This window comes from Phasianus colchicus, chromosome 1 (genome assembly GCF_987193195.1).
Source record: "Phasianus colchicus chromosome 1, bPhaCol1.hap1.1, whole genome shotgun sequence".
In the NCBI taxonomy this organism is placed as follows: Eukaryota; Metazoa; Chordata; class Aves; order Galliformes; family Phasianidae; genus Phasianus; species Phasianus colchicus.
The window spans coordinates 90,425,146-90,497,234 of NC_143436.1; the positions used below are offsets into that span (position 1 = coordinate 90,425,146).

General features: G+C 41.4%; 2 protein-coding genes across 2 annotated transcripts in view; both read left to right on the top strand.

The window, feature by feature from the left end:
• The first annotated feature begins 17,128 nt into the window (after positions 1 to 17,128).
• On the top strand, positions 17,129 to 33,814 carry CD96 (CD96 molecule). The gene is given in 11 exon segments (XM_090140586.1): positions 17,129 to 17,201; positions 21,969 to 22,194; positions 22,196 to 22,527; positions 23,231 to 23,309; positions 24,512 to 24,647; positions 26,504 to 26,763; positions 30,480 to 30,504; positions 33,264 to 33,326; positions 33,328 to 33,355; positions 33,601 to 33,654; positions 33,657 to 33,814. Coding segments are annotated over 11 exon segments (1,434 nt in total).
• A 17,449-nt stretch (positions 33,815 to 51,263) lies between these two features.
• The window catches only part of PLCXD2 (phosphatidylinositol specific phospholipase C X domain containing 2), a 24,528-nt gene continuing 3,702 nt past the window's right edge, over positions 51,264 to 72,089 (top strand). The window contains exons 1-4 of the mRNA XM_031613047.2: positions 51,264 to 52,255; positions 65,834 to 66,294; positions 67,420 to 67,661; positions 69,926 to 72,089. The exon at positions 69,926 to 72,089 is cut by the window's right edge and continues 3,702 nt beyond it. Coding sequence (XP_031468907.1) covers positions 52,111 to 52,255; positions 65,834 to 66,294; positions 67,420 to 67,661; positions 69,926 to 70,088 — 1,011 coding nt within the window. The 5' untranslated portion in view covers positions 51,264 to 52,110 and the 3' untranslated portion in view covers positions 70,089 to 72,089. The remainder of the gene's footprint in view (positions 52,256 to 65,833; positions 66,295 to 67,419; positions 67,662 to 69,925) is intronic.

Below are 72,089 nucleotides of genomic sequence, written 5' to 3' on the forward strand. Positions count from 1 at the left end.
TCTTCCATCTTAATTTCTAAACAGTGGGCTACAAGGGCCAGATTATTGCTTCATATAGTGCTGCAACTTGTAAGCAAATCACCTGGACTGGTTGTGACTTGAAAGAGAGCCCACTCACTGGGTTTTAATTCTTACTAATTCTTTTGCATAATTTATTTTATTTTATTTTGGATTGGCTTTCCTAATAAGAGATTTTTAAAGGGTGTAAAAGCTTTCACCATTAAGCATTACCAATCTCTCTCTCTGCAGCATTACTCTTTTAAATTAAAAATGCTCATTTACTTTGACATACTATAGAATGCAGAATTTTTTAAATACATTTGATCCTTGAGGTCCCTTCCAACCCAGTGGAATCTATGATCCTATGATTCTAGTTTGTCTTGAGAACTGTATGCTAAATTACATCAATCTACAATGTACTTGACTGTCCAGATGAGTTTTCATCTTATTCTCACTAAGATTATATAAAGGAATCAAATTTATTTAAAATTCTTTGGCAGTTAAGAAAGATAATTCTCTATTTCTCCTAACGCTTTTTTAGATTTTGGTAAGCCTTTTGAGAATTGCTTTGTATTGTAAGTAACAAAATCTGCTAATTAAACAAGGGAAAGGAGGGTAAATCTACCGTCTATATATTTGAATTACAACACAAAAAAAAACAACAGTTTTTGCCAAGATTGGAAAAGAACACGTGGCAGAAAGAAGTCTTCAACCTCAGGAATTTTTTTAAGCTCTAAATGTTAAGATAAGTTCCTTCCAGCTTGTTTACTCCCCACTGCTCCACCTAAAATTTTCTGTGCTTGATATTACAGTGCACTAAATATGATGAGTCGTTATTTTCCTTAAGACAAAAATCACAGTACATTTATCAGTGATGTGGACAGGTGCAAGGTACAAGGATTCAAAAGAGAAAATTAAATTAAGTATAGGAAAGGGAAAGAGATTTCCACACCTGGGAAGCCAAAGAACTAAAAAATTTTTTTGTCATTAAAAGTTAGAAAGAGATCACAGAATCACAGAATCACAGAATCACAGAATGCCCAGGGTTGGAAGGGACCTCAAGGATCATGAATCTCCAACCCCCCTGCCACGTGCAGGGCCACCAACCATTCCACCTAATGCTAGACCAGGCTGCCCAGGGCCCCATCCAACCTGGCCTTGAACACCTCCAGGGACCGGGTATCCACAACCTCTCTGGGCAGCCTGTTCCAGTACCTCACCACTCTCTCTGTAAAGAATTTCCCCTTGATGTCCAACCTAAATCTCCCCTCCCTCAACTTAAAACCATTTGCCCCCATCCTGCAGTTATCTACCCTTTCAAAGAGTTGATTCCCCTCCCATCTGTAGGCTCCCTAAGATACAGAAGAAGTTTCAAATGAATGTTTGAATAGTCCAAGTAATTTAAAGATGATCAAAAAAAGTGAAAAAATCAGCTTTTATTTTAATCTGGAAAAGGAAAATATTGGCACTAGTATTACTGAAATGTAATAATACATTATGAAAAGGAAAATCACCATTCACTTCTTTAAGCTCCAGCTCCTCCTAATTTTAAGACCATTCTAGATGTGGTGTTTTCTTAATAAGAACCAACATTATTGTTTCCCTCCCTGTTTGTTAGTGAAGTGGTTGAACAGGGGAATTTTTATTTTCCAGCCCTTGCTAGCTAGGAAGAAATGGACTTTCCTCAGAGACCAAATCCATCTGGAGTATGAAACCAGACACAGCCAAACAAACCGGTACCTCTTGCTTAGGCTGGTTATGCCTTGCTGCTATGAGGAAAACCACCAGGACACAGCTATGCTCCTGAAATACTTCTCCCCAACATATTTTGTGTTTTCTCTTCTCACTACCAGTGCTGCTCACTGAGTCACAAATGCACACCTTGATCAAGGCATTTGAGTGGTGGCTCCTTGCCAGTGCTGGAGCAGCACTTCTGTCAGAGCAAATAATTCTTGAGATTTCCTTGGCTTTGGACCTTATCTTCTTTGCATCCATCTCTCAGATGCCTGGGGGCTTTCACTGTCCTAAGGGCATCACTGCAGCCAAGGACCAGGGTGGAGAGGAGACCCTGGGCCAGCTTCCATAAGTCAAACGATGAAAAAATCAACAGAAACCATCTCATCAGGGACTTGGTACCTGAAAATAGTAGTGCTGTCAATCAGTCCCCCGTATACTGCCTAAATCTTCCGCTCAATAGAAAGAAATCAAAGATAAATAAGCAAGGAACGTAGTCTGTGTACACTTGTGAGCTTAGCAGTTGAAACCACTTCGTAGGGGACCATAAATCCAATAGCTAGATATGTTTAAAAGAGTAAAAATAGTAAGGTTCATTTGAAATAGCACTGTGTGGCAATACCAGTGACTCTGTATCTGTCAAGAATAGCTTCTGAACACCATAAATCAATCCTTGCTAGAAGGAGAGGAGGTTTGGTCAAAGGATATGAAGTTGCAATAACTCATAAAGTCGCCTGCCTTGCATGTATGGGTAGAACATTTCCAGAGATATATCAAGATAGTGGAGTCATTATCTAAGTTTTTCTGGTGAAGAAGGGATCTCAAAAAAACTCTTTTTGGTCTCCAGGAAGCAGTAAAAGAGAGATCTTGCAGCTAGTGCTGCTATAGGCGTACGTTGGTTTTGAGTGCTACAGACAATGCTTTCAAGTTAGTTTAATTGCAATAGAGTGGGAAGTTAGCTCTCCCCTCACTGCCATCTCTGCTCCACCCTGGAAATGTGAATAAACAGCAAAGAACGTGACTTTCACCACCCTACTCATGCAGTGTGTGCCAGTACTGTTTCTTGGCACCAAAGGTATTAACCCCCATGTAATTTACCTGTGTCATTTGATGAGAAGCAGAATGCATTGGAAGCTGTGGTTGCAAATCCCAAGGTGAGGTCACCGTGCAGGAGACTGTCAGGTCTAGAAGCTGGATTGAAACATTTCCAAAAAGAGCACCATTTGAAGCCACGCAACAAAATGCAACAAATCAGTCGGCTTTTCCACCATGTAGTAAAAGCTGAAATCTTCACCATGTAAATCCAGGTTTTAGTGCAGAAGAATGGTACATTTCTAAAAACAGCTCTTATTCTCATTCTGATTCAGAGATGAATTAAAGTGATCACCTTTAGGTGACTTACGTTTGGCCAGTATGAAATAAGGGTTTTTTTGGAGATAGATGTATCTCTTATTGAAAGAGGCAAGTTATTGAATTCTCATTGTAAAGGAAATACTATTGATCCTTGTGAGCACTCTGATAGAAATGTCATGAACTAAGAGGGCCCTTGAGATGATATTTACTCTGACCAATCTGCAGGAGTCATTCATTGAGGGAGAGGGTAAAACCATATTATTGCTTTTCTGTTGTTTATACTGTGCTTTCTTGTGGGGTAAATGAAAAATTCTTGACTTCAAAGCTGTCAGTCTAATGACCCTCACTAGAATGAATGCAGTTCTGATGGAAAATAAGATTTTGTTAAATTGTGCCACCAAAAAAAAGAGGAAAATAAAAGGAAAAATGGGACTTTAAAATGATGCCTTCACAGGCATAAATATAGCATGTAGCATTTATGAAGTAGAGGGGAAATGCAAAAAAAGTATGTGTTTTTTCCTGACAGTAGGATTAAGACACCTGATTAAATTTGTGCAAGAGAGACCTCAGTGTTTTGTTTAAACAAACATTAGAAACAATCCTTACAGGAAATGACTCAGAAAGTGACATTTTGATTGTTGTTTTTTTTTTCATGATTAGGAGAAAATTGATCTTCAGAAAAACGATTGGAGCTGCAGCTTTCCTGCTGTGGGAGAACCCAGGCTATCTGTGACATGTTCAGCTCAGCTACTGAATTTACTCATTACTGAGATTTTTTACATATAGATGAGTACTATTTCAAGTCTTAAAATTGTGACTTTTTGCCGCAGCCTGCTTTATTAACTTTATAAGGAGCTATGATTCTATTTAAGGCTTTGATGCAGAAGCTGATAGTAACAAGCAAGGTTTACACAGCTCTACAATTTAACTTTCATATATATAAAGCATATGCAGAATAAGGAAATGAAGGCAACACCTTTCCTTTTCCAGTACTATTGCATATAAAATGACTGTTTATCAATAAATACACAAAGTACTTTAAAATTGTATTATGAACAGTGGGAGCTGAATGAATTTCAATTATGCAGACCAGTAATATCATGCCATCTATTATATAAATCAAACCTAGGCACAGGCCTGTAAGTTTTTGCTGCCTCACTGATTTTTATTGCCATACAAAATGATAACTCAAAACCATATAGAACAAGGCAAATTAAGAATCTATTGGGGGGAAAATGCAATTGGAAATGAACATTCTCCTGGAAGCTGCATTCGCAAGTCAAATGTCTTGTGCAATTTTATCTTCCATGCACAATGTGATGGTATTCTTGTGCATATATGGTTAAATTAATTTTCCCTTATCAGCATAAAAATGTAGCTGGCCAAAATAGATTAGAACTGCATAATATGTTGGATCACATTTTATTTAGGTGGAGAAGAGGAATATATTTAATTTCAGACTGTGGTAGTATTGAGTAGAATAAATGATTGAGTTCAAACAAAGAGATCGTGCTTCTCGGGTTTTTTTTCTTTTGTTGCATGAATGAAACGATCTCTAAATTCATGACAAGATGATGATTTTCTCAGCTGCAGAATGCTGAAAAGAATAGAAAGACTTTTCTTTGTGGTCAAACAGAAACTTCTGATCCTGCTGGAGCCCAGTCTTTGAAGAATTATTATCTCTTTGCAGAGACATTCAGTTTCTTGGGATGCAGCCATTTTCTGTGCAGTTTGAGGATAAGGTGGGATGAAGTAGTCCACGTTCTGCAGGATTGTTCTGTAAAATAACACATCTTCTAAATGGCTCCAAAATATCCATGACTGCTAATAAAACCCAGCTTAGTCCACATAAGATAAGCAATCATAGAATCATAGAATGATTTGTGTTGGAAAGGAGCTTTAAGATCACCTAGTTCCAACCCCATGCTACAGACAGGGACATCTCCCACTAGACCAAGTTGCTCAAAGCCACATCCAGCCTGGCCTTGAATGCTTCCAGGGAGACGACACCCACAACTTCTCTGGGCATCCTGTTCCAGTGTCTCACCACCATCACCTTCCTGATATCTAGTCTAAGTCTATCCTATTCTAGTTTAAAACCATTTTCCCCCATCCCGTCACTACATGCCTTTATAAGAAGTCCCTTCCCAGCTTTCCTATATGCCTCCTTCAGGTACTGAAAGGTCACTATAAGGTTGCCTCAGAGCCTTCTCTTCTGAGGCTGAAGATCCTGATCTCTCTCAACCTGTCCTCATAGGGGAGGTGCTCCAGCCCTCTGATCATCTTTGCGGCCCTCCTCTGGACCCACTCCAAGAACTCCATGTTATTCTTGTGTTGGGAGCCCCAGAACTGGACACAATACTCCAGGTGGGATCTCACAAGAGCAGAGGGGCAGGATCACCTCCTTCCACATGCTGGTCACAATTCTCTTGATGCAACACAGGATACAGTTGTCCTTCTAGGCTGCAAGCACACATTGCTGGATCATGTTGAATCTTTCTTCAAGCGACACTCTCAGATCCTTCTCCTCAGGGCTGCTCTCAAGCCATTCTCTGTCCAACCTCTATCTGTGCTTGGGATTGCTCCAACCCGGGTGAATTTCAAACATCAAGTCAGTTTCAAAGGTGAAGTTTTACCATTGTCTTACTATTTGCTGGTAAGAACATATTTTGTTTTTTTAGCACTATCTTCAGTTCACTCAGTGACTGCTCTGAGCCACCAGGCATGTAAGCAGCCTCTTGGAACACATGAAATGTGAGGCCATTTCCTTGTGAGTAAGAAAGAGGCGGCATCTTTGTTCCCTTGTGGTTTGCTGCTTGTTTGAGATTTTCAAGGGTTTTGTTTGTTTGTTTGGTGTTTTCCTAATTCTTTCTACTTCTCCATGTCACATGGGTATTTTTTGAGGTTGGTTAGGGACTTTTTTGCTATTTTGTTTTGTTTTGTTTTCACAGCAACGTATGTGAATGGAGAATGGATACATTTTCACTAAATGTTCCAAAGCCATCTCTGTGCAAAATCCATGATGTCTGTGCTGTCTTGAAAAGGCTGACCTTGTTGATATTCAAGAAGATGAGTGTTAAATGGCTTCAGTATGAGGTTCTATTGAAATGATAGAGAGAGTAGATACCACTTCTCCAGAAATTGTTAGACTGCATCAATTAAACAACAGAAGAATTAGACAAAAAGAATTAGACAAAACAGAAGAATTAGACAAAATATGCTCATAGCTTCTTACACTCTGAACCAGAAGTCTTCGGTACCTAATTGCGTGACTGGCTCTTGCCATCTTGTGAAAGACATTTCCTTTTTGTGGAGATCTATAGACCCTCTTCTTCCTAAAGAACAGTTGCGCATCCTATTTGGGCAACCACATGAAATGAGAGATGTTGAAATAAAACGTAATTAGTAATGACTCTCCTGATTCTCCTGTATCGCCTGATTACACCAGTAATAAAATTGTATTTGGGTAAAATTAGTAAATTAATTCAGATTGAAATAATTGTCAGTATATATTATTTGGTTTGAGCTTTGCTAAACAAACTGTGTGTTTAAACATAGAAACACTTACAGTTTAGTGCAAAAAGGACTTTAAAAGTCATTTTCAGTGCACAGTCCCTATATATTACGGAGGATAAATAAGGGAAAAGACTCTTCAAGGCACCAAATATTTTGTATATAAAAGTAGATTTCATCTCATAAAATAATTCTTGAAGAGAAAAATACTCCTCCTTCTTCCTCTGACCTCAGATGGAAAGGAGAAGAGGCACCTATTGTGGTAAAACATTGCTTGGGAAAAAATTGTGGCTGTCTGTGTTGAAGGAAATGAAAAACCATTAAAAGGATAATAGAATAAAAGTGCAATGAGATGTTCGGAGGATCCATCAATAAAAGGATGGCAAGCAATTGCTAAAGACAGCCCTTTCTAAATGTAGTTTTATTGCCAGAGGATGGAAAATTGAGAGAGAATTTGCAAACAATTGAATTTATGGTAATGGCATATAAGCATATTGTACCACCAAAGCAAAGCATGGAGAAAATATAAAACACAAAATACAGCCATGTCCCATGGAAACGCTTGTGTTCTGTCTATTATCTCTTGGTATTGCAAAATGTAATATCCAGGTATTAAAATCAAATATACTGTGAAATGCATTAGCAGTCGTTGACACAGATGACATTCTGCTCTGTGCCTGCTTTAAGGTGAATTGCTTGACCAAAATTAGTGCCAGAGGTGAGTGCCAAGGAGCTTGCTCCTGTGTGCCCAGGGCAATGTTGTTTCTTGGCTTCGGTGACATCTGGGCATCCCTGTGCTGGCTTATGGGCAAATCACCTGGGGATAATTTGAGTCAATTTGGATTTTAAGCCTTTTTAAAATGCACTGTTGCTCGATCTCTACAGCTGGCAGAGGTGGCTGCTAAAAGGCAGGAAGAAAATAATTAACTGATGGGCTGGGAGATGGAGACTGCCAGTAACCAGATAAACCTGAAAGGAGAACAACAACTTCTGCCGCGGGACAGGCACAAATTTCTGCTCTGTACGAAGCCCCAGACAAAGGCTGATAGTGTGACAAACATGTGGCTGGAAAACCACAGGCGTCAGAGAACTAACTGTATGCTTACAGTCAGCCTGCACTCGGTCAGAAGGGCAGCCTTCAGGGAGGGATGGGGAAGGCTTTCCTGTAAGATGTTTCGATTTTTTTGCATCTGTAGAGAAACTGCTGGCCCGTTTTCAAAGAGGATATCTGTGGGTGGTTTGGGTTTAGTTTTTATACCATGTCCCTGCTTCACGGTACCAGCCTGCTGTAGCAGTTTGCCTCCCCTAGGGACTGTGGGTGGGGTGATCTTTCTGCTGTCCCATACCCACTGCTGCCCTCTCCCATTGCCCTCCCTGCAGGGGATTGCTTTCCAGTGCTGTTTAGTTTTTTAAAGTGCAGTCCCTCCTACAGCCAAGCAGAGCCTGCAAGCAGGTGTTGATGGGAGTGGAGAGTGTTGGGTTCGAGTGTTGGGTTCGAATGTAGGCAGATACAAAGTTAGAGAGTGTTGGCAGAGCTCAGAATGTATCACCAACACACAGAAATGGCAGAGCCAGCTTATGACCCTGCTAAGACAAGTGGACAAACTACTGACAGTTAAAATACCTCTAAGCCAATCCTCTGTTTTAAAGAGAAAGATTTCAGTGTTAACTTCTTTGTCAGCAACACAGCATTGTCTCTTTCCCTAAAAATCTAATTAGCATGTATCGCAGTGTTATTATTAATGACTCTACCCATCCTGAAGTATAACATTTCTGATTTATGTTTTGTTTGTTTTGCATTGTTTCACCTGAAATACAGTGACTGCTAAATCTCTGGTAAGCCCTTAAATGAAGGAGGAACAGCAAAATGAGTTCTGCCAAAGGATTTTAACCTATCATTCCAAGAGCAGAGTTATCTTGGCAGCAAACAAGGATTTGAGTACCTTTGAGACATTTGACTTTAATTGAGGAGGAATGGCATCACCAGCTGCAAAAAGTTAAACCCTCAGAAGCACTTTACTTGTTCATTAGCATCTATTTAGATGATAATTAGCAGGAGGAGGACTGGAGGGATGTCAATGGGTGTGCAGAATCACCTTGGCCTTGGGAGGATCATAGGGCCTTTCAGAGAGTTCATTTCTTTGAGTTCCTGGAGTTCCATGCATGATAGCATGATGTTATGGGCAGTCTGTAGCTTAGCTGAGAGGAGAAAAGTTAAAACCTGGCTTTGAAGATAAAACTGGGGAGAAATTTGTGAGCATATTAAGAGCTAGAATGGAAGTTGGTCATGTCCTTTAACAGGGCATCATTCTTGGGGTTATGTTGTTTCCCCCACTGTCATGGTAGGTATCCTGGGAGTTTGATGTACATGGTGCTGCTGTCTCAAGATCAGCCCTGTAAGTGTAATGTAGAGTATTTTGATATTAGTTCAAGATCTACACTCTCTTTTCCTGCACCACCAGAGCTCTTGCGATAAAAGATGTATACTGCAGAAACAACAATTCTTTTCTAGATAATTTCTTAGAACATGAAAAAAATGTGAATAGTATTGACTATATGTTCTGGAAAGAGTGATGGTAGAAACTGCCATGGATAAAATGCTCCCATCTGTGGCACCTAGCTACTTGTGAATGTTTCAGACCTTGTTTGTTAGGAAGCTGGACTTTCCAAGCACGATATGCATTCATGGCTGCTGCTTTATCCCCAGGAGCTGCCTCTCCCACTGGTCACTATAGCATGGTGGTGGTTTGATGAGTCCTGCCAAGGCTGGCCACTGTCAATCACCAGCTTTGTGATAATAAGTGCTCAGCAGGCTGTCCTTGCTCTTCCCACCTCCTCCCATTCTCCAGTCAGAAATCCCAATTTACTAAACTGTCTTTAAGCACAAATTTGATTCAGTATTGTATTTGTGGATCCCAACTCCCTTCATTCAAGCAGAATGGCTGAAAAGCAACAAATACAACTCTGTACCTGGAAGGGTCCAGCACTGTGGAAATCAGTATCTGAAGACTAGAGTCAGGCTCTCCTTTTATATAATTTAAATAAGTTCTTTACAGAGGGAACTATGCATTTCCTTGTCAATCACTGCCTTCTGCCAAGTACTCAGCTTTCATTCTCTTCACCATTAGCCCTGTCTTCAATTTATTCTGTATAAATTGAGATGCTGTAATTGGGCTTCTCTGGGTCTGCACAGCCGGTCTTCAAGTACCCCAAGTGTCTTTTCCAGTCTTCAATTACTCCTCTGACAGACTACAGGCATCCTGCCTTTTAGTTTATTAGGCAGCTTCTTATCTCAATTGTAGTCTTAAGAAACTCCATCATTTCAGTTGCACAGCTCTAGTTTCTGCTTTTCTGGTCTGGATAGTGCTACGTTAGCTTATATAAAGAAAGTGGAAGAAAGAGGTGTGTGGAAGAAATTGTTACCTCTGGTAGCACTCACCCGTGTAAGGTGGGCACTCCAGTCATATGCATCAGATTCTGAATCCTGTAAAACTGGGGTGATGAGCAAACAAAAAAAAGGTGCTAACAGAGGTGAAAAGATGAATGAGGTGAGATAGATTACCTTTTCACAAAACCTGTATTGTATATTTCCATTGCAAACCTGTAGCAATTATATTTTCATTGGGAAGATGAGCTTGATTTGGGTTTAGAGATGCATGTATGAATCTTAATCATATATCAATACATGCAGAATAAGCTGTCAAAGTACAAATATTCTGATTTTCACCTGCAATAATACCTGAAGTTACAATAAGATTCGGGACTTCTAAATGTTGTTCATCTCTTGGAAAAAAGAAGCCTGACTTGAATGCATTGAAGCACTACGAACTAGAGATGTTTTAATCAGGTATTCCCACTGGTGAGCATCCATAACTGCAACAAATATTTATCCAGATGAATGAACACAAGGATCACTTTTGGCCTTCAGTTGTCCCTACTCCTGACCAGCCACGTATCACACTGCTGGGTCCTGCTGACAAGCCATCTTCTGTGCCTAGAGAGAGCATTGGGGTATCTCCAGCCACTTCCATCATTTGTCAGGCTGCACTAAGCTCATCAACACCAGAGCTGGTCCATCTTCTTACCATTCACAGGCAAGCAATTTGGAGCTCTTTCCCTGGAGGCCAGCAAACATGTGATGCCTCACATTATGTGGTGGTCTATGGGCACTATGACAAAAGGTTAAGTAAGACCCTTGCCTGGCATCATTTTAATTACTCACAGGTACAGTGCAGGGTGGTGCCTGCCAAGGCCACTGCTCATTTGGCTGTGCTTCAATGTTGTTCAGGCAGGAGGAAGTTTTAATCAATTATCAAGCAGGGAACATGGCTATAATACTGTGTCATAGAATGGAGAGTTTTACAGCTATTTTCAGTCTTTTTGGGTCATACCTCAGCTTCCTTCCTTTGAACTCTTGTAAGGGAATTCAGTCTATGTACAGTGTTAAGGTTTTTTCCCCCCTTTGGCGGAGCCCTGAATACCTTCATTTTTCAAATAGAGAGGCTGATCCCTTAACTCAGATGAGCTAGCTGCCTTATGGGCATGACACATAATGGCAGGAGAAACTGGCCTTTATGTGCTGGGTCTGCGACCCAAAAAGCGTGACTCGCATACTTAGTTTCCATCCTCTTGACAAATAGCCAGTTTCTGCAGTAAGATGAAATACATTTTCTCTATGCATAGCTGCTACCATTTTAAAGTTAAATCTTGAAAAATTGTGAAAGGCAGCAGGGAAGGTTCAGCTGTTAAAAATGCGATGGGTTTTATGGAAAGGCTTTCTGAGGATGATGAGCATATTGGCAGGAAAAACTACCAGAGCAATTTCAGTGCAAGTTTTTTTGTGCATTCCAGCTGTAAAAAATACATGTGCACCTAAAAGCTTTTTTCAGGACCAGGAAGCTGTGAGTTACGTGGTTGTGACTGAAAGCATTCGGGCACAAAATGTTTCCTTTGACCAGTTCTTCGTGCAAAGGGCAGGGGCTGTGAGTGCTTGTGGAACTTTCTTGTTTCAGAGAGAGTTTGTGAAATACAGTACGAGAGACGTCATACTCTGCATTTTTTCCTACTCCAAAGCAGGAACATTATTGGAGATGTGCAAACTAGGACCTGTATCTAACATGTTCACATGGTTGCAGCTTGTCCCTGACACCCAGCAAGCAGGGCTGCGGCCACACTATTTTACCTATCTCTGGGTTGTACATGAAGTTAATGAGATCTGTCATTTAAAAACAGATTAAAAAAAGAAGTAGCACATTGACCATCTCTGTTAATAATTGACTTAATGAGGCCCTAACCACCTTATCCCATCCTGGAGAAGTTAATTGAGGGGATTGTGTTTTTAATCTGCTTTGAGAGCCCTGATCTTATGTTCTAGCACTGCCAAGCCACAGATTGATTGATTGATTTCGGTCTCTTGGAGCAAAATAACAACCTCCTGAGACAGACATTGGCATTTTCCCAAAGATTAACTACATGGCATGAGGAACCAGGAAAACAATAGTCTATTTAGTGGTGTTCAAATGTGGGTTTCTACACCCTGTTTCTGGAAAATGCAAAACAATAGATGTCAGGCTGATAGATGTGCTGGAGACCTCCTTGCCGGAAGGCCCACCCAGCTACATGAGACACTGCTCGAAGAGCTGGTCAGGGTGACATAACAAAATTCGGGTGCGAGGGGGAAAATCCACCCCTACACAGAGAAATTTCCTGGGGAGTTGCAGGGAAAAAATCTGGAGACGTTGTCAAGAGATCTAATCTCCCAGTTTGTGCCAAAGCAAGATCAAGTACACTTAAGCTATTTGTTGGTTAATGTTCTTTTAGATAATGATTTGAAGTGTGAGACAGCTAATGTACTTGTTCTGTTCAGCACTACCCACAGTTCATTTTGGAACAACCAATTACTCCGCTAAAAAGCACTACTCATTTCCTGGGGTATATGATATAGGCACTTTTCTAATCAGGAAAAAATTGGCAATGAAACACATTAGTTGCACCCAGTGTTTTTAAAAGCATGTAGCATCCACGCTGGTATCACTAAACATTTATTGTGGTTAAACTGATCATATCCGTAGAGTCTTTCTTTCCCTTTTGGTTTCACATAAAGATTGTTAAGTCTCTCTGCTGTTCAAACCACTAAACTATATATGAATTTTCTTTGAACTTACATTTATTTTATCATGCACCTTAGCCTCTTCTGCTTCCTGGGAATTACAGCCAGTGCAAAGCAGGAAGGCTGCCAGGGAAGTCCAATATATGAGGGTGATATGAGATTACAGCCCAAATCTAATAAGGATAGATTAGTTTTATTTCCCATTTAGCCACGAGCATCACTAGTAGAACAAGATATTAAATCAGACTTCTAAAATTGTACCTGTGCTCTGAGCAGCTGGCCAGCTGCACTACTCCACAGCCCCATACTTTCTCTTGCATCCTTAAAGACCACAGCCAAGGATTTCCAGAATCACTGCAAGCCAAACACCTCTCTAGAGTATTCAGTGAAATCATTCAAATGAGCCCAAAATGATTTTGAGCCAATCTCGTGCACAAATCTATGGCATGTCTAAAATCTGTGTGGGAGCTTTTTTTGTCGGTTTTCTTTTTTGGTATAACTCTGTGGTGGGCTTTTTTCCCTCCTTGACAAGCTCTTTGCCATAGCACATCTGTTAGAGAAACACACCACATGAGTCAGTGCAATTTTGAAGGGAGAAAGGATGACTGGTAATAGCTGTGGCTGGCTTCGTTTGCATGATGCTTGCTGCTCTGGCTGCTGTGCAGCTGAGTGGGGGGCAGGGATGGGTCCTCTGGAGAGTCTGATTCACAAGCCAACTTGCTCAGTTCTGTAATGAGAGAGTTTTCCCTTATTTGCCATTAAAATGTCAAATACTGTTAGAGGTATTTGGTTTGTCACAGCGCAACTCTCTAGCTTGCTGACTTGAAGGAGAGTCAAGCAAGATGCTGATTTTTATAATCCAATTACAGCAGAAAACTGAAATTAATTTATTGAACTATTTATTTTCCAAGGAGCAGGAGGTGTCTTCAGCCATTTGGAAGACAAGATTTGGAGAACGCGAGCAGCTTCCCTTGCCTTCATGGTGGCTCTGTTTTTTGGATGCATACTCTAGAAGAGTCCAGACGCTACCTGTTATTTATCTTGGGCAGTGTCCTTCAGCCATCTGAGCCACCACATACTCATTTAAAAAATGGAGACCATCATGCAGAATAGAGTTCAGCTGCTCTAGGAGAGGTCTCAGATGATTTTGTGCCCATTGGCATTATTGTTCAGCCCAATCATCAGTGCAACAGCTAGGCCTACCCTGCTGTCAGAGGGTGGAGGAGTGGTGCTCAGGCCCAGCAGTGGGTCAGGAGCTCAGTAAAGGGAGAAGGCACCTTGTAAATTGAGGTGGAAGTGTCACTTAGGTTGGGGGTCTAAGTGACAGGCAGCGTAAAGCAGAAGATTATCAACCTGTGGTTCATAACCACAGCTTCAGACCAAGTGAACACTTGGGAATGATTTTCATGATGTGGTTCTCTCATCATTCCTCCAACTTTAGACAATGGAAGAGCTTTATTATTTGGGATATAGTGTTTTAATGGAACAAAGGGAAGCAATACAGGCCCCTCTTAGTATTGTATCTGGAGGTGACAAATTCATCTAGAAACTGATCATTTATTTTACATTGGCCCATACCCTTTGTAGTGGAAATGCTAAGTCACGGACTGAAGCAGTGTTTGAGCACTTGGTGGGAAGGCAGGGCCAACCCAGTGGAGCCAGGATCCACCCTTTCCCAGACCTCATTTAAGGATTGGCAGTGGAGGTGAGGGTGTCTTGCTGGAGATTCCTGCCTACCTGAGGTCTCTTAAAGGTAAGCAATTCTTTTTCTTCATTCCTGCATCCATGGCTGCTGCATTTGGGCTCATTCTCAATTGCTGTAGCCAAAGTCTTAGCCACTCTGCTATTTCCCTTTATAGCATTGTACTCTTGCAAACTAACCAAATAGAAACTAGAAGTCTGTTAATTCACTGTTGGTTAAAAACTTCAGGAACTTATATTGAGACAAACGCTATCTGTTGAAAACTATAATATTTTCTCATCCTTTCATTGACTATTTGGCCAAGGAGTGTTCTCAGAGGAGGTTGGCACATAGTGCACTCTACTGCATTGATGAGTCCTTGTAGGCTCCCTAGAGCAAGTTCATATTACACCTTTGAGCGTGGAGTGAACAAAAAGGATCCATGTCTGAACGTTGCTTTGATTACCATCTGAAAAACATCATTATGCAAAAACATCCAAGAAGTTTCCTATTCTCCTTTTCAGCATCTAGCTATTTGCGTGCTGGATTTATCCTATCTAACAACTGTTAATTCTGTTGAGATGCTCAGAGTGAGGAGAGCATTTGCAGTCTCTTTTCTGCAGACACAGAATCAATGTGAAAAATAATCTCTGCTTTGCTTTTCTCATTTGTACCATTTCTGAAGGGACAAGGAATTAGGATGTTGTTGGCAACTTAATTGATGATGGATGTAATGTGTGAGAGATATCAATTCCCTGTGATTGCTTCTGACACGCTGATAGTTTGAGAGTTGTTTATAGGGCTACAATAGTATTGCGTGCAAACAAACACATTAAGTCTCAGGCTTTCATAGCATTCTACCAAAAAAGATCCAGGTTATGGTTCTCAATGTCACCGTATCTTGGCCTTTTATTGCTGAAATGATTTGATTTTTTTTTATACATATATCACAAAAAGGCTGCTTCTGCTCTCAAATTGTCACTGCTACTGTATCTGAAATTCACTTTCACACCCTTAATCTTTTCTATTTCATGTATTTCTTCAGCGGTGAATTTTATCCAGGCTGCTGTGTTTAGCTCTGGCCAGACGGCTGTGTGTCTGGGAGATGGTATTTGCATACAATAGCGCAGTGGAATTTAAATTAATCTGGGAACAAAACCCAGCAGAAGCAGTCTGCACAGGATAATGAGATGTGCAACTCATCTAGGCTCACAGCAATTCTCCTTTCTGAGTGAGTGGTCTGTTGTTTGTCTCAACAACTGCCTCTTTCACGTGGATCTCAAGGTAAGGCTCTACAGCAGTGTTTGTGAAAAGCCCTTTCTCAAGCAGAGTCCTGTCCTCTCTTGCTGGCATGATTCACAAAAGCTTCTCCAAACATCATCTCTGAGGATTCTGCCAAAGTGACCAGGAGATGACAATCCCTCTAGTCTAATATGAGCAGATATTTCCCAGCGCTGACAATGCCTACTATTTTTTAACCAACAGCTTTCTAAAGCCATGAGTGCTGTTGCATTTTGTTATACAACCATTTACCTAGTTAGCTTAATTTTATTACAAAATTTGGAACATGAGATGTACAAATGAAATGCCTTAGGTAATGCCTAGGTACAAAACTGGGGGAAAGTATGATTTGTGCTTAGCTGAAAAAGAGAAAGCAACTGGGAAATAAAGAAAAAAACCAGGGCTGGTATCTGCCTTCCATATTATTCTGACAGTAATGACTTCATGCAGTCTTTAAGTTTTTGGACATATCTAGCTGGCACTCACATATTAATTTTCACTGGTGTGTAGTTTTTCAGACAGTGTGATTTGTGTTTGTTTTGTTGGATGGTTGTGGGTTTTCTTATATGTTTTTGTCAGCAGCTTGTGCTTTGCACAATGCAATTTTTAACAGTTTACAGCAGCTGACCATCATTGATCAGCAATGACATTAAAGGTCGAGGACCACAGGGAGCTGTGTCTGGAATGGCAGAGAAGGTGATGGAGCTTGTTTTCTTCGATTTATTCCCAAATTTACGTTCTCTTTCTCTGAAACATGAACTGTAAGCTAGGCCTCCTAGTTAAAAACATTAGTGCCAATTTTTGCAGTCTCTATCTTATATCCAGGCAATTGTCACAGAAATAGAGAGCCAGAGATGAGCACCCACAGGAACTCAGCCCAAGACTTCTCTGTGATCCGCTTATTTTCACAAAGGGCACCCTACTGTCTTACCTGAAAGGCCCAGTTAAACACCGAACAAGTTTAACAAGTTATGAAGATACTTTCCCACAGAAAGCAAGAAGCGAGGGTTTGCAGGCTCTATTCCCTGCCTACCGGTTCGTTTTAACTCACAGCCTTGGGCAAGGCCATTCAAAAGCAAGTTCCCAGCTGATACAGAGAAGAAAGCAATAGTTAGCAGCAGAATGAGCAAAAGGCATAATTAAAGAGCTATTGCCTGGTTGGATTTGCCGAAAATGTCTGTAGGATGTCACAGCAAATGAAATGTTCATTTCATGCCAGCAGTTCTGCTGGAAGGAGCATCCCTGGAGCCAGAACAGATCATGCTGGAACAGGCAGGTGGCCAGGGCTGGGATCTCCTTGTTTGCCTTCCTTCCTCTGAGCTGTCAGGCATGGAGAAGGGATGAACAGTCTGATCAAGTCTTCAAACATCTTTTGGCCGGAAAAATCACTACTGAGAAGAGGTGTGTGTGTCTTTGCAGTGCTGTTTAAACAACCCAACTGAAACCATGGGTGTGCTATGTCGAAAGCAATGTGCAGACGTGTGCACATAGGCAGGAGAGAGGAGGAGGAGAGGAAGAAGAGGAAACAAAGTGAGAAACCCCCTCCACTGGCTCCTCTTGGTGCCGCACGGAGAATGCCTGCTAGACGCAAAAACAAAGCAATGACAAAGAGGGAGATTTTGCTCTAAGTGTCAGATAGACCTGTAAGGTTAGCTTGCTCTTTAATGAAATTCTGCTTCAAAGTCTCCGCTTCTTTTTCACAGGGGAGCAGCACTTTCTTTAAGCGATGTTTAGAGGACACTAGTCTGCAAGGGTAATCATCCTCGCCTCTGGCAGGAAGAGCTCGTGCACTCGCATTTCCGAGAAGGCTCTCTTTGTGAATAATTGAATTTGTCTCTGGAGCACAAGATTTCTTTTTCTGTGGGACTAACTGCAGCTCTGCTTCTTCCTTACGTGCAGCTTACTTTAACTGAGGTAGGAGAAAGGTATTACAGCTGAGGTTTTTCTGAATGTGACGCATAATCGAGATGATTGCCATGAAAAGAGACATTTATAGTGTTCCAAATGCCTCCTCCAGCAGTGAGTGGATCTGCAGAAAATAATTAGAGGATCCCCCACTGCCACCCTCCTGCCACCCGAAGGAAAAAATTAGTGCCATATGAGGCAGCAGAAGCATTTGTGAGCAGCAGGCAGGGCAGCTCTGCGCTGCACCTAGGGGTGCTCAGAGCCCAACGATTCCCCCAGGCTGACAGTTCCTCAGCATTTGCCTGGGATGCTGGTTCCCACAAGGAGCAGCCAAGTCCAGCCTGAAAGAAAGGGCTTCTCTCACCATAATTTGTGTTGCTGCAAACAGAACACTGGGACCAATTGAGGAAAAAATCCATCAAGACTGGAGGTGCCTTTTTTTCCTTTCTTTAATCACTAAGGTCAGCAATGATGTTAGGTGGCTGGATTCAGCCAACTCGCTGTGGCACAGCAGCAGTGTATTTTTAGGATATCACTTTAGGCAGGAGGGAACATATACTAAGGGGAAGAGATAGCAATCTAGTAACATAAAGAAACTGCTCAGGGATTTCTTTGGTTGCTGAATACATCCCATGACACTTAGGCTATCTTGTCAAATTGTGATGCATATCTCAGATCAATAAAAAGGCTCATCTGAGATTTCTTTGTCCTGAATGTTACACTAAGTGGTACAAATCAGCATGATCTGATCAGCAGGAGAATCTAAGGTAACTCCACCCATGACTGAAAGTCCAAACTCTAGATTCAAGTCCAATTTTCTTGGACTCTAGTCTCTAAAAATAATATTTGGGTTGTGATCTCCTGTGTGAACCAGAAACCAGAGCATTTACCTTTACTATTTTTACTTATTTCTGTAGCTTCCAAATGCAGTGGCTTGGATATTCTATTCATCTTCAGCTTTGGGATTTCCCAGTTCTCATGAACAGGTTTCTAAGTTGTTTCTGTATGACAAGTGGAGATTTTATCACCTGATCGCATTCCCTTTGCAGCAGCCCAGGCATCCATGACTGCTTTTAGTGCATATCCTTAGGTAGCTGAGTAAAGCAAACAAAAAAAGGAAAAGGTAGCATGTGTCCTCCCAGACACCTGCCTGGAGGCCTCTCAGTACCTGGCCAGCAGTAGCAGCTGGTCCGGCTGCAGCGCATTAGCTTGATTAAACACACTACTGAAATTTTGCATATGCAAAAATTAGGGAAGTGGTATCAATGTAGTCTTTTTTTTTTTTTTTTTTTCCTGAGCTCTGTGTCCTGTGTGCTGGAACTACAGAGAGAGATCCATGGCCAGCACAAGTCAATATTTGGGAAGGAAGCAGAAAACTGTTGGGAAGAAAATTCCGTGTGATGGCTGGCAGCTTTCAGAGGCACTGCTTGAGTACCAGGAAGGGTCCTCATAAAGAAAAGGGGCTGTCAAAGGTCTTCAGCCCCTCAGAAATGCTTTCAGGAAGGAAATATCAGGACCTAGCTACTGAGTACCCCAAACAACCAGCCAAACTGAGTGAGGTATAGTCAACCAATTGGGATCTTTCATCTTGCAGAAATTAATTAGTGCTTTCTGCTCCACTGGAAAATATGATCATGGAAAACTCAGTTCACTTAGGTTTAATTTTTTTTCAAAGGCAGTGGGAATTGAGTCTGTAAATTGTATATCTGAGCTATTTTGAAATAACACAAAGGAAATGAGGCAAGGGAAAGAAAAAGCAATATTTTTATGCTATGTACCTTACATTCAACCCTAGACCCTTACCAGGTTTTCAAGGGAGAAATTAACCTAGTAAACTGTTTACACTGATTTCATCTGAAAAGACAGAGGAAAAAAATAGTCTTGAACACAGGTTTACAGTATATACAGTAGTGTTACAGCGTTAAGGTTTCACAACACACACTAAATGCAACAGAAAACTGAGGCTTTCACATTTAATGAAACATTTCTTTGAAGTCAAGCTAAAGTGATGAGCGTGACCGTGCTGTACATCTGCCTGTGCACACAGGACAGGCCATTCTGACTTCATCTTCTGAGAAACTACCAAGAACAGCCCAAGAGAACCTGAGGTACTTAACCAAGCTTCAGAAAGAGAAGATGGCTCTTCCTCATCTCTTGCTTGCTGTCCGCATCCCATATTGCAGGTTAGAGTGGTGGTGGGACACCCGCACTCGACCTGCAGAGCAGGGGCTGGGGAAGGGTGGTATTTTTGGACTGAGAGAGAAAACCTTGCTAATGTGTATTTCTAGAGCAACTATCCTAACTATCAATAGTGATCTTCTATTCTGTGACAACTTTCTAATAACCTTGGATATATCATGTAGCTGATAAGGAGCGAATGGTTTGTGATGAGCAGATTACATTAGTTTATTCAAAACATCTAGCCTTTTTTTCATCAGAATAATCACTGAGTTGATTTCGTGTTCAGGACAGCATGTACTCATCTCCCATTGGAAAAGTCAAACTGTGCTTTCAAAGAGCAAAGAAAAATCTCATTCTCACACACATACCTTTGTGTGCAGGAAGGAGGAAGGGCTGAAACACTTCATGCAAAGGATAAGTTGCACAGCTGTAACCCCTTTAGCAGACTCTTCCCCACCCAGCCCTATGAGCCACTTTAAAGGCTTGAGTTTGTCATTGCAAGTAAAATTTTCAGCAAATTAGAGTAAGGAGAACTGCATCTCTGTTAGAAGTTTAAACCAAAAAGCTATCTGAGGAAAAAGGGAAAAGCTCACAAGCCCTTCCACCCCAATGAGCTGACTGTCCTGCTTGCTGGAGCATTTATTGCTATCTAGGAAACAGAATGTTGTGGAATAAGACTTTTTCAATTAGGAAAGGAAAAAGTGAAGGTTCCTGCATTTGACTGGTATGATAAAATGAATCTTGGTATCTAACATAGGCTGTTTCTGTCTTCAAAGTCAGTGAGACAGATGGCATTTAAACTCAGGAGAAATATTTCATATGTATATTCATAGAAAATAAAAGGTTCTCAGATGCAAACTAAATAGAAATCTCATACAAATGGAAGAGAAAGCTCAGTACAATACCATTCAGAGGGAAGTAGGATTTTTTTTTTCCTGAGAATGAAACCCTTGCTGAAGTCATTCATACTATTTTCATAGTGAAAGTGACCACCATCATCCCCATAGCGGAGAATAGATGCAGAATGAAATTTAGTAATTTCACATGGAGCTCAAATATCAGCTAATGGACAGTACTTGAGTTGGCAAACTGAAGTTAATATAACTATATAGCATAGACTATTTGCCTTGACTTGCAAATATTAAGTTAGAAACCCTTTTGTGTGAGAGAGTTCTACTTTGAATAACCTGAAATATGAGGCTACTAATAAGCAATACAAAATAAAATACTGATTCTCATATGGAATTTATTCATTTTAATACAAAATATTAAAGTAATTCTTGGTGAGCCTTGTTTACGTGGTCCTTTGACCTTATACTGCATCTGTATGAATGTGACAGGTGACATGCTGAGTATCTCTTGCCTGCTAGTCTAATCCAAACATTGCTAATTGGAATTTGCTAATGCAAAATTTTCAGCACTATAACATTTGTTATAATAAGCTCTTTAGCCCAATTAAGCCAGTTTTATGTAGTCCTTCCCACAGCACTTATCCACTCAGACTTATTTGTCTTTACCTTCCTACCTCTTCTCATCTCTTGGAAATGAATTAAAAGATGAACAGTTCATGAACAGAGATAAACAGGAGATGGGATTTTGCCCTGTCCATCTATTAGCTTTGTTTTCCATGCACCTGTTCCCTTTGTGTTTATGCCACTTTTAGCAGCTCTGGCCCAAACCTCAGCCAGTTCTACACAGGCAAGTTCTTATTTGTTTCCCTGCCAAAAAGGAGCTGTGGGTGCCCCAAGTGGCTCCCAGCTAAGCTGGGGCAGCATGGGGACATATCAGAGCAGCAGCAAACAAGGAATGGAGGCTCATGTTGAAAGCCCCTTCATTTTACTGACCCATTACTCCTTTACATGGGACACTGAGGACTGCCAACATGCTCTGTGAAATTAATTCAGGAAGAAGCCATTCATACCAGGGCTGCTCACACTGATACTGAAGTGGTCACTGCTTCAGGCCATGCAGAAGCTATTTAACAACACAGAGGTGAAAAAGCAGCTTTCTGCTGAAGCAGCACAGAAGCAGGGATCTGCAGCATCTCTCAGCTCTAGATCTTCTCATTGAAAGAGAGTTGTTGTTATAGGCATGAGCACAGCACCTTCAGAGTTATCTGGGGCTAAGGCACCCAATCATGTCAAAGACAGTTTAGGAGAAAGCTTTGCTTAAACTTTTATTGTGCTGAAAACTCTTCCATTAGTTTTTAAGGCCAACTCGGAGACATCATTATACATACAGAAGTGGTCCATGCTTTTCCAGGCACCAATGTGACCCTGAAGTGCACCTTCTCCAAACAAGAATACATCCACAAAGTGTGGGCACAGTGGTCCAAGACCAATAGCAATGAGCTGTTCAGAATATCTGTCCATCACCCCAATTTTGGCATCCATTACTTTGAATTTTTCGAGACTTATTACTACTGTTCTGTGTCCTTGCAGGAAGTGCTACAACAGGGACATGACAGAGACCTGGTGTTCTCCTGGCCCAGATTCCTCATCTGAATGTAACCAGTGGGCTGTGCACTAGTAAAGTATTACTATCTTCCTTAGCAGGCAGTATGAGTGCAGTTTTTCTACTTACCCATGTGGGACAAAGGCTGCAAAAATTCAACTTGTCATCAAGGCAGAAGGTAAGTGGTTAATCTTAAAAGTCTTTCATAAAAGTGGAAAGAGGAAGGATAACCGGGATAGACAAAATTTTGTTGGTCAGTGTCAGTGGCCTTTTTTGAGGTTTGCAAGGGTGCCACTGAATGCTCTCTCAGGCTCTTGTTAGCTGTTAACCAGCTCATGATTAGGAAATCTTATTTTTTTGGAGAAATGTGAAGTAAGATTGAAATGCACAAAAGGTGGTCAGGTGGACAGTGTCTATATTTTCATTTTGGTGAAACATGATGGGGAGAAGCCTGGGCAAGTGATTTGAGGTATGGTGGGACCAAAGCCATCAGCTTTTCAAACAACATGGTGCCTCTGCCGTGCTGCACTGAGGACTAGGAAGAGAAAATGCCCTTGTCTGGTTGAGGCTGAGAACTGAACTTTGTGAAGCAGAACATCATTTAAGACGCCCACAGGGCCAGAGATTTGGCTTCTTTTGTCAGACAGAAGGAAGCTGGAAAACAACATTAAGTAATCCCTAGGGGAGAATGTGAACAGGGATGATATTTAAACATGCTTGTAAAGGAGCAAATGGTTTTAAGTAGGACATGAGTGGATTTAGCTACAAATTAAACAACAATTGTGTCTTCTGGCCAGCAGTGAGGGCAAAGAGTCTAAATTGATAAGAAGACAGAGCTGGGCAAAGATGTTGGCTGAACAGGGCAATCTTGTGTCAGTGCTCAAGATTCTGATGACCCCAGAAACTTCTTTCAGGCCCAGGTTTCTGTTAGCAAGCTGAGAATTAAACTGATGCAAAAAAACTTGGCAAGGTTTCAGTTCAGAGTTGCAAAGTTAGCATGCTCACCTGCTGCTGCCTAGGGCTGTACCCAGCATACTTTCAAGGGCTGAGAGCAGGGCAGGAGAAGTTAGAGGTAGCAGAGAGAAGCAGTGCCCATGGGTGCAGTTCTATCCCTTGTGCAATTTTTCTGCATCTAATATAACTAATATAGTAATAGTGATAATCAAGCACTGGTGGTCTTTCCTTGCCTGTGTTTGATACTGGTATGTTTGATGCTGTAAACGTGGTCCACATTCGTTAAATATGTGCGGCTGCTGTTCATATCTGCATCACTGTGGATTTTTCAGCCACTGCATTATGTATTACTGATAACATTCGCTGGAGACGAGCTAAAAAAGTCAGTCTGCAATGCAGCTCTTGAAGCTTGTCATTTTAAATTGGAGATTTTGCAATAAACGTTGTCCACTCAAAAGAAGGCAAAAGACCTTAATGCAGCCTGTGAGTGGAATGGAGATGGGCAGTCATTATCAGTAAAGTACAGCTCCCAGCTGCGTCAGAGCAAAGTGAATCCAGCACTTTATCTATTCCATCTCAGTCCACAAGCCAGAACTAGCAGGAGAGCAAAGTTCAGGAGCGTCCATACGGGCTGCAGCACAGGGGCTGGCCAGAGATCTTAACATCTGCCCAGGCACTCACACTATTGCATGACTGTACCACTGCTCTTCCTGCTTAAATGTAGGAGTGCAGACTGATCTGACTTCTGGATCACAGATGCGCTCTGTTCAATGCATTACTTCTGACCTCCCACAGGTGGATTTGAGCCCTGAAGGAATGGGGAGGGTAGGAGGTGCTGAGATACTGTTTAGAATAAACAACACAGGAAAGAGTGAGAGGCTCTGCTCCCAGGGGAAGGCAGGTTTGAGAATAAAAAAGGACCACTTACACTGAAAAATGGAGTTGATCTTAACCTGTCTGACACGCTGAACACCTTACCTGATGCAAAGAAAGTCTGCAGAGAAAAGGAAAAAAAGAGGGGCATGAGGTTGATGTGAAGATTTATTGCAGCAGAAAAAATCATATGAGAAAAATTGAAGATCAGCTTCAAACGGAAGTGCCTTGGTGCATCAGTTAAGCAAAGGTTTTTGTGAATTTTGGTAAGGTCATGAATTAGAGTAATGAAATTGCATCTGAATGAAATTGGATGCAGGGCTTTCATTAACAAATGTGTCTATGGATAGTGGTGAAAAACTACTCTTCTAATTAAAAAAAAATTCCTGTTCCTTCATCAGAAGACCAGTCAGCATTAGTTCCTGAATCATAATTAACACAGTGTTTCTGATTTTCCTTCTCGGGCTTTTCAGTTGTTGTTACTGCTGTTGCCATGATAAAAGAAGAGCAGTATTAAAGGAAATGCAGTTAAACCAGACTTCAGAAATTCCATGCTTTAAGAATGTGACCTCAAGAAACTAGTCTAATTATGCTTTGAAATGGACAGTGGTAAGTATATGTATTATTTCATCTCAGGTACAAATTAGAGAACAAAATATAGGGTATTTTTGCAGAGAGAAATAGAAATGGTAGATCTTACTGTGTCCTGCAGGATCTGTTAAACAAAAGCTTTCAATTGTGTTAGAGCATGATAATAAAGGAAAAGGTATAGATGTGGTTTTGCAACATAGATACTACAAACAATACCTGTTTAAAAAAAAAAAAAAAAAAAAAAAGAGGGAAAGCCCTTTCTTAATTGCTTTTAATTATTCATGAGCACATGTAGAGCAGGTCTGTGGGAAATGCGAAAGAATTTAACAAACATAACAACTAAAGTATTTTTTGCATCAGCTTTCTCAGGGATTTTTGCTGTAGTGAAGCTCTAATATCTCTGAAAAATACAGCTACTACATAGGTTAGAGAGAAATCAGGCTTTTTTAAATAAGAAAAAAGAAAAAGCTAAAAAGCTTTTGTGCTTTGTTGACCTCCATGCCACAGGCACACACTGAAGACATGCAAACCCAGTCATCTACCTAGGTTGCTCTGAAAATAATGCCTCCTATTTCTTTCCATGGAGACTACAACAGTTGCAAAGACCACAACAACACTGTAATTGATGGAACAAATTCTCAGCTACAAAACACTGTTTTTCAACATAGGCATCACCATTAGCTAAGCATTTTTTGCTAGCTATGAACAAGAACCTGTGTGTCTTGTAAAATTCTGCATGGCCATCCAGAACGTGGCTTGTCTTTCATGTCACTGTTACCACTGCTGAAACACACCACCCACTGCTTCACTGTGCTCACATGCACTGTTTGGTCTCCATAAATGTTAGGCAAGCATCTGTGAATGTCAGTGGGTGCCATTTTTTCTGCATGGAGAAATTCAGTGGCACACCTTTTCTTCATACGCACTTCATGTCAGATGCCATTGTTTCAGACTGCCCCTCTGCTGCCATCTGTCACATGGCAACAACATGTAACAGAATATTGATGGGAAGATACAGCCTCTACTGCCATACGACCAACATCCACCTCTGATGTTGTGGGCCAACATAATAATATAGGAGGCATTACTTTCAGAGCAGCCCTCGTATTTAACAACTTACATAAAAACTTTGAGCACTTTACTATGAGTCTTAACCTTCTAGTGTTAGCTTCAGTATAAATACCAGCAAGCAGAGTGCTTGAGCTTTGGCCTTAAGTTTCTGTGTTATCACTGATGAGTTGTAATTGCTGAGGTTTTTCTTTAAGGTGACTTTCAGACACAATAGGTTTCTCAGTCTTCTATCTTAGGCCATTACCTATTCAGATTTCTTTGCAGTGAATTCTGAATTTTAAAGCTCTTTAACATTTTTAAAGGGAACATGTTTGCCCTTAACATGATTTAGTGCAACCATGTCACTCTACAAAATCAAGCAGCAGAGTAAGGAAAAAAACAAACACCACAAAAGGTCAGCACAATAATACACATAGGTCACCAGGCATCATTCAGAGGACAGCTTGCAAATATGTACCAAGGCACAGCTGTCCATGATGTGCTACATGTCCCTATCTCAGGGCAACTGGCACACAGGCAGTTAGAGGATATGACTTCTGCCTATTATTTTTATCTCCCTATTATTATTATATGCAGCTATTTACTCCATAGTTTATTGGTAAGATGATGAACACAATAGGTTTTGAAATTCTAAGTGATTTCATCATAAAAAGACAATGTATTTGGGAAAAATAGGTGTTGGAAATGTTTAAGTACATCTTAGAGTTATTCCTCACTATTTTCATGGTGGGAATTGTGTTGGTCTGCAAAAATAGGAGGGAATGTTTTGTCTTCACGTCTCATGTGAGGTGTTCTATTCACAGGAGGAAAATGGAAAGAAAGAGGAACTTATAACCAAGCAGTCCTCCTATCCCAAGGTGTGTGGGAATGGCTGTGCACTGTCTGGGTGCAGAGTGTACTTGGGTCTGAATAACACTCTAAAGATTTTTGTCACTAAAATAATTGATGATGGCAAGAGGTTTTCTTGCCAAGGTTGTAGTTTCTGCTTATACACCAGTGGGTCTGAAAAACAAATTTCCAACCCTCCTAAAGTGAATGGGTGTCAACCAGTGTCAAACAGACTGTCAATGATACTTTGACTGTAGTTGCTTACTTGAGGAAGCCCATGGCTCAGAGATGGCATAGTAATGCAAGGTTTGAAGCTCAGGATGCAAAGGAAGATTCTACAGGGAAAAGCAGAAAAAAAGAAAAACTAAACCTCCGTCTTGGGGCTGTCAGTCACTGATGCAAGAGAAATAAAAATAGAAGTTAATGATCTGAGATTTCCTCTTGCGTTTGCGTGATTCAAATGTAAGTCCTACTTATAAAAAAAAATCAACATTTGTCAAGCAGCTACAGGTGTTACCTGGATAATCATTCAAGTACACTAAGATATTTGAACTCTCCCTGTCCTCTGCCCCTGCTGATGCTCTTTGCCTTGGTTTGAACATCACTCAACAAAAGTGGTTGCTTTATTTGGCATATTCTCTGAATTACTGTGTCACGTGTGACTGTCTGTGCACGCACCCCCACCAGCTTCTTAGTACAACAGTGGAAAGGATACAAACAAGAGAAAGAAACCACAGCCTTTGCTGTTGGGTTTCTCTGGGCATCCTCTGATGCTCCTGGAAACTGCTGGCTGGCCTTTGATGGTGGTGTTGGGTTATTAGCCTCTAGAAGTGCTCTGAACATAGGATTTGCTGGAGCAGCCCTCTGAGAGAAATGGGTGCTGAGAGTGATGAGTGCTGAGGTGGCCTTCTTAGACCTTGGACTGACAGAGACCAGATCCTGGAGGCAGTGTAGTTGTATGCTCCAAGCCCCTTCACTGAATCTCAGCCCATTCATTGGTAAGGCAGGAGCTGGGGAAGAACGAGTGCAGGGACCCCACAGGCTGGGCAGCATGAACACAGCAGAGGCAACACAAGTCTGAGGGACAGCTGTGACACTTCCTCACAGATGGCCTGGGTATGACTGAGCACAGTAGAAGGATAGGGAGTGCAAGTGAGAGTCTCCCAATGAAGCTGAGAATCTTGATAGGTTGAGTAGAAGATGGTGTTCAATCAAGAGAGCTTTTCTGAAGAGGGTACTTTCAGACTGAAATGCTTAAAAATATATCTTTCCTAGAATGGAGTTCTTTTAGGTACAAATTTCTGAGAAAATGTGTGGTCTTCTCACATCTAACTTTGCCAAATATTGATTTCTCCTTTTGGTAAAGGCTCAGCAACAGAAACAGCTATACTAAAAATTGAATTTCTGCTAGACCCAAACCATTGGTAAAGACAAATAAATGTCAAACAGTTAACAGAGGCTGAGCTGTTAAATTAAAAAGATCTACTTGGTAATTCAGAGCCGTGCATGAGAGCTGCCTTCCAGAATAGTTATCCAGAAAACATATCTTCTGAAAAAGCAGAGAAGCACCCAAAACAAAAGTGGAAATACATACCTATTCTCATCAAAACTCCAAAAGAAGAATCATCACTAGATTCAATATTATTTAGTCTACTAGCCAACCTTCAGCTCATGTTAGAAAATCTGCTTTTACCGTATGTTTTCTTACATCTGAAAATACATATCTTTCCTCTGACAGCCCCACTACAATTTGTACTTTGAACATCTTAAGACATTCATTTTCTGATAAGGAGAATCCTTCAAACAAAAAGCAGAAAGGAAAGGAAAAAAAAAAAGAAAACAAGGGAAACTCCACCCAAAATGTACCCTACGTTCAGAAAAACACAAGGCTGTGATTATTAAATATAGGTGTTCTGGTTTCGGCTGGGACAGAGTTGATATTCTTCACAGCATCTGGTGTGATGCTAAGTTTAGGCTTTAGGGGAAAAATAATGTTGATAACACAACAATGTTTTGGTTGTTCCTGAGCAGTGCTGTACAGAACCAAGAACATTCTAGTTTCTCAGGTCTTTATGCTGTCTTGCTAGTTAGGGGACTTGGGGGGCACAGGGAGCTTAGAGAGGACAGAACCAGGAAAGCTGACCTAAACTGAACAAAGGGATATTCCATACCATATGACATCATGTGGAAAAAACTATAAAACTGAGGGGAGTTGTCAGGGAGGGCAGCCACTGCTTGGAGACTGGCTAGTTGGTAGGTGGTGAGCTATTGCATTGTGCATCATTTGTTTTGTAAATATATATACATATATATATATATATAATTATCATTACTTTTATTTCTCTCTCTCTTTTCTGTCTTAGTAAATAGTTTCTATCTCAACCCACAAGTTACTACTTTTTTTTCCCTGATTCTCTCCCCCATTCTGCTGGGAGGAGAGGGAGTGATCAATAGGCTGTGTGGTGTTTAGCTGCCTGCTGGGTTAAACCACACCAATAAGTCAATCCAGGCATAACCAGTCAGTAACACTAGGTAGAAAAGTAGAAATTAGAAGAAAAGAGAGAGAAAGAGTCCTAGGTGGATTAGTTGTAAAAAATGTCAGTGAAACTTGAACTCATTACCTCAGGGAGGAAAGTAAAGAACTGAGGTGACCCTGTATGGGTTAACAGGGTTAGAAAAAAAAGAAGAAAAGTAAATTATATTAATGGTGGAGAATTATATGAGATTTATGTTGGAAAGAGAAAAAATTGCAGATCTCTTAAGTAATCCAGGGTCTTCACTTGTTTCCAGTCCAGTTTTAAGGCTCAAAAGGGGTCAGAAAGGGATCAAAAGGGGGTCATTTTTTATTCATATTATTTATTCATTTTTTATTTTGAGACATGTTGTTACCACAGTTTCAGCAGTTCTTACTTAACATTCAACATAGCTGCAAACCAATGGCTAAATCAGAAATGCTTGGAAAATAAAGGCTTATGGTGCCTGATAGCTTGTATCTATGCAGTCAGTTGTGCCTGGAACAGAAATACTGTGCAAACAAAATAAAGTAATAAAACATATCTTCCATTCCTTGTGGTCATCAAAAATGTGCTGCTTTGACACAAAAGTGAAGTTTGGGCTTCTTGACCAAGCAGGAAGTGTCTGTGGTGTGACACTATCATACAATTGCCCAGATAATAGAACATGAGAAGTTGGTTACTCACCATCAACAGACACTTTGGGGGACAGCAGGCAATGGCTAAAGCTTTTGCAGGTGGTTTTGACAGGCAAACACCTGGAAGAATCAACAGGTGAAACTGATGCCCTGCTGTCAGCTGTGATAGCAGGATGGTTTTAGCTAGCTTTAATAAAGCCACCCAGGCATACTTTGAAAGCCAGGGAAATGCATCATAGGTCTGATGGTAGTAGCTGCTGATATATGCTTCTAAACCACATCCTTGACCTCAAATTGGAATATGCAAGCTTTTATCTTGCCAGGTATGTGGGTGTATATAGGATTTAATTTGCACTCTTTTTACAAAACAAGGCCATTAAGTCTCATTAGAAGTTGTTGCTGTGACCTTCAGTACCCATTTCATTAAAACATTTTTGTTTGCTTTCCAGCCTACCCTGCAATTTTGACTGGCCTACAGGAGGGCTCGGCTGGTACCTTGCAAACAGTGAGCTCCTACAGCAGCTGCAAGTCACTTAGCCACTGTCTGTGACTCACATCCCTGCTTCTGAGCAATTCCTGTCCCTATTGCAGTATGCTGCTTCTGTGAGCACAAATGGGAGCTAGCTGAGGGATTCTCTGGGGGGTGGTAATGTCTGACCTTGCATTAGCCCCACGGAAGGCTCTAGGACAGGATGGAGAGGCTGTGAGTGGTCAGTGGTTGTGCAGAGAGCTGCAGGTCTCTCAAGAGACATGATGGAAATTTTAGAGCTTTAGCTTCATGTTCAGTTATTTATTTTTAGGTTAGGAAGTAGCTATTTACTCACGGTATATATGACTTTTTGAAACAAAAATGAAACAATGGAAATTGTGATATTTATCCAAGGGAATAATACTGCATAGGGAAGGAAAGGTAAGGAATCAGGGACACAGTAGCTAGTCAGCTTCTGAGGAATAAGCAAGACAGAGAACACAAATCATTTGTGGGTGGTCCTTTCCTTGGGCTTGAATTAAACATGGTTTACAGCCAGCTAGTCAGAAAATGCCGCTGTTTTTTTTTTCCTAAAAGGCAACCATTCCTCTTTTGCAATATCTGTCACATTAGGACGTGGAAACTACTATGTCACAAAATTTATGTTTTATTTTAAGTTTCAAGTAAAAACTTGCAATGTTTTAATGGCTATGTTCCAACTGTAGAAAGTTTCCAAGGAAATGTTCTCACTGCCATTTTGGATTGCAGACAGTGTGAAGAAACTGGCAGGCACAGAAAGGTTAATAGGTAACACCTTGGACCAAATTAACCATTCTTGTTGATTATGAAAAATGAGGAATCTAAACAAAATCTGCTGGGGAAAGAATTAAAACTGATCTTCTTTGCAGTTCTCAGATTTTTCTTCTTCAGTCTATGATTCTTCACCTCTGTGAAAGATTGCAGCAAAAGGTGAATGGAATAGCCTTTCTGATGCGTGCATATAGACTCCTGAAGCAAAAGACTTAGACTGTGCAAGAAAGATTTAGGTTAGAATTGGGAAACCCTTCTTCATAGTGAGAGCCTGAAAGCTCCAGGAGAGATTGAGCAGATCATTTGCCACCATGACTGGGGCTGCAAGGAATAACATGAAGATCACCAACTCTAGCTTTGGGCAAGCAGGTGTATTTTGGTTGTCACTACCAACTGCATTTTCATTTACCAACTGCCAGAAAAACTTGGCAGTGTTTCATCTCTCTCTCTGAGATGAGCTTCAGTACCATAGAAATGAGGACTGATTGAGAGATTCCCCTGGAAAATTCATTTTGGGTAACAGTTCCTGTGTTCTTGCCATGAAGTTCAGGTGGATGTGGTGCTACTCTGACTCAGGGCTGAAGTTTCGGGCTGTTCCCAAGTTACCTACAGTGTTAATGAGAAAGTGATGGTCTTGCCAGGTGTAATGTATCATGCTACAAGCACAACACAGCTGGAGTAACCAAATATCAATGGAGTGACTAGATCCAAGTTTGATGATCCTTACATAGAGCTGAACACTTATGTGTATGCTTTGGGGACTTTCTTTTATCATCTGCTTTGTAACAGCAAAACCTAAATGGAAAGTCTGTTGTACTGTGCTGGCCGTACTTAGCACAAAACGTATTTGTAGACCTTAAGACTGACTAGAAAGCTGCTCTTGTTATGATGCTTTGCTTTCAACTGCCTCCATCCAGGTTGAAGCTTTTGATCTACAGACATCCCAAATTAAGAAATTTCTCCTCAAAAAGAGTGTTTGAGGACAGGCAGAGCCTTGTATTGTCCATATCATGCCTTTTCAGACAAGGCATGCTCAGGCAGTTCTGCAAAACCACTGTAATTTTCCTGGTGACTTATTTTCAATTTTGGTGTTGGACACTGCAAGCACTTGTTTGCACTGCCCTGCTGAGCAGAGCAAGGGGTGTTGCTATCATGGGACCTGATGATAGGAAGTCTTTCAAGAGTATTTGTTCTTCACCTCCAAATAAATGTTCACACTTTTCCTTCTGTTTTCTACGCTTTATTGTCAGGTTTAAATCTATTTTGGATGGCAGATTTATATTTCTCATAGTAAACATCTACAAAAATATTATGAACAACAAGAGATTAATGAAAAAAAGGAGAAAGCAATTACACTATGAGTTCAATGACTATTTACCAAAAGTTTCAGTTGGATAGTTCCAGTCTTCATTCTGACTGATTGACTTGTGCTGCCTGGAATACATCAAACTTGCTTTCAGCTAAAAGTGTATACCACTTTCTTCGATTTGTGTGTGCAAAGGTCTTTGTGCTGCATGGGTAATAGTATGAATGTCTTTGTTTAGAGGGGAAAAAGCAATTCCTCTTAGTATCATAAGCTGCTAAGTAAATGTAATTAGGAATATCCAGGCAGTATGAAGATAAGATCTCCCACCCTGCTAGTATGCATCAATTTATCCAGCCTTGATTTTGGAATCTGTCCAGTCCTTCCCTTTTATTGCTTAAGGAGAAAGTAAAGAGAGTGCAAAAACAGTTTTTTTTTTTTTTTTTTTTGGAGCAATTGGCATACAACCAGAACTACTGCATCTACAGCGTGCAATTTCTTGTGACTTCCAGAAACCTCTTATATATGACGCACTCTAGAAAGATATCTGATTTTGTGTATTCAGTGCATCAGTGTGCAAGGCAGCCTTTTTCATGGAATTTGTCTCTTTGTACAACTAACAAAAGTAGGAGTAGCATGGTAATCAGGAATAATCGGGAAGCGTCTCATTCTTGGCCCTGCACTATGCCCACTACTAGTAGTAGTGTTTCTCCATATGGGTGTTTGTCCCTGAGGTACTGAACTGAAGGATGTGGAAGCCCGCTATTCAGCCTGGCCCCAAGTAGTGATGAGTGTGTCCCTTGATTTTCGTTCAATTATGTCTCCAATTAGAAACACGGCAGGAGAAGAAACACAATAAATAAAGAGGAAGGAAGTGCTTCCTTTCCAAGCAGGATGGTAAATTTGTAGGAGAGGTTCTGTCTATTGTGGATATTGGAAGTCAGCAGTGGAGGATGAGTGAGAAATGCTGGAGGCTAACAATTGGCTTTTACTGCCCTACAGCCTAACAAGAGATGCATAGTGAGAAAGGTGTTTCCCAAGCCAAGCACTGTGTGGTACATGGACCAAAAAAAACCTGACAGAGCAGCCTGGAGGTAAAAAGCTCATGAATAGATCAATGACATAACCATCGAAATGATTAACAGTAAAAGCATTGGTTGCTAAACCACTCCTGCCATCTGGGTTACCACTTTGGATAGCATCTCAGCCAAGAAACTTTCAGCCATATGAGCTTGCTTTTCAGTAACAGCATCTAGCGCCATTCTGATTTATAGTTTAAAGTGCAATGAAAGGGATTTGCAGCTTTGCTTTGTGTGTTTGTTTGTTTTTCCTTCTCCAGAAATGTCTGTTGAATAAAAAGACTCACAAGACAGTGAAGGTTTCTATCATCAGATCTGTGCTTGATGTTACAAGGGAACCACCAGGCACATATGATGTTGTCATATGTATGTCTGTTTTCCTTCCTTGGGAATGAAATATGGAGTATTTCATCAGAAGAAATATTTGTTTCCTTTGGCGACTTTTTCATAGATAAGACACATCTGAAATGTTAAGAACACTAAACGCATATATACTTTGTTATTTGAAATACAGAATAAATGGTAACTGTATGGAAGTACTGCACACGTCACACAGCTTGAACTTTTTTCTGACAGATTTCTTTGCTCATGTCTCTAAATGAGCTAAGAAACCTGCCAAAAACACCTGAGTAAACTCAACTAGTTAAGAAGAAACTTCTACACAAACAGAAGACGCTTGCTATTGTTAGGAAGTATTTTGCTGCAATTCCAATATCCAAAAGTACCCTCACTTATCTACACAGCACTGGTGAGCTGTTCTGACTATGCATTTCTCAATGAGTAATCCTGCAGTGTGGCTGGCAAAAAGCGCAGACTGACTTCCTTTAGCACCCTCTTGTGCATGCCTCATATTCAGGTGTAAATGCACAGTTAAACCTTTTTTTTTCCTTCTAATGTGTGTGCTTTTTGCACATTAACAATATAATTGAACTGCTGAACTCTGAGCAGCCTTTATTGATGCACCAGGTAAACTGGTAACTGCTTGCACCTGTATTCACTGTCAGCTGTGGATACACGTATCAGTATGTTTTCTAGCAAAGACTGTATTGAAAACCAAAGCTCAGTCCCCTCAAAATATGGTTTCAGAGGGATGGAAGATAAATGATCATTTTTCTCCAAAATGACTCATTTCACACAATTTGCAGTTTAGTAGAAATGTACTCAAATGAGAGAGCCATCAATTAAAGAAGTCTACATTCTTGCCTGTGGGCTATACTAAGATAGCGCCACTCTGTATAAAAATGTTAATGTATTTAGATGTGACAGAAAGGAGGGAAATTACATTAATTCTTGGCTGTGTTCTGTGGAGGTGCCATATTAATGCACAGTGTGACACAAATCCCAAACTCACCTTTCAGCTTTTTTTTTTTTTAAAAAAAACAAACAAACAAACCTCACTTCTTTTAAGAACTACTTTCCTTCCCCCCCACCCACAAAGAAAATATATCTAATGAAGCCTTATCCCAAGCTTTTACCACGATGGCTTCAGAAGGTAGAACAAATTAGAAAACAAAATAACTCGGGTTATCTTCGGGGTGCTTCTATAATTTTTAAAGCTGTTAGAGAAATGATTTTGCAATAGTAAGGTATCCTTCTGTTTGCATAGTAAGGTATCCTTTTCTGCGGCTATGACTTCAGAGCAAATACAATGAAGAGATAGTCTGGTGATGCAATCCATCATAGCTAAACCCAGACATAACTAAACCTTAGCCTTTGTTATTCCTGACACCTTAGCTGGCATTTGAATACAGCTCTTTCAGCACTGAGCTGGTAATTAAAAACAACATCTCTACTAATGGTTCAACATACTGCTTAAGGAAACAACCAACATCCTCAACAGTTCTATCTAATTGAGGAACTGATGGAATCTTAATTTGTGTAAATTTGACAAATCCATTCTCTGCCTCCACAAGTTAATCTTATTTTCAGCTTATTGCAGGTAAGTGAACTGTTTTCCCTACCAAGTCCTTTTGAGATGGTTTTCCTTGCGTAGTTGACTTTGCTCTGTCCAGGATACAGCTGTGTTTCAGTGGTGGGTCATGTGAGCATGTCAGAGAAGTGCTGTGGATAAATGGCAAGGAAAGAAGTGTGTTTTTCTACATAAGCTTCCTCTTACTTGGGATGTAAACGCTGCTTGGGAAGGACAATGTCTCTGCTGTCTTTGACTGGTGAACAGCCCTTGGATTGTAAGAAACCAAACTATTTGTCTCCACTTCTTTGAGAACTCAGTGAGCCCTTTTCAATGCAGTGTCTTTACATTTCCTGCCAGAGTTGCAGCTGCCGGGATGGCTTGTGGATGGAGCCATGCAGGTGCCACCACCAGGTTATACATGCTATTTCAACCTGCATGCTGGTAAGACGCATCTGTTTGTATGGGATAAAACCAGGTAGCTCACTGCTTCTCTTTAGGTGAGGTACGTACTGGAGGTTCCAGGAGCTTCAGACCCTTTAGTCCCAAAAGCTTCCATAGGGATTGCGAAGCCCTGTTACTTCAGCTACTGCTTGTTTCTTGCCAGACCACCTGGTTGGGTTGTGCATCAGAAGATTACTTGGAAATTAAGCGTGATGCACTCTCTGTCACCTTTAAGCCCTTGAATGATCTTCTTTTTTTTTTAAAAAAAAAAAAGATGACTAAATACACTTTTTGCCCTTAGTAAAGGTATTTGCTTTGATTTGTTATAGACCTTGGAAATTCAGTACTTCAGTCAGCTGTCATGACTTGCTCAGGTGAGGAAAAATTTTAAAAGCCTTCCTTATTACTCATTCAATAGAGGTATGCTCTTTGCTTGACCTGTACTTAAATGCCATGTACACAGAGCCAGAGGCATACCAGTGAGAGGTCAGCATGCCCTGCACTGGTGGTACATGAAGTGCTTTTGGATGGGAATTTGTGAGCTGTGAAATCATTTAGCAAGAGTGCTAACACAAATCTTGCTAAAGCTCTGTCATACTAGGACAGCATGTAAAATGGCTTGCTGAATATCAGATGTTATTCTTATACTTTTTATAAAATGGAATAGAAACCCTATAAATCTATAAATAAATTTATCCTATTATGATGGAGAGGTGCCTGTGACAGAAAAGAATTTTAAAATCCCCCCTCTTTTTTTTTTTTTTTTTTTTTTTACTTTGACCTGACAGTAACAAATCGTCCCCATTCATTAATTATAGGGTAAGTGCTGCTGCTTTACTAGAGGAAACATATGGATAGCCACATTAAACTATTTTCTGCAGTTGAGAGGAAGAGCCACAAGAGTCTGAGAGCACCCAGACCTACATGGCCATGGTGCCTTCCCAAGCCTGCTTTTGGAAAGGCCCTGATTAGTCTGAAGAGCACCACCAGCGTTTACGTAATCCACCTCACAGCTGTTAAACTGAGCTCTACTCTTAAAAACAGAAATCAGTAATGCACAGCCAACCCATGTGAAAGGGTCTGCTTTAATAACCTTAACTGTCACTGATCACCCGCTGAATTTATGGGATGTGTTCTGAGCATTTAACCTGCAACCCTGACAGTAGGCTCCTGCCACAAAGTCCTTGTTTACCCAGTGCCTGCTGCAAGCTCTTTGATTTATAGTCATCTGAGGTTTTTTATTATTTATTCATAATATTTTTGAAACACTCTACCAACTAAAAGGGATACTTCTTAATCTGTGTTTCTTTAGAGGACCAGCCTACATCTTCAGGCTCTCTAAATTTCACAAGTTGAGCAAGCTTGTCTCCCTTTTTCATGACACGAGGTAATGGATTCGGCCAAAATGCTTTCCTTGTTGCTTCATTGTGAACAAAAGGATCAGAATCTCTCATTCTGGAGACAAATGGCACATGCAAAATGGCAGCATGAGCAGCACAAGGAAGTGCCGAACATTGCCCTCCCCTCCATAGCAGCACAGTGGCCACGCTAAGAGTAAATACAGTATGCAGTGTCTACCACAGCCTTATTTTCCAAACAAAATGGATTGCAACAGGCTGACTTTCATGAGCCTGTGAGGTATTGAGTGTCCTCCTTCACCCATGTGATTCAACCCTGTAAGATTCGCTTAAAGAAATCTCTATTATGCTACCAGACATGGTACTTACCCAGACATGGGTGAGCAATGCAATTGGCAGCGTGTGTCACAGTACTGGCAGAAGAAACTGAGCAAAAGACTTGGTTCTGACCCAGCAGAATGCTGTTTGGGAGCTGAATCCCTTCTTATAAAGCCTTGGGGAATGAAGAGGCTATATTTGTGTGCATATGTATATACATAAATATATATGTATATACGTGTGTGTGTGTATATATACATACCTCAATATGAACAGAGATTGCAGCGACACTGAAATTAAATCTGGGTTCTTCTCAGTCTGCTTTCCTCAATTCCTAAAGCAGAGACCTGGCTGCCAGTGGGTCACTAAGGGGGAATAATTTTGCCTATAAATTGCCTAAGATATAAATATACAATGCAAATGGATGGTATATCATCACTGGCTGAGGAGATACAATGTCAAAGTCATAGTGCAAGGCAGCTGAGCCATTTCTCTGCTATAAATAGCCCCTGGGACAGCTGTCTTTTAACCAGCACCCTAGACGCTTGGCAGAAGCACTTTGCTGACCACTGGTTAATGCTGCACATCTCTGGCTCACTCTTGGTTCCCACACCAGTGCCACTATGGCCCTCTCTGGGCTGCAGCTGAGCTTGCTAAGTACAAGCCTGTAAGGAAGGGTGTTGTTTCAGCTCTTGTTATTTTGCAAGATTTTAAATGAAAACGAAGAGACAGCTGGGAATTAATACAAGGGAACAACACATAGAAATAGGTGGGAGGAGGAGGGGAGACAAAACCAAGGCTCTTAAATTCACAGCTTGGTCTCTGAGTCCAGAGATGCTCAGGCTAAGATAAAGCTGTATTTCACTTTCTCAGGTTTGTTCAGATAGTGAAATGGTACTTTTCCAAAAATGAGACAGGTGTTAGGAAAGATGGTCTCTTTTTAGTAAATGTGAAATAATCCTCATGGGCAAATAGAAGTCAACTTGCTAACCACCATCTGTCTGTGTTTGATTATCAGATAAATATTCAGCTCTAGAATACTTACTGCTTCAAAGGAAGATTAAAGAAAAATGTTAAATAAGTTGATAGCACCAGACATCATAGGTGTGAATCCTCTGTGTTAACTTCCTCAAAACTTCTCTTTGTTAGTTGGGAAAACAGTTTCATCCCATTAGAGCAGGTAAAACCCTGTCTAAATGCAGATTTATGTATGTTTGTTTATTGCAGTCAGTTGATATCACGTTGAAAAGAGCCAACATGCTCATAGTTTTGAGTTTCAGCTAAAACTCGGGTGAAACCAGAAATCCAGGCTTAACGCCCTGAAGTTAATTCATCTATTTCACCACGCTCATTTGGCATTTCAAGCTTGTGATAGACCTTTAGAACCAGACACAGCTTTCTGTGGTGGTGCCTGAGGGAAGCCAAAATTTCAGGTAGTAGTTTAACATGGATTTGACATCTCTGGGGAAGAAAGAGGGAAAAATAAAGAGCAAGCGATAGGATCCTCAACAGTTATTGCAAGCATGTGTGTTTTTCAATAGGAGAGATTATGTTCTGAGCGGCATTAAAAGAAGAGTGGCCAGCAGGGAGAGGGAGTGATTGTCCCCCTCTACTCAGCTCTTGTGAGGCCCCATCTGCAGTACTGTGTCCAGGCCTGGGGCTCTCAGTACAGGAAGGATGTGGAGCTCTTGGAACGGGTTCAGAGGAGGGCCACTAAGATGATCGGAGGGCTGGAGGTTGAGGGAACTGGGCTTGTTTAGCTTGGAAAAAAGAAGAATCCAGGGAGACCTCTAATATGTGGCCTTCTAATATTTGAAAGAAGTATATAAACAGGAGGGGGAACAACAGTTTGCAAGGGTAGATAGTGATAGGACAAGGGAGAATGGTTTTAGACTGAGACAGGGGAGGTTTAGGTTAGATTTTCACTCAGAGCATGGTGGCACACTGGAACAGGTTGCCCAAGGAGGTTGTGGATGCCCCATCCCTGAAAGCATTGAAGGCCAGGCTGGTTGTGGCTCTAGGCAGCCTGGTCTGGTGGCTGGCAGCCCTGACCATAGCAGGGGGGTTGAAACTAGATGATCATCGTGGTTCTTTTCAACCCAGGCCATTCTATGATTCTATGATTTCTACCCTATACACAAAAAGCTGTATTAACACCAGTGTTCAGAGAGAAGGAGAGAGATGCAGCATGCGAGTAGATGATGCATCTTCTTTGCCTGATCAGTAGCAGGGGAGTTATGAAGATAATTACAGGTGCTCCAAAGTGCAAGTGTAGTACAAACTTAGTGTTGGTTTGCACATCTCTGTTAATCAGGAGTCTCTTGCAAAAAGTACAGTAGCAGGTACACAACTTCAGCTTGTAATGCTTTTGCTAAGCACATGACAACTGCTGTGCTTATGTTCAGTTGCTGCCTGATAGTCATCACATTGCCATCCAAAAATAATTACTGAATATGGTGAAGTTGTGTCCAAGCAGAGACCAAACACTGGGTGGTATCATATGTACTAGCACTTTAATGCTCCACAAAAGCATTCCCCTGCACTGAGTTAGAAAACAAAGACGAGTCTTCCAATCCATTGAGGATTTGCAGCAGTGAGAGAGAAACTAAAAACATTTGAGTATACTGTTTTTATTAAATGTGTTTAATTTAATAATATAAAAATAAGGAAAGTTGCTAGGCAAATGCAGTGAGTACTGATAGTAGTTCATGGATGAAATAAATTATTGGAGAAGCTAAATAAAATCATGGAGCAGCAATGAAATCATGAGCTAATGTGGGGCTATAAAGGCTGGCTAATATAGCACTGGAAAACAGCCTCATTAAAGACTAATGAATGAAAAAAAGGTGGGGGTGGACATTTTTTCACAGATCTTTCTCTTCAGAAAGCCTCTGTTTAGCAGCAAAATGCCAGAAATTAACTTATTTCTTAACATCCTGGTTTGTGCTTTCAGGACAGGCAGAACCTGTCTATGTGCTATTGTAGTTGTATGGCAGACCTCTTCTGACTGAAGCGCAAACCGAACAGCCACTTTCCTTTTTCTGAATATATTGTTGGCAGCACACTGCTCCTTCTTTACCAAAGTATAACCTACAGCCATGCATTTCGGCCAAAACCTTGTGACAGCACCTCATGCTTCATGATCCTGCTCTTTCACAGCTTGCTCATTGCAGTTTCATTAAAAGAAGGAGGTTCCATTTGCTGCTCCATTCGCCCTCTTTCCCACACCCCCATCTGTCTATCAGGCAGCAGAGCCACAGCCCTGGAAGGTCCTCAGCAAGGGAGCTATAACTGACAACAGTTTCAGGGCATACATAATGCACTGAGGCACAGCACTGAGCTCCAGTGTCCCACTGGAGCCACCAGGCTCCTACAGCAGGGATTACTGCTATTAGTTAAATCCTCTGAGGCTGCAACACAAACCATTATGTAAATAACGATACGTTGCATTCATTGGCGTGCTGTATAGAGCACTGTGTTATGAGATTTCCATGTCCTTTTTTTTTTTTCCTTTTCTTTTTTTCTTTCCTAAATGACAGGTCTGCCATGCTTATCCCTGTAGAATTTAATACCTGATAAGCAAGGCAAAAAGGAAATTTAAATTGAATTAACATAAAAAACTCGCAGTGAATTTTCAGAGTGCCCTAAAAGCAAATTGATTTTTTTCTGATTGTAATAGAGCATTCATACATGCTTGAGTGCATATATACATATATATAGTAGGTAGGGATTTATAATGCATGTGTATGAAAATATCCATAGATATAGTACATCTATACATGCACACATACACACGTATTAAAAAATAACCTACTATATATATGTGTCTGAGTGCTTAATCTCAAACAGAGCCAGCACCTCATGAGAGAACTAGAGATTTTCCTGGCTCTGTCTAGCCACTGTTTTACATCATTTAAATGGTGGGATCTTTTTTTCTTTGATCTATAAACCAGCAATTATACTAAAGACTTTCAGGTATCTCTGTTACCGCATTTGTTGTTTGCATCAGGAAAAAGTGAATGACATAAAATAGCCCCACTTAAGTCTAATGAAGCAGCTGCTTAGAGGCTGTTACAATAATTTAATGATGTTTCTCCTTTTATACAGATTTGAATGACTCTACCACTGAATTCCTGCAGAGCCTCAACAACACAGCATGCACCTCTGAGGGTACAACCTCTGAGTGCTGTAAGTGCTGTGGCAGTTCTGCAGATACCATGTAGTCACGTAGCCACATATCGAAGCTATTGTTTTGGAGGGCATGAACACAGCGGTAGCTTGAGAAAGCAGGAATATGTCCTTTGGCAGCACTGATCTTAAATGCAGGCAGCTTAGCTGTATTAGGAAAGGGAAAAATACCTGCCTATAAATAGATTAAAGATGATTTTTGTGGTACAGAGATAGTTCTTGATACAGAAGACTGAGGCCTCACTCAGTCATGGCAGAAGCAGACTGGGCTGCTGCTAAGCCACTTAGTATCGTCAGCTTTTTCATTAGCATCAAAGAGGCAAAAAGCTTATCGCTATCCCAGACTGGTTTGCTGGAACATCTTAATAGATATTTCCTAATATCCTCTCTTTCTTCTAATGTTCTTTAATTTGATAAAAGCATATTTCTTTGCCTACCAGTCAGTTGTAGGCCAAAAATGCAAGTGTTCCACCAAATGCACTTTGCGCTTTCTCTGGAATATGATTTCCAGTCCTCAGCAAAGTGAATGATGGTGGCTTCTAAACATAAAATCATAGAATGGCCTGGAAATATTATTTGTTTACAAAAGTGAAATAAAATAAAAAGAAGAAAAATTTATTTTAAAGTAAGCTACTAAAAATTTTTTGTGCCAGTAACTTTGCATGTAATGTGTCCTTCACACAGACCAGTCTGTTTCAGCTACCATATGGATACATTTCTTTACCACCAGCCCATTGGTCAGTAGTGCTGCTGAGACACAATCCTACAAATCCTAAGTGGTGGGAATGAGGGCTGGGATTGTGCTGAGCTACTGCCAAACTGTGGAGAAACTCATGGGGAAGAGAGAACATGGCTGGCTTTCTGACAAGCCATTTGTTAGGCTGTGACTAAATCACTTTCTGCTACTGTTGGGTGGCTGAATTCAGCCCATGAACCCCATCAGAACACAAGCCCATGAACTGGGGCAGTGATGTTCAGCATTTATTGTGGTGTGCCAAGAAACCTGGCCTTTTTGTGTGGGGCTGCTTTGTCCATGGGTCTGGAGAGGATCAGCAAGCCAAAAGAAGGACGCCCGAACAACTTCTGACCAGGTTTGGCTTATCACTGTTTCCTGTGTCCTTTGCAAGCAATGTGAGGAATACAAAAGGCAGCCACCTTCCCTGACCAGTGGTGATCCTCCTCCTCTTCTGTAGCTTTCTAATATTCACAGAGAATCACAGACTTACAGGCATAAGGAAATAGTGTCAGTACCAAAAAGAAATGTAAGTATCAACCTGAGGAACAAAAAGGGTAGAAAATGTAGTACAGCACAAACTCCAGTCCAGATGTTTGTACTTAAGTATTTTCACACATATCAGAAGGCTGTGCCATTCATCAAGACCTATCAGATTGGAGAGTTGGGCAGGGAGGAATCTGACGAGGTTTAACAAAAGGTAGTGTAGAGTCTTGCACATGGAGAGGAATAACTGCATGCATCAGTACAGTTTAAGGGATGACCAGCTGGAGAGGAGCTCTTTAGAGAAGGACCTGGGTGTTCTGGTGGATAACAAATTGGCCATGAGCAGCATGCCTTCTCTCCAAGAATGTCAATGGTAACCTGGGATGCCTTAAAAAGAACATGGCCAGTAGGCCAAGGGAGGTAATCTTCCCCCTCTACTCTGCTCTCGCGAGGCCACATTTAGAATGTGTCCAGGTCTGGGCTCCCTATTTCAAAAAAGACATAGATCTCCTGGCAGGAGTCTAGGGGAGAGCAACGAAGGTGATAAAGTGCCTGGAGGATCTCCTGTATGAGGTACGGCTGACTAACATGAGTCTGTTCAGCCTAAGGAAAAGAAGACTGAGAGCAAATCTGATAAATGTTTCTAAGTATATAAAGGGAGGTGAGAGGCAAGGGGATGAGGTCAGTCTCTTCTCAGTGGTTCATAGCCATAGAACAAGGAGTAATGGCCTAAAATTTAAACACAATTAGTTATGTACTAACATGAGGAAGAACTTTATAGTAAGGGTGACACATCACTGGAACAGGCTGCCAGAGAGGCTGTGGAGTCTCCTTCTCTGGAGATATTCAAGACCCATCTGGACAACTACCTGCGTGACCTACTGTACTGAACTGCTTTAGCAGGGGTGTTGGACTCACTGATCTTTAGAGGTCCCTTCCAACCCCTGCAATTCTGTGATTCTGTGACTCTGTAATCTGAGACTATCCATAGCACTCAAGGCCTTTAAATGCATTGATCACTACTGCCATTTTTCTCATGCAGAGGCATGAAGTGTAGAGCGGTCTCAGTCATTTCATCCATTCTGTGGATTGTCTCTAAAATAAACCTAAAAAAAAAAAAAAAAAAAAAAAAAAAAAAAAAAAAAAGCTGTGGTGCAGCTTCAATGCATGCTATAGGGTAGGAGGGAAGAATGCAAGTAATTTTTTCCCCAGAGCCTCCCACTTCTCTCTAATTTTGTGTGGTAATTAGAGAACATTCTTTAACGAAACTGTACTTCTAGGGTAACAGACTATTTGAGTTGTGGATAATATATGTGAAAGTAGTCTACCTGATTCTTAATCCCAGTCAGAGAAGCACTAAGTTTGTAATTACTACCAAAGTTTAATTCCCTAGTAAGGCATTGAAAGATCTACTGATAAAAGCAGTATCTAAGAGCCAATTATTTTTAATCTTAATACCTTTACTGAAGAGCTTGAAAAGTCATGCAGATCACAAATAATTTTCTGTCCCAGAAAATCCTTTAGAAACAGAACATCAAACCCTAGATATCAAAGGTAAAAATTGATTTTTTTTTTTCACTGATTTGGGACAGGTTCTTACTTTATCTTCTTTATCTTTACCTTGGCATATAAAGTGGCAAAAGAAAAAAAAAAAAAAAGTTATGAGTTTTTAAATATGCTTCCAAAGAGTAGTGGGAGCAGAAGACTGCTGTGAGGGCTTTGAGTTGTTCACCAGGACAATGATATTTTTTAAAGCACGGATGAAGTAAAGCTGTGAGGTGGGAGCTGGGAAAGCCAAATGGACATGAAGAGGTGCACTGGGGTTATAAAACAGACAGGGAAGTTACAATGTGTGAGAGCTAATGTCAGGTGCTGTTACACCAAGCTGTCTGCTTACTGCCTTCTCTATCCTCCTGTGCACATTTTACAACAATCTTTCATATGGCTTTTGTGTTATACAATGTTTTGTCTCTTACATTTCAATCTGAACAGACCTCTGTCTTTCAAATCACCACCACAGCCCATAAAGTACACCTCCATGGTGACTCTGATGGGACTCCCCCATCCTGCCACCAACTGGAAAACCTGTAACATGGCCTATGCTCCTTGTGCAGTGTGTAGGAGAGTGACAATTAAGGAGTGCTGTCTTTAAAGCAGTGATTACAAGAGCTGGGTGTTAATGACCCATATTAAAATTCAGAGTGCCTAAATGACATTAATGTTGGAAGCTGAGCACTCCTGAGCACATTGACTTCATCCCGCCTCTCTCTCTATGCATTATACTAACACCATTGTGAGTGTCACAGGGAGATTACATGTGCTTAATTTGAATTGGGTAATCAACTGGGAATTTGCTGTCTTGTTAATGGGAGTAGATTAACACATCATTCCATAAGCCTGCCTAAAGAGTGCTGAAGCTTTCTGTTTTACTAAGTGTATCGAGATGACAGCTTTGCCGTATGGACACCGTGATTACATGGGAAACCTTGGCTTAATACAAGCTTTTTGATACCTACATGAGCAAATCTTCCAATTAATTTTTTTACTCTGCAAATATTGACTAATATGAATGAACAGTTTCCTATCACTGTGAAACCAACCGAACCATAAAAAAATAAAAAAAGACACCAAGGCACAAATCAGTCGCTTACACAGAAAGGAAATACCTGTCACTGGGGGGCTGCAGCACAGGATGGCTGGGAGAAGCAGGTGAGCCCAAACAACACAATGGATGTGTTCAGAAAGAAGACTGAGATGTCTTTGGTGATGTCACAAAAGTCAGCTTTGGGCTCATTTACAAGTCATAGGTGGACCAGATGCTTAAGGACTGAAACGAACAAGGACACCAAGGATAACTTTATGTGCCAGTCTTTCTGAAAGAGCTGTGCCTTTGAAACAATAATTTCTCTTGAGTCTGCTTTACAGAGTACTACATTTTATGGTACACATGAAAAGGGAAAGGAATATAATCATTTTACTTTTCTTTGTTCTTCATCATATTTTGTCATTTGCTATCGTTAGCTTCTTCAGGACCTTGGAGGACGTTTCCCAGGTAGCTCACCCTTGTGGAGGGGACAGACAAGACTGACTCCATTCCTTGCATTGACACTAAAGATCAAATGACTGCTCCATGGTTTGGGTCAGATCAGCACACTGAATAATCTCAGCTGGGTCAGTGGTTGCATGATAATCAATGCAGGGTGCAAGAGATACAGCAGGAGCACAGCTTTTGGCAGCAGTATGTTCTCACATTGACTTCAGCAAGCCAAGAAACTGTCCCCGCAAGCTGGTTTGAAAAATTATTGTTAGCACAGTGGTCTTTCTGCAATTAAGGCAAATAAACTAAAATTAAATCATGTCAAATTTAAAATTGGTACTCTGATCCAGGAATGGGATTTGCATTATTTACTGCTAAGCACTGGGCACTGACTACTAGGGTTCAGTGCATGGAATGTCTGCTGACTTTACATGAATGAATAACTTAACTGGAATGAACAATCTGTCAGACAATCAGTGTTTTGGAGAATTATTTACCTTATAGTACAAGGAGTTTTAAGTTCACTGCTAAGGTAATATTTGTGCTCAATAGAAAAGACTTTATTTCCTGCAAATTATACAGAATTTGCATGCTTGGAAGACTACTAATTTGAGTACTTGTTGTCTGCCTGGGTTTGTTGAAGCAAAGCAGTTTAACTTTTGTTAGACTGTCATTGCAAAAGAAGGATGCTTAAAGAACAAAAGTAAATACGTATCTGAGAAAAAGATGGATAGCCATATTCTAGTTATCATTATAGATATTTTAATAATTCTAATTGCCTGATGGCAGCACTGTCCCTCTGGTACGAGGGTTTGCGGGGTGCCCTGAGGAGTGTTCAAGCTCGGGGTTACCGTGATCTCCACAGGCACCATAGCCAGGTTGAAGAGCCCAACGAATCCACTATCAAGGGACTCTGATGCCTGTACATACCTGCTGCCGATACATCAATGCAAATGCTCAGGCAACCCAGAGGGTCTGCCTAGAGCCTGCCCAACCTCGTTGCCAGCCCCCTTCCCCCCCCCCCCCACACAGGGGAAAGAACAGCCCCGAAGCCCCCAGTCAGCAGCGGCCGCATCCCGCCGTGCGGCGCTGCGCCCCCCGTGACCAGCAGGTGGCGCTTCAGCACCGCAGCCGGAGGCGGGCACGGCCCCGCTGGGCTCCCGGGCCTCACTCTTTCGGTTCTTTCTGTCCCTGCAATGAACTTAGAACAGTTTTTACTTCTCTTTGACTTCATATTTTCCTTACCGGGATCAATATGTATGTATACATTTGCACAAGGGTTGTGATTGTGTTCCCAATTTATCCTTTTCTAGGAAAAAGAAAAAAAAAGAAACTTGCACTTTTAAAGCCATTCTGTTTTGTCACCAGCTGCTCCCATATGTGAGCTAAAACTGTTCAGCTGGGACGTGAATTCTGTTAACCCTGGAGGCCTGAAAACAGCCTACCATCACTGTTAAGTTATCAGATGGTTGCAGATGGCCATGGGAGTGTGAGATAAAAGCTCTTCTGTGAAAGCTAGGTGTTAAAGCAAGGTATTCAGGTTGGAGTTAGGAACAGGTTCTTCACCAGAAGGCAGTGGGCATGGAACAGGCTGCCCAGGGCAGTGCACACCACCCAGAGCTGCCAGAGTTCAAGAAGCATTTTGACACCATTCTCAGACATAGGGTTTGAATTTTAGGTGTCCCTAGAGCCAGGAGTTGAACTCGATGATCCTTGTGGGTCTCTTCCAACTGGAAATACTGTTATCCTATGATTCTAAAAGCTCACTGCTGGGCCCCCGGCAGCTGGGGCAGGGAATAGGCTGCCAGCCTGGGGCCAGGGTGTGTGTGGGCAGGCAGCCCATCATTAGCTTTTCACTGGTGATCCCTGCCACCTGGGATTTCCTGGGGAAGCAGCCCACCTTCACACAGACCCAACGGGTTTTCTCTTGTTCTAGCTGTGCAGAAAGCCTTGTCAAGTGCTCCAGCTTCATTTTAATTTATGTGTTTGTTTTTAAGAGCTGTTTACAGGAATTACACTTGCTAACTAGAACAGGGTATTAATTACGTTCTGTGGTCTTTGTTGGATTTTAAGCCATCACTTATCAGAGCAAGCAAACATCAGAAAGATGTGTGTACACAAACAGCAGAAGAAGCAGTGTATGAAGGAGAAGTTTAGTTTTATTTATTGTTTATGTTAGCAGGTAATGCTTTCTGACTCTGCAATTAACTTTCAGCAATAAGCCAAGGAAAGCTTCTAAAAAGCTCTGCGGGGGAATAATGATTAGTTAATCCCATCTAAGCAGATTTTAATGGAAATAATACAAAATCACATTGTATTTAAAATGATTCCTCAAGGACAAGACAAAGCTCAGGGAAGTCACCACAAATATTATTTGATTTCAGGGAACATCGGATTACGCCTTAGAAACGCCTCTCCCATCTGTTTTCTTCTGTGTGATGTTTCATCCCATGCTTTGAAAAGTACCGGGTTGCCCCAGTACGATTTTCATCAATGGGAAGAACGTAGCTGTTTGCCTGTTGGTTTCGTTCCAAGCAGGAGGACTTCCAAATTAACTCTGGCATTTGACACAGTTTGAAACACCCTCATGTGGTGTACACAAAGCAGTCAATAGCTCACTGTTGTCAAACAGATGACTCACAGATGCCAGGGCAGGGAGATGAGAGAGGGAGGCAGATACTGCATCGGGTACCGACTGACATCTAGAGTGAGTGCCAATGGCAGACAGATAAGTGGAGGAAGACAGTGTCAGAAAATGCGCATTATGTGATAGACATCTAATTCTTTGCAGTGGTCTGAGGAAATACGAAAAGTGATACTGTAGTCACAGCACTTTTCTGACTTGATATAAAATGGGAAATGAACACTTTTATTTGGTCCACCGCACTTGAAGAAGAGGTATTTTCAGTGCGGCGATGTCTGCAGAGCTGTGTGATTGAGTGCGTCTGATGGTTTTAAATGTTAAATAATTCCATTAGAGTCAGGGTAGAAATGGTAATGAACAGCTTGGAAGAGTCTGAGCGTACTGACATGAAATGTTGAGCAATTAGCTTCTCCCTGTGTGAGTGAGTCCTGCAGTTCTCATCAGTAGCAAAGTGACCTTTAAAACACATGGATGACACAGAAGCTCTTTCAATAACTATTTTGATCTATTGTCTGCTGACAAATTGCATGTAAGGATTTGGGATTTACATGGCGCAGTAGATTTTGGACTATAATGGAAGATTTTGAAAAGCTTTAAATGAAAGCTTTGTAATAGCAGCAGTGCATCTTGTTGAGTTTGGGGACGTGATATTTGGATATTCATTGTGGGAAGGAGAATGAGGCTAAGGTTACCACAGCACTTGATGTTATCATCTTGTTTCTATTTACTTTAAAGCACCTTGAAAATTCACTGTTCTGGCTTTGAATTCTATGTATGGCAGCCAACCCAAGAGCCACACGATAAAATCAAAATACATTTGGAATTAGCTTACAGTGAAAAACATACGCGTATTAGCACTTAAGTGGCACCAGCCTAATCAGCACATCTAATCTTTTCACTGGGAGAGTTAGGGCATAGGAGGGATGATTCGAGCTGCTTGACTGCTGTCCGTGACATTGGATTGTGCTTTGAGCCCAGGCACGAGGGAACAGCTGAGCTCTTTCGGTAAATCTGTATAAGGCGTAAGGCTGTATAATGAGTGGTGGAATGGAGAGCACAGCTTGAGCCAGGATATCCTCTGTGCTGTATGTGATGCAGATGTGTGCACTCTAGAAGCATGGAAAAATACAGCTTCATACTGACCTCAACACAGAATTTAAAAATGTAGACAGAACGATATTTTTCCTGCCTGCTTAGGTATTCATCTCTGCGGCCACATGCTTGGCTATGGAGCTTTTGGACAGATTCAAGTGATGAGGCCATAGATAATTTGTGGGCTCAGTTTGAGGGGGGAAAAAAAAAAAAAAAAAAAAAAAAAAAAAAAAAAAAAAAAAGTACCATTAATGCACTTCAGTTCCCTCCCTGTATTATTAATGTACATCATTGCAGGGTTTGGTACTGGTTACAAAACAAAATTATGGAGTTTTGTGGAGATGGAGAGGCTGAGGTTTTGGGGAAAGGAATAGGCAATGTAATGCTTATCTTTAGAAAGTCAGAAGGAGGTTTTTTGGACCATAAGAAAATTCTTCCAGCAGTTCCTGCCAGCAAGTATCTGCACATCGCAGCAGATGCTCACAGCTGAAGTCTCACCCTGCAGAGCCAATGCTTCCCCTTTCCTTGTTAGGCTTGTGCGAGCTGCTGGCATCCTGAAGTCTGAATGCCCTTTGCAGTTGGGGTGCCTAGAAACAATCCTAGCCACAAAAGCCAGGTCGCATTATGCCACAATGTGGGCACGCTGCAACTGGCTGTGAACAAATGTGGTCACTGGGCTGTGGCAGCACCGAAGCAGCTGATCTGTCACATGCTCCCTTGGTGGCAAAGGGACTTCTAGGAGGCTGTGAAGGGAACAGATCAGAGGTTTTAGGCCTCCTCCAGCTGATGTGATGGCTGAGGGCTCCTCACGTAGCAGAGGTTATGACACAAGGCAGTGCAATGAGATTCCTTTTCCTACACCAAAGCACTCCCTGCAGCACTCTCTAGGATGAAAGGAATGGCCTCAAGTTGCACCAGAGGAGGTTCAGGATGGATATTAGGAAACATTTCTTCTTAAAAAGCATGGTGAGGCATTGGAATGGGGAAGTGGAGTCACCTTCCCTGAAGTGTTAAAAAAAACAGTGTAGCACTGAGGGACATGGTTTAGTGGTATGGCAGTGATGGATCAACAGCTGGACTTAGATGATCTTAATGGTCTTTTCTAACCTTTAATGATTCTGTGATTCTACGATTCTAACTTATTCCTCTAATTTGCTCATCTCCAGACTCCTGTCTGTCATACAGACCCCATCCTCTCCATGTCATTTGAGGAGTGGGAAATGCGGTGTGGTTGCGGCAAGTACACCAACTTCAGTTTTTATGATTTTCCTAACCAGTGTGAAGCACTGCCCACAGCACCCAAGTGGGGAAGGTGCACAGCAACTGAGCTGCACAGCACAGCACAGTGGTGCTGAACACAGCCTTCTGCTGGTGCACACAGGGCCATTGCATGTGTGCACAGGCGCACACTGAGCAGGCGCACAGCAGCACATTCCCTCACAGTGTGGTGACAGAAGGCTTCGGTGCCTGCAGGAATACACAGCTGGTGCCATCAGCAAGGACAGGCGAGCCAGCTGGCACAGAGAGGTGACATTTCATGTGGCTGCCAACATGGAACCCCCATGTGGTACCACCTGCAGTGAGATGACATTCAGACCTCAGCTGACATGACACAATCTCCGGTTCCAGATTGCGCTGTTAATGCCCCCTGTTCTCCGAGACAGGCGGGCTCCGTGCTGCATTCATTGGCACGGCGGCACAGAAAGAGCAGTGATTTGAGTGATTTCACAGGGTTTGTTCAGTGCAGAGCAGAGGGGAGGCCTGATGGCGGCTGCAGCTCCTCATAAGGAGCGGAGGGGCAGCGCTGAGCTCTGCGACGGGGCCCGAGGGAACGGCATGGAGCTGTGTCAGGGGAGGGGCAGCCGGGGGTGAAGGACAGGTTCTGCACTAGGGGGCGGTGGGCGTGGAACGGGCTGCCCAGGGCTGTGGACATGGCCCCAAGTGCTGGAGTTCAAGGAGCGTTTGGACAGTGCTCTCAGACATAGGGTGTGGATTTTGGGTGGTGCTGCGTGGAGCCGGAAGGAGGACTCGATAATCCTTGCGGGTCTCTTCCAGCTTGGGATATTGTGTGCTGTGGGTCTGTTGCAGGCGCATTTCCTAGGGCTGGGTCCCAGGGAAACGTTTAACTTTTCCCCCACGGACAGGCAAGGCAGGGAGAGCAGGGTACGCAGGGAGACACCTGCAGGTATCACGACACGTGAGCCCTGTCGTGCTGCGAGAGTACGGAAGAACCGCTGGAACGGCAGCGTTTGCGCTTCGCTTATGACTTCTCACGACAGCCCCACGCACGTTCTGCCCCAGCCGCAGCCCGCCGGGCTCCCGCCGCTCGGAGTTTCGAGCCGAGGCCCCTGCCCTCTCGGCCACACCGTAGATAGGGGCGGGGCGGCCAGCGGGGCGGCCAATGGCCGCGAGGCGGCTGTGACGGCGGTGGGCCGTGCCGTGGCGAGCCGTGCCGGCCGGGCCGCACCTGTTACATAAGGCGGCGGGCGGCCGCGGAGCGCCCCGTCCCCGGCCGCCCCTTACCGTTGCGGCCCGGCTGGGCCGGGGGCTGCCGGGCGGTGATGAGCCCGCCGGGCGGTAAAGAGGGCGGCCGGAGGCGGCGGCGGGGGCGGGCGGCGGGAGCCATGGCGGACGGCAACGCGGACTGGATGGGCTCCTTGCCGGCGGCGCTGCGCAGCTACCCGCTTTCCAACCTGGCCATCCCAGGTGAGACGGGGCGGGGAAAGAGGCGGGAGGCTGGCTCCTGTTTTCGGAGCTAACGGGGCCCTTGGGCCGTCCCCGAGGTGGTGGGGGTCGGTCGAGCTAGGGCCTGAAGCAAAGGCTTGGGCCGTGGGCAGCCTGGGCGGGGTTGACCTTCCCTCCCAGGTGGCTGGGGCCGTGGGAAGAGTGGTCAGGGTGTTCCCGTAGGTGTTGGCCTTCCGGCCTGCTGGATTGTCATCCTGGGTTTGGCTTTGAGTCATTCAACGTTGTTTAGTAGTAGAACGCATACAGATGTTGTTCTTTCTTTTCTGTTCATTGCTTGTCCTGTTAAGTAAGGTGACTGGTGTCTTCAGCATTTGTCAGTTTAAAGCAATGTTTTGTTCACTTATAGGCTAGACTGTTTTCAGCAGTATGTGGAGACGGGACAAGGGGAGATGGCCGAAAACTGAAGCATAGGAAGTTCTGCACAAATGTGTGCAAGAACTTCTTTAGGTGAGGGTGACAGAGCACTGGAACAGGCTGCCCAGGGAGGTTGTGGAGTCTCCTTCTCTGGAGATATTCAAGACCTGCCTGGATGCCTACCTGTGCGACCTGGTGTAGGGAACCTGCTTTGGCAGGGGGGTTGGACTTGATGATCTCTGGAGGTCCCTTCCAACCCCTGTGATTCTGTGATAGTTAATAGCTGGGATTTCAGGTATTTGGACTAAATCTTTCTGGTGTTGAGATGTGCGTTCTCCTGTTAGGATTTGCTGTGCTTGGGATTGTACTTGTTAGCTTGACCTATAACAAGCACGCAGAAGGCCTGTGTTGAGAATCATAGAATCACCAAGGGTGGAAAAGACCTAGTCATTCAGTCCAATCATCTGGTCTAAACCATATTCCTCAGTGCAACATCTAAACGTTCCTTTTGCACTTCCAGGGTCAGTGACTCCACCACCTCCCTGCATAGCCTATTCCAGCACCTGACTGCTCTTGGAGAAGTGCATCCTAATGTCCAGCCTGAACCTCCCCAGGGAACAGCTTGAGGCCATTCCCTCTAGTCCTATTACTAGTTACATGAGATAAGAGGGTGACCCCTAGCTCACTACAACCTCCCTTCAGGTAGTTAAAGCCTTGTTTCTTTGCAAGGCAATTTCAGTTTGGAATGGAATGGCCTGTCTTAGGATTAAATGTATTAATGCTGTTGATAGCCCTAAATAGCCCTTCCTTCAGTTAATCCCTGAACTATGACTTGTTGCTTTTGCTCCTCAGAAGGTAACTAGGAGTAGCATGCTAGAAAGCATTTTCTTTCTGGCTCAAACTCTCATTTAAGTGTAAATTTTGGAAGATGGAGTTCTTGAAGGTGTTCTTCAAGTTTGGTTTGGTGTCCAGGAACTTGTGAGTAAATGCTTATATGAACTCCATCCATTGTAGGAGTGGAAGAAAGACTGCTGAAGATGCCACTTAAAAGATCTTCCCTCTTTGTCAAATGAGTTTAGTAATAGCTAACTCCTAGTTGTTCCCCGTGACTCCAAGTTTAAGAAATTGTTAAGCATCATTGATTTCATTTTAGATAGATAAACTGACAAATGAGTAAGACAACAGATGCATCTGAAATTATTTATGAGCACAGCTGAATTTGAATCTAAATGACAAAAAAAAAAAAAAGATCTAGTATTGCTCTTAAATCCCAGGAGGGAAGATCTTAGGGGTAACTACTGTAAGCAGATGGTTCTGATGCTGGCCTCTTGTTGCTATTGGTAGACTTCCTGATATTAGCTTGATTTTCACCATAGTGCATTAGATTATCAAAAACCTTTAGGTACATGTTATGTAGAAGTCATGGGAAGATGCTTCCTGACAAATAGAGGGACTTTCTTTGCCCTAGCAGTGATGGCCAAATGGCATTTGGAGCATGTAGAGAAGGGGAAGTGCACTTCCTGTGGAGTATCACAACACCCACTGCTGTATTTCCTAGAGTAGAAGATTGGAACAATTCAAAATGTGGTTTTAATAGACCATAACACTTTTTTCCCCACTTAACAGTAGCAAATGCGTGGTTTTTTTAATAAAACTTTGCTTGTTTCAACAATGAGAGGGGATCAGAAAGAAATTGCACTGTTTGTATGCTGTTCTGGCAGCTGTTGATTTTGAAACTTCTAGCGAGGAAATCATTCTCAGTTCAACTGAGCATCACAATGTCTTTGTGGATGTAGAATTTTGCTTTTGAAAGGTTAAGTGATGGGCAGTGGCAGTGCATCAAGTTTGTAATGGAGGAGCTAAGCTAATGAATTCTTGTTTCAGTCATGACATGCTGCTTTTAGAATGAGTAGTGTTTGTTGTTGTTTGTATTTTCAAAATACCTGCACAAACTTTGACTTTACTGCATCTTCCCATCTCTTTCCTGCATATACTTCGGGTAACTTATGAATAGAATCATAGAATGGTTTGGATTGGGATGGACCTTAAGATCATCTAGTTCCAACCTCCCTGCTATTAGCAGGGACACCTCACTCTAGAGCATGTTGCTCAAAGCCAGATCTTGACAGCCTTCAGGGAGGGGGCATCTACAGCCTTACTGGGCAACCTGCTCCAGTGTCTCACTGCCCTCACAGTAAAGAATTTCTCATATCTAGTTTAAATCTTCATTTTTCCAGTTTAAAACCACTTCTCCTCATTCTGTCACTACATGCCATTATTAGAAGTCCCTCACCAGCTTTCCTGTAGCTCCCCTTCAGGTACTGGAAGGCTGCTATAAGATTTCCTCAGAGCCTTCTCCAGGCTGAAGAGCTCCAGCTCTCTGTCTGTCCTCACAGGACAGGTGCCACAGCCCTCTGATCATCTTTGTGGCCTTCCTCTGGACTCACTCCAAAAGCTCCATGTCCTTTCTTTGTGTTGTTGCTCTCAGATCTGGACACAGTATTCCCAATGGGTTCTCACATTATGAATAGAGTAGAGGGGCAGAATTACCTCCCTTGACCTGCTGGTCACAATTCTCTTGATGCAAGCCAGGATACAGTTGGCCTTCTGGGCTGCAAGCGTGCATTGCCGGCTCATGTTGAGTCTTTCATCAACAAACGCTCCCACTCTTCTCAAAGCTGTTCTCAAGCCATTCTCTGCCCAACCTGTATCTGTGTTTGGGATTGCTCTGACCCATCTGCAGGACCTTGCACTTGACCATGTTGAACTTCATGAGGTTGACGTGGGCCCACCTCTTGAGCCTATCCAGATCTCTCTGGATGAAATCCCTTCCCTCTAGTGTGTCAGCTGCACCACTCAGCTTGGTGTTGTCTACAAACTTGATCCCACTGTTCATGTCACCTATGAAGATGTTAAATACCACTGGTCCCAGCAGTGGTGAGTAGAGCGAGGAGAATAGAAAAGAAAGAAAGGGTAGATGCTTTGCGACTGTATTTTCTTATTTTATAATTATGGTCCAGTGATTTTTTCTGCTGAAGTGGATTTTTGGTTGATGAAGCAACCTTTATGGCAGCCAGGGTGATGTTACTAGCAGTATGCAAGGAAAGGGTTATACAAAACAGTTTGCTGTTGGGACATCTGTTTACAGATGCTGAATATCAATGACAGCCTGTGGTATCTTCAAGAAATCTGAAAGGTAGGCATCAGCTCAAATGAGAAACATTTTGATCTGTGTGTAATATCTGTATGCATATATGACAGGTATGGCTTGCTTTTGTCTGTCTCTTGTGATGCTTGCTTTCACCACTGGAATGACAGAATCAACTGGTTTTTGTTTTTTTTTTCTCTTCCTTCCTCCCAGTTTCTTGTTGTATGCAAAACTGGGGATGCAATGCTATTGGTGCCACTGAAGCAGCTGAAGCCTGGAACTTGCTTTAGGTCTAAATAAAGCCAGTATTCAAAACCCTGAAATGATTGGTTTGGGATATGCAGCATTTAAAGATAAATATATATGTATTTTTAAGAGATTGCAGGATGGGACTATTCAAAATTAAATAATTGCTAATATACACCAAAAAAAGAAAACTAACAAAACACTTGGATTTATACCAGTCTGTCACGTTGTAAGTGTTACCATTTAAGTAACCCTCTTGTATGAAGCATAGGGTTCTTAATCTGGTGCAAACTGTTCTGCTTCTGGAGCTGCATGTTTTCACTGACTTTAAAGGTAGCTGCGACCTCTGGGATTTTTTTAACCAAAACTATTCAATTTCTCTGAATGTGTTGTGAAACGTGCTGCCTGAGGAGAGAGGAAGTCATTATTCTTTATTTGCCCAATCCTGAGAAGCAACTGATAGAAAGTAGTGCTTAAGATGGGTATTCTATTGGGTGCACTCATTTAATGCTTACATGCTGATTTAATTCTGTGCTCAAAATAGAGAGAAACTTTGAAAAAAAATTGGAGTCATCTTCAAAAGCTTGGGTACAATCAGTTCTAATATTTGGCCTTTTCTTGAAAAACTTGGGATTACATTCTAAACCAGCTCAGTGCCATCTAAGGAAAATAGGTGAGTTTTTATGTGTGGTGTGATGAGGGAAGAAGTGTTGCAGTGAGAAATTGAAAAATATCATATAACCAAAATGTCATCGAACTGCATATAGTTAATTTTGTAAAAAATACTATCTTTAACAAGTTATGACTGCATGTAAGCTCTTGAGAGTTTTTTCTTAATTATGCTCTGGACTAATCCTCTTTGAATGCGAGTTTAAAATGAGCTCTTGAACATGGATTGTGAATGTGACCCTGAGCAGGATAATGCACAGTGTTGTATAGCATTTAGTTTAATCTCAAGCTATTTTGTTTTTAAGCAATTTTATGGAACTGCGTAACTTTGACACTTGGTGTTTTCCTTACCCATCTCTTGACCTATACGTTCTCAAAAGCGAGGGAAAGGGGGGTAGGTTTAAAGAAGAAGGGGACAGACTCTTTAGCATGGTCTGTTGTGATAGGACAAGGGGAAATGGTTTCAAACTAAAATTTAGATTGCATATATGGAAGAAGTTTTTACAGTGAAGGTGGTGAGGCACTGGAACAGGTTGCCCAAGGATGTGGTGGAAGCCTCATTCTTGGTGACATTCTGAATATGAATGAGATGAGCTAAAAAGTGACAGGTCTGTTTTCCCTTGGCTTTTGCTAATAATGCATTTACTTAATCATGAGTGGCTTATTCAGTCTTTGAATAATCAAGAGCTGTGATATGTGAGGTAGATGTACTTGCAATTTTTCATTGAACTGTATCTCTGAATTGGTTCCACATTTAGGATGGTTAGCTGAGAGGTTTTTTTTCCCCTCAATTCTGTTTTTCTTTGCCTCATAGAGGAAACTTACGATCAGGTAGATAGGGATTTACTGGTACGTGGGGAAAGTAGGAAAGCCCTTTCTTGCAGGAGCATCAAGAATAATTGTAGGTGCTACTTTTTAATCCAGCTAAGCCAGCCAAATGCCTCTTGTCCCCTGCTTTAGTTCCTCCATTCCTTCTATCTCTCATCGCGTTAGAATAATTAAAGGTCAAATTTTGGCCCATGCCTGTTCATCCAAGGCTGAATGAGTGCCTTCAGCAAGCCAACTTGATGGAAAATGTCTCAGGTGGTGGTGATAATTAGGGGGAAACACTTTTTTGGAGAGCTAGTTCCTGCCAGAAATGCTTCTCTTTGAATTGTGGTATGAAAGTCAATTCACAGTGATGCTTGTTGTAGATTGTGAGATTTCTTTTTCAATATTGACAGGAAAGCTGTGTTTAACTTCATATGTTTAAGACTGATTTGAAACACAAAAAATTTAAATTATTCAGATATGAGTACATACAGAGCTGTAGGTAATGCTAGGCAGGGTGTGCTGCTGGAGTGGGTTTGTGAGCAGTCTGCCTCTCGGGAGAGAAGTAGGGCAGCACTGTAGTAATTGCTTCTGACAGGGCACAGAGCCTTTTTGTCACTGCACAGGGATCCCAGCTGGTATATTAGCACTTCCTGTGAGTGTATGTGATAGCATAGCCAAGGTGTCATTTCAGAGCAATGCAGAGCAATTAAGATGTGGCTCAGTTCCTGTCTGCTCCAGGTTGAGTGACTGGTAAAGAATTGCCTGTAGGATGCTGGGCTGTAGGTAGCTAGAGCTGAATTTCAAATTTACAGAAGCATTTTGTTAAGATAGAAAATAACCTTGGCTCAAATAGGACTATGGAAAGCTGCATTAGTTGTTGAAATGTCTTTGCCTGCTTTCACTGATATCTGGGGAGAGGTGTGTCCTTGGCCTCCTAAAACAGATAAGGTTCATCTGCTGCTCCAAGTTATTGCTCTAGTGAAGCTGCTTAATTCTCCCTACCACATGCAATTTCTTAATTAACTATCTTTGTAACTTTTAATTGAATAAATTTCCATAGTTTGTTCATGGGAATGTCGGTATGACTGTGGCAGAGGCTTTTAATGTGTCCCTGTTTCCACCTCCTGATAAAATTGCCCTGAAGGCTTGACAGAGAAACCCAATGGTTTTGAACTCACTGATCCAAGTCCTACAAAATGGAAAACAGAGCTTCAGACAGAAGCTGGGCCTGAGGGGAGTGCCTGAGCTGGTGGGATCTTGCACGGCTGCTGCAATCTCTTCAGCCATGGGCTCCGGCCACTTTTGCTGTCCTTAGTGGTTAGCGGAAGTCCTGTGGGCACCTTGTGTTTAGCAGGCCAAGCTGAAACTCAGGTGTTTACAGAAGGTGAAGTGGCAGCCCTGTCCATCTGAAAACTGGCCACAAGCTTCTTATGAGATGTGATGTTTTTTCATCTTTTATGTCTCGACCCTGAGGCAAGTGGTTGAACTTGCTAATGCAGCAGTCATCTTGTTGCTATGTTCTTGAGCTTGTGTGCCATGTGGACGTGCCTCCTGTGAGGAAAAGCAGTGGCTTTTGGATCTGCGTTTTCTTTTCCAAGTAGTACTCCTTTGGAGTCCTAATTAAAGACATTGTTGAATCACCTAAAATGGCTGCCGGGTTAAAGCTCAAAGAGAAGAAAATACAGAATTAATGTTTTCTTTACCAAGCTTTATTTTCCTTTCCAGTTTAATTGGTTTCTGTCAATCAATGAGGGCGTAACCATTAGCAGAGCACATCTGCATAAATATGGTGTTGGATATGATTTGTAAATGCAAACTTTTCAAGATTAGCCTGTTCAGAAATAACAAGTGACTTCATTACCTTAGTCTTTTATCTCATATAGCAGCTAGTCATAACTATTATTTGAGAGAAGTTTTATTCCTAACAGAGAAAAACAGTTTCTGTGTCAATATTAATGTTTGTTTCTCCTCTTCAGTTCCATGTCCTGAGAAGATTTTGAAAGGGCTGCATAATAAAAATGTGAATAATTCACAAGGAGAATGAGAGCTCTTGATCTGCACATTTCTGAATAGTCACAGAAAAGGAATGTGGGAACCTAAATTGAAGTTTTTCTTCTCAGAGCAAGAGCATCCGTTCAGGCTTTGAAATGTTGGAGAGGTGCTGTCACTTTCTGCTTTCCCTCTACGGGGAAATAATAAAATAAATGGGAAGTCATGGTTGAATTGCACAAAAATTAATGCAGAGAACTCCATCCAAATGGATAATTCAATCCAAATTGATTTCTTCCTGCTTGAAGGAAAAGCAGAGTAATGTGATATTGTATTTGTAAAAGTCTCACTCAGTCTTCTCTCTTTCTCTCCTTACATCATTTGTTCCTCCCTAACTGCCTTCCACCCCAAAAGGGCTGGAGGGAAGTCACGGTAATCCTCTGACAGGGAGAGGAAGTTTTCCTAAGAGGATTTGATCTCTACTAGGCTCTCTCTTCTCTAATGAAACCGTGTTGTTAATACCTAAAGAATTCTTTCATAATTGTATTGAATTATTAATGTTTATCTAAATAGTTTTAGGTTAATAACTTTCAGTAGGATGCTTGTTATTCCTGCCTCTTGTCCTTTGGCTTGGCAAATGAAAATGAACTATTCAATTTGTTTTTCATTAGTGAAGAGCTTTTAAGAAGTTAATCTTTTGATTAGAAAATCTGGATTGTTAATGACCTGAATCCTGAGGACTTCTAGGCTCCATGAGGCACTTGTGTTTATCCTGTTTCCATCAATTCTGGCATATGTGGAACATTTGGTTTAGAAGAACACTTGTGGACTTTAATTTGCTAGCATTTGCATCCCGTCTTTTTGGAACTTGGTTGCTGTCTTAAGTGTCTTGGCTACATAATATTTGCTACTCTGTCATCTGTGGTACTTTGTAATGTATGGAGAATGCACCTTGTATAGTGAGCAAAGCTCGCTCTATGAAGTCTTGGCATCAACTACAGTTAGGGCGATTCTTTGCCCATAAGTGACCCTTTAATGTCTTTAATGGATTGGTACAAGTGTGTTGACCTTGCCTCTTACGAATCTTTAACATTCTATCATGTTTTCCATCATGTTAATATTTATTTAATGTGGACACCAAAACAAATTACTCTGATTCAGTTAAACTCAATGACTGTGTGCTCTCCTGTCCTTTTGCTTTCATTATTGTTTCTTGGCCAGCCAGCTTTTTGCAGGCTTCTTTATCTGCTGCATCTGGCTAGTCCCCAGCCTTGCAACCAGGGGAACTTACTGATTCAACTGCTTGTATTTAAAAAAAAAAAAATTTGTATTGTTTTCAAGTAATTAGCAGCATGCACACAGTATGATATTCAGTGGAAGATCTGTTTTGTGTGCCATACTCATACTTCAAACATCCCTTGAAGATACATTTGCAAGCCATGGGTTTGTAAGGTGATGCTGATTCCTTTCCCTGCACTGCATCTGTACATGGAAACATAGTGATGTGGAAATAAAAGATCATGTGACGAGATACAACCAGTAATTGTTGAAGTGAAGGCTTAATAACGTTGTGTTTATTAATGTCATTGTTTGAGCTACACTGTGGGTTAATTAGGCTATCTGTGACCAAATAGCATGACAAATAGGGATGCTGGAAAGTTAAGACTTTGCTGCAGATGTGGTGATAAAAGGCTGATTCCTAACAATTAGCACAAACACTTCAGCAAAACAAAAAAGCCTTCCTGAACACGGAAATACAATCTATTTAACATACAAATTGAATTGAGTAGCGATCTATTTAACATACAGCTAACTTGGGAAATTAGTGTAATAAGAATAAAAAGGGGTTTAAAGATATGAATGAAAGTTAATCCACAGTTGCACTTGCTAGGATAAAATTAAGAAGGCCATCCATCATTTTAGCAATTTGGTGTGTGAGAAGTCTCTTAATACTTGAACCTTCCCATCTTTATGAGATGAAAGAAATGAAATTAAAGCAGAGCAGCCATCATCTCTTAATCTGTTGTAAGAGCTGCCAGAAGTTTTATTTCCGTTTTTTTCTTCTGAATAAGCAGGCTCTTTCTTAAGCTTGTTTCTGTATGGTATGCCTTTGGTTTCTGGAAGGTGTGAGTGCAGCACTGGTACTATGTCACTGCAACCTTTTCTGAGATGCTGCAATCTGAACATTTATCCATTGTCACATGCAGTGATTCCTCTTGAGTCATGTCAGTGTGCAGTGTGCTAGTATATGCCCTTGAGGTAATTTGGAATAGGGGATCTAGCCTCTCTTCCCCTAAAGGACAATTGCAGACAGGCTTCTTGGCTCTGCTGTCTTCTCACTTTTCAGTCTGAGATCACTTTGTTCACAATCAGCAGGTATAAGGAATGTATTTGAGTCAATAACAGGGTGTAATTTATATTTAAGATTGAGATTGAAATCATCTGAAATGTCGTGCTGATGAAACTTGAGCTTTCTTGAGAAAGGGGTCTGTGTAACTTGAGGAGATGCATACTGCTTGGTTGGAACCACAGACTGAAGAGCATTTCTAATGCATAGCACTCTGCCATAATGAGAGGTTTTGTGGTGGTTTCTTTTTTTTTTTTTTTGCTCTGGTCAGTGATTGCCATTCCCTTTGTTGATACTATATGCAATTACAGTATCTATGTATTTTCATATGTAGTTGTATTAGGCTATAGTTGAGAATGTAGCTAGAAGCTCTCAGGCTGAAATTACAACAAAACGTAGCTGCTGTGCTCCTTTTATCTGCTGTAGGCTCTTGCCTTTGCCTTTGAAACTGTGCAGAGTTGGTGTTATACATAATGCTTAATCAGGAGCCAGCCTGGCTCGTGCCATGTCTACAAAATGGCTGGGTCTTCCATGGGGCTCAGGTGTAGAAAGAAGAGCAAGGGATTAATTTGACATCATGATGCAATCAGCTTAGCATGTAGTTTAACATCACAGCTAAGCTATATTAAAAGTCAGTAGCTGAGCTGGGAACATAACAGTGATCTTAAATCAGAGAAGGGCTTGGTGGGTGATGTGAATCCTCACCTATGTCTTAGCTCTCATCCCAGCATTGCTAGTAATGTTGCTTCAGGTTTTTGGTTCACTTTTCTCTTATTAAACTAAAAGCAGTCAGACGTGGCCTGGATATTTCTCACAGTTGGTGGCTGGCCTTCTATAAATGGCACTGAGGAATCTGGCTGCACTGCTGCTATGTCTTACTGTTCTCAGTACAGATGATACTACCCTGCGCTGTAAGGGAGGTAGTCCTTCTATGAAACAGACCTTGTTTTTCAGATGCTCTAGTGCACATTCTACTTGTTTCTGTATATGTGTTGACTGCATTGTAAATGAGAAGTCTCACTGAGGTTCTTCAGTTGATGCAGTGCAGGGTTTTTAAGCATCTTCTCTAGATGCATGTCACACAGTTAGAGTTCCTTAAATAGCTGCCCTGTGAAGGAGCCCAGTTCTTAAAGTATGTGTTGAAAAAGCTGCACTGTGCATTTAGCTTTTTTTGTTGTTTTCTACAGCTCTAAATAGAACTTGTTTTGCAATACTGCAAGGAGAAAATCGGTTTTTTGTACCTTTCCCTGTGCCTTAAATATGGTCATCTGCAATGGAAGGAAGCTTCTGTAGCTGTGAAATATATTATCAGACTTAAGAAAACAACCTTTCTTGGCTTAGATTTGTGTAGACAAATCCTTAAATGTTGACAACAATATATTTGATGCCAGATAAGATTGTAATTCTGTTCATTCCTAAGTCGTATATCAGTGTCACTGTGTGAGAGGCTGTAACAGCAAGTGACTTCTCTAGACAGAGTTCTTTGCACAGTCTTGGTTATAATTAAAAGAAAATGTTTCTTATGGCTTTATTCTAACAGAGACTTGAAGGGAGAAATTAAAATGAACTGAGAACTTAAAAGAAAAAATTACCAAGTGACTTACTAAAAGACAGAAGACAATCCCTGTGCAAATGAAGTCTGCTTTACAAATATTGTAGAGGACTGAAAGACTCATTGTACTTTATAGGGAGGTGTGTGAAACTTCAGCGTCTGTGAATTGCAGCTTCCTTTATGAGCAAGGCTTTGTACGGCACCTTCTGAAATGTCTTCATTAGATGTTTGGTCCTGTATTAGTGATTCAATGTTTGTTCTGGTTTACATATTTGGGGGTAGAAGAAGCACTCCCGAACTGACAGCTGTTTCTTGATGTGGTTTATTGTGACAGCTTTTAAAAACAGCTTTTTGTTACTTGTCACTTGTTCTTCCTCACGACTGAAGGGAAAGCCACATAAAAGGCATGTTTTTGCAAAGACCAGGAAGGATAGACGAGGAGTTGATCGGGAATTATTTAAATATTCTTTTATAGACCCTGGAAACAAAACTTTCCTTTTCAGAACTTTCAAACTAGTTGAAGTTTGTGCAAAGAAGAGAACATTTAAGCTTGTTGTGTACCACTGCTTGGTCTTGCCTTCCATTTGGATTTAAAAACCCTGACAAGGTAATCCAGTTGAGATCATAATCTTATTTACATCTCTGACCTTGCATGGCAACAAATACATGAGCCTTCAGGTGAGCGCTTGTACACAAAAGGCTTGGATAAAGGGAGGCTATGGACTCAACTGTTTTAATCTAAAACTTCCATTAGGATTTCTTTACAGAGTTGCAGAGTGAGGTAGAGAAAAAAATTCTGGAAAAATAAAGCCATAGGACTGAGGAGAAGTTGAAACTGGGCCATGCAGTAATGGAAGAGGCAGATGCAGGCAGTGAGGTGTGCTGTGACTGCAGCCCTCAGACAGCTGGAGGAAGAGCTGCTTGTGGTGAGCAGGAGTTGAAGATGCCTTCCCTGTACTTCAGCTCCAGACTTGCAGGATGCAGGTGGGGTTTGTCTCTGTGGAAAAGTTGCTGTCCTGAAGATAAACAGGAAAGCAGAAATGTTTAGAGCTTCTGTAATACTTCCTAGATGGAGTTTTGAAGAGAAGTTGCAGTTTATTGGCTGGAATGCAGGTGACTGATGTAAATAGTTGGAAATGCCTAGAAATCCTCAATCTGTTAGATCAGCATCTGCCTATCTTTAGCTTTTGACTGTCCCAATATCAAGGGAAGAGATTTCACTGCTCAATGATAGCTCTTCACTGACTTGACTCAGCTAGGGATATTTCTTTTGTCTTGCAAGTTTTTATTTTGGAGGGATTTATTACTTCTGAGGTTTTTTAAAATATGTATTGCATTAGAGTTTTTTTCTAGTAAGCAAAAATTCTCATTGCAGCTGCAATTTCTTTGCCAAAGTGCATGTTATATTCAAGGAGCGTGTGCTGATAATTTTGATTGTGGGTCTTTCTTTTGAGGAATTCTATATTTGTTGTATTTGAGGCTACTAGCAGAAGTCACTGCTAGATTGAAGAGAAATAGGTGAGTTTGTTCAGCAGTGTCTAACACCAGTTTAACATTGATTGAAAGAAAATCTCAGGTTTAATCGGTGTTACCTTGAACTCAATTGTTTTACCTCTGAGTTCAGCCGGTCTTCAGCCACTCTCCAAACTACTGATCATTTATTTACCATTTTGGGGCTAAAGTGAAGCATTCTAGTGGAGTATGTGCATGTTAATATCCCTCTGTCTATCACATGAATGAAGATATCTGTTCTAGAAACTTTGAAATACATAATGATTGAATTTATGAGGTAGAGTGAAGATTAAATCTGTGACTTTTTTCTTTTAGTGAAATTGTCGTCCCATCTTAAACCAGTGATCCATCAGGCTCTAGGAGAGCTTTGGAGGTTGCTTGACAGCTTATAGATGGAGAAAGGAGTTAGGATGGAAGTTTCTTCACCACTGGTATTTTCCTTGTGGTTATAATTTTTGTAGTGCTTTGATATTAACACAAGAACACAGTTCAAACTCTGAGAACTGTACTTTCATAGAATCACAAGGTTGGAAAGGACCTACAAGATCATCTAGTCCAACCATCCTCCCGTTACCATTGCTACCGCAAGCCTCTAAACCATATCTCATAGCTCCTCATCCAGACACCTCTTGAACTATGCCAGGAACAGCAACTCCACCACCTCCCTGGGCAGACCATTCCAGTGTCTGACCACACTCTGAGAGAAAAAGTTTTTTCCTTATGTTTTTTTTGTACAGTTGAGGGGGAAAAAGGGAAAACGAAGTATAAAAGGATTGTCTGAAAGAGTTGAGTGCAACTCTTTTCCAGCCCTGCTATGCATGTATGGCTTTTTTTTACTTTACAAGGCTGTGTGTGCTGAGGGGAGTCCAAGTTCTTGGAAAACTAATTATTCTTGGCTTTATTTTCTAGGATCACATGATTCTTTCAGCTACTGGGTGGATGAGAAATCTCCTGTGGGACCAGACCAAGCCACTGCCATCAAACGCTTGGCCAGAATTTCTTTGGTTAAAAAGATAATGAAGAAATGGTCAGTAACTCAAAATCTGACTTTCAAAGAGCAATTGGAAGGTGGGATCCGCTATTTTGATCTTCGTGTATCTTCCAAGCCTGGGGAAATAGGACAGGAGATCTACTTCATACATGGATTGTTTGGCATCAAAGTATGGGATGGACTAATGGAGATTAATACCTTTCTTGAGCAACACCCCAAAGAAGTCATCTTCTTGGATTTCAATCACTTCTATGCCATGGATGACAGCCACCACTTCTTCTTGATCAACAGGATTCGCTCGGCATTTGGATCCAAACTTTGTTGTGTTGAGTGTGTAGAATATGTGACGTTACAGTACATGTGGGAAAAGAAGTATCAGGTAGGGGAAGGATGATCCGTAATTTTTTTTTTCACACTCAAAAGATTCAGATTTAAATAGATAAGCTGGATAGTATTCACTCTGAGGTATTGGGCCAGGGACACTGCTGATAGCTAATATAAGCTTGCTGGGGACTCATTAAATCATTAGATGACAGTAGGGTCTTGTGTTCCTTACCAACGTTCTTCTCTTCTGAGAGAGCATGTTATGCTGACTTCTACTGAGGATATGATAAAATGTCGTCATTTTGGTGTATTTAAAGTATGTATGGTCCCTCGTGACTAAGGGAAGCTGTGGAACTTCTAGCTCCTTCACAGCTATCCACATTTATAGTGGCAGGACTAAATCACTCTTGCCCACAGAGAGAGGCAGACTGAGAGAACAGGATTTCAGTGACTGCACTTAATTCTCAAACTACAAGTTAAATGAGATTTTGAGGATTTCCTCTGAACTGGTACTATTAGTGCCCTACCTGTGGCAGAGGGGTTGGAGATTGATGATACTTGAGGATATTAGTGCTTTGCCTTACAAGTCTGCTAGGGTCCAAAAAAGAATCATTTGTAAGATTGGTTTATAACAGTGATGTATCTTTGTACTACCCTCTTACAAAGAACCACCTTACAAGGCATAAAATGCTGATTTCTGATTCAGAGAAGGTTTTGCTGAAAGTAAGACCGACTTTAACAGCATTTCACTCTCCTCTCACTGAATGTTGTTAAAATTCTGGATAGCCCAGCGTGCTTTAGCCATTTAACAGAAGTATAGGAGGTGCCAAGATAGCTAAAAAAATTTAACTTCACTGTTAAGTGAAGCACTATTTTCTGATAGTGCTCTGAAATGCTTTTTAAGCAGATTGCTTAGAATTGACATCTCACTATGCTTCTGGCCATTCTTTCATTTCTTAAACTGATGACCCTTAAAGCCTGAAGCAATCCTGTCCTCACATCTAACAGAAATGATCTTCATCCTTTGTTAGTAAATTTATTGACAGTCATGACTCAGGAGTAATTTCTTTGCCTTCACACTGCTGCGCTAGCTTCAGGAGTAATGCATAAGCCAGTACTCCGTCCTGTTTCTAAACAGAATAGTTAATAATTATTGTCTCCTTTTTCTTGTTTCTGTTAGGTTCTTATTTTCTACCACTACCCCTTGTATCGAGAATTTCCCTTTCTATGGCCAGGGAATAAAATGCCAGCACCGTGGGCTAATACGACCAATGTGCACAAGCTCTTACAGTTCCTGGAGACCACTCTTGAGGAACGAAGTCGTTATGGGACTTTTCATGTTTCTCAAGCAATTCTCACTCCTCGAGTAAAAACTATTGCACGACATCTGGTCCGTGGTCTAAAGAACACACTTGTTCATAGGTAAGGACTTGTCTTGATTTCTCAGTTCTTAAAGTGTTTCATGTTGAAATGGCACTGAGTAAGCAAGAAACTGTAATGTTTGCCTTAAAGTAAGACTTGCTGACTGACCTTTTAGGAAACATGCAGTCCTACTTCATTACTACTGCTGGGTTGAGATACTTGCAGCCATTAAAAAATCAATAATCATTGAAAATAGAGAAGTAATGGGGTAGATATTGCAAGCATAAGTATGTTTACTTGGAGCTCTTGAAGTAATTGCAGCTCTTGGAGTGTGATCCCCACAAAACATGGGCTTGTTTGCCAAAAGTCACGAAAATTCTAACAGTCCTGGTGGGACTCAATCTTCTGGCTTATTGTTTCTCTGTTTTGATGTCACTGAGATTGGCTGTAAAATTTTTAAATTCTAAATTAACTTGAGTAGTTAGGCACAACAGCCTTAATTGGCTCTGTGACTCTCACTGTGATGATCTCCACAACTGTTTTTAATGTTAAGCAGTGAGATAAACATGCACACATCTGTAGCAGATAGTTTGTGTGTACTTCTTGGGAGAATCATTAGCCATCTTATTACAAGAGTATAATTTTGAATCAAAAGTCAATGTAATTTATTTTCTTTAAAAGCCTTTCTAAAAAGTGCAAGTGCTGTAGTTCAGCAATCAGAAGTTGCCTATAGAAATGTAGAAATTCCAGGTGAAGTGTAAATCATGTAAGTTTATGTTTAGGGGCATTACATAAGAGATTATTAAATGCAAAACGTGTTTGAGAATATAGTCAGGTATCCTCTTCAGGCTTTCTCTTTGCCTTGCCTGGTGTGTTATCAACATCAAACGCTAGATGGTGCTCAGGTGCTTTAGGACTGGTGCTTAATGCCACAACATGCATGTAAATACCTACGGTTGGTGGGGATACTTAACAGAGAGCATAGATCTGACTCTCTGTAGTGTATACTTTATGTACTCTTGTCTTGGGATTAAAGTTAGCAAGATGACACTGAATTTCAGTTTTCAAACTAGTAAAGAATAATTTAAAAAAAGTGGAATAAACAAGTAGCTTTGTTTCAAGTAATTTTTGGTAAAGGCCTGGATTTTTAGCCACTGAGAGGCTGGAAACCCTGCTTCCTTCTGTCCCATCCATCATTAGTATTTACCTGTTGGAACCGTGAAAACCTAAAACAGAGGCCACTGATTGCTAAAACATGATTGCTCCTGTGCATTTACACACACTAGCTGATCTGTATGAACAAATCTGTATCTGCAGTTGTCTGCTTTCTCGTATGGAAATTCTGCCCTGAGCATGAATATTTAAGCATTCTGGAGTTCTTGTTAGAAGAGAAATGTATAGTACTCACACTCAGCTGACTAAAGTCTGTCTCCCTTGGTATGAACAGCACCTCTACTTCTTCCTCTTTCTTGACAAGTTTCTTTTTCTGGAGCAAGAGCTGTGGAAGATCTTCATGGTTTTTTTTTCCTCCCTGTCCTGTTAGCCAATCTGCGTGTCTGCTATCTTCTCATTGAATATATGCATTCTGTGGCTCGAATTCTAATGCATTTAGTCATTTTTCTCTGTGCTGAAAACTGAGACTTGCATACTGAACTTCAAAAGAACTTGGACAGACAGCAAGGCAGGAGTCTGCACAAGAAATGACTGAAACTTCTCCCTGCTGAGAGCTGAAACAATTCCTGGCACACCTTGCTGTTCTCTAGTTACAGCACTGTATGGTGGGATGCTGAGACCTCGCAGTGCTGAGGGCTGGATCCAGCTTAGGTTTTCCTCCACCCATTGCTCTGAGTGAATGTAAGGTGTTCAGTAGAAGTGCTGTGTGTGCTGCCCACAACTGTTTTTCCTGCCTGCCCTAAGGGGACGGTGGGTGCAGGGGCATCTTGTGCCAGATGGAGCTTTGTTCTGTGCCAATCTGAGGTGCGAAGCTTTTAGTTCAGCATGTACTTGTTCAAAACTGAGCCAGGATGAAAACCAGTGTAATGCAGCATCTCATCCTGAAGCACAATCTTTTAGGTGAAAAATTGATTTATTTTTTTTCCAGATTCAACCTGTTAGTTGGGTTTGACCAGTGTTTCTGTTTGACAGCTCACAACTGCTTGCTATGTTAAGCAGTTTTCATTCTGGTTGCATCTTTCGGTGGCAGCTAGGACCTGATCAAAGATGAGAACATAATTTGCAAGAAGCATGCTCTTTGAAATAAGCAGAGTACCTGTAGAGGATTATATCTTAAATGTTTAATTTTCTTTCTTTCTCTTTTTGTCTAGGAACCTGCCCATGATTTTGAATTGGGTGAAAGCACAGAAACCAGGTGTTATGGGTGTTAACATAATTACATCCGACTTTGTGGAGCTGGTTGATTTTGCTGCTACAGTTATTGCATTAAATGACCTCCTTCTAGAAGAGGATGATTCTTCAAGTAAATCCTGAATGCTGTGTCCCACTTATACTTATCAGAAGATCTTTCAACTATGCTAAACTTTTAAGTGAAACCTACTGTAATCAGTTAATTTAAAACAAAGTTTTCTAGAGGAAATGTGGTTTAAAAATTAAATTGTATACAGAAGATTCTTTTCTCCTAGGGCTCTGTGGATCTGAGTGGAACACAGAGTACCGGCTGAGTGCTGCTGTGTCTCTTTTTGTGGTTACATGTTTGACTAAGTTATGCACACATCTGCTGCAGCACACAGTGTTGTCTGCCTGCCAACAAGAGGCTGGCCTCTGAAGCAGATGTACCCAGTTACTGTACATATCTCCTTGGTGAGTAGACTCACCGTGTCTCTGTGTGTCCTGCTATTTTTTTTTCAACTCAAGGAGTCAAATCAAGGGTCGTTGCTGATCTCTTTATAGCAGTTTTACCATTACAGCCAAAACTTTTTTGTTTTTGGCCACATCAGGTATAGCTGATCTCACTGGATGCTGCTCTTGTATTCATCACACTGTTTTCGACACTACTTCTGACTTAACTGGGGAGGGGAAAAATAAAACAACCGATATCCCTGTTGTTCAGGGAGAAGCAGTTGCTACACTCTTAATATCCAAAGTATCCTTTGGACCCCAGATACAAAGACATGGCACACACTGCCTCTTTGCTGTCCAAACTCTCCTTCTAAATTCCAAACTAAAGTAAATATTTTACTTCAGTTCTTTACTGTGGCCGTGTTTTAATATGTCTGTCTTTTGACACTAATTTGGAGAATATTCCAGTCCTTAAATTATCAGTATTGTAACTCTCAATTCTGAATTCTTGTTGTGAGACAATTAAACAAAAGAGAAAACAGTGACCTTTCTTTGATTTGCTGGTCACTTTCTTTTTTTATTCATCCAGTTTTGTGGCAAAAATCTCTCACCCAGATAGTCCTTCTATGGAAGGACCTATGGAAGGAGGCGGCCTACCTGGGAATTTGTGTGGTATTCAAAACAGTACTTAGAGACTGCTCAAAACTGAGATCTGAGTATTGGATCTGAGTTTTACAGTGTGACAGTGAATTCCAAAACTGGACTCAAATGCTATGCTTGCAGTCAGAACTCCCACAGTTATGTGGGAGAAATTTCCTTGCCTTTACCCACTTGTGACAAAGTAAGCTGTACTCACAAGGGCTTGCAGGCATCAGTGCTGGGTGTAGTCAGAGTCATTCTTGTTGATGCACAACAAATGTGACTGTGTGCTTGAACCAAAGACATCACGTTGATATTTCTGAGCACGTAATTGATGAGCTGACAGTGGCCCTGTGATCTGTTTATCTTGGTTTAGAAAACAACACAAGTGACTAGTGAGCAGATACTACTTGGTTGTCTTCCTAAACCAGCTGTTGGTGCATTAATTATTCAGTGATTATTAACTTGTATTAATCTATTCATAAGAGAATGAATCATCTTTATGGGTATTTTATTCAAAAGAAAAATGTCTCTGGATTTATTATTTATCTTATCCTGTGTCTGCCACTGTGATGTGACAGCACAGAAAAATCCCAAACCACTTTTGTTTGTCACAACTCTGACCTCAGGACTTTATCTAAAGGTTTGCAAGCCTTCCATGTGAACCTTGGCCAAGTTCTGTGCAGGCTGTGATCTGATTTATCTTATCTACTTGTTACATGGTTTTTTGAGTTGTTTGCATTTCTTTTAAACTTAATTAAGTTGAATCTTTTTTCCTTGGGGGTTGGGGAGATTCTGTCTTTCAGTCTTTTTCTGTTGAGCTTTAGTGAGGCAGAGCCAAGTAAATAAAGCAGTCTCGGGGAAATGAAGCTCAACTTTCTAGTTTAAAATTTTGTTTGACAACTACAGCAGCAGACTTTTAGTGCTGTTTTCTTGTTGGTTAAACTTTTAGGACTTGTTGTGATTGGTATTATTTTGTTTGCAGAGTTATTTAAAATTCCTGTTTGTTTTCAGTTGTTTTGTTAATGTACTTCTGGCATGGCCAAAGCCAGA